Here is a 72089-nt window from a genome sequence, read left to right as displayed (position 1 = left end):
CTCACGCCAAGCTAACTAAAGGAGGATCTGCTCACCTGGAATCCGCTCTGCACGTAGTGATCGTCACCGCACCTTCACCTGAACCTTGCCAATTCACCTTGTCACTTGAATCATTGTAAATAAACTCACGTTTGAATTCACTTACCTCCGCCTCTGTGCCTGTATCCTGACAGTCAGATTGCCTGTCAATAAAACTCAAATAGTTCATTGAATAACAAATAGAGTTAGGTTAAATGCTGTAAAATGCATTAAAAAAATTTGCATCTGAAAAATATTTACTACTTTACTACTAAATATATCATATATATATATATATATATATATATATATATATATATATATATATATATATATATATATATATATATATATATATATATATGAGAGAGAGCTTTGCAACAGTAATGCATTGTTTTTATGTAATCTTAATCTTTTTTTTTTTTTTTTTACAGACTGGACCATATTACGGGCGTAAAATGATAACGGGCTACCTTGGTGTACCAAGGTGTTAATGCATCAGAGGTCAGAGTGGGACAGACATTGGCACAAATGCATGAACCATATCACCGGGCTCGATGCAAGGTAGAGTTGGATGGGATAATACATTGCTTATCAAGTTAAACACATCATCATGTCTTTGCATGTAAATAATTATACATTGTGGAATCATACATCAGTGTCTATTTGGTCATCAGCCTTTATACGTATAGATAATACCTGAGTGTGGTGTTGCAAATTTTTGCTGTTTCCATTTCCATTAGGAGGGGAGGACTATTACTAAAAACTAACTAGTGCAGAATGTTAAAAAAGTCTTACTACTTTCATACTTTCTAAAAGAACTGTATGTAACCTAATTAAATTTTATTTCAGGGAGCACGGAATTTGAATCCGTTCCCATACAATGATTGAAAAAAAAAGCTAATAGCTCACGAATAAATATTTATAAAGATTAATTTGATCTATGCAGCTCTCTGAGTGTTCAAGTTTCAGATGGCTTCAGTGTCGAATGGAAGAGGTGAAAGGTCAAAGACGACTGCAGAGAGAAGAAGAAGAGTGGGTGAGGGGCTTTCAGCTCCCCTTCAGAAGATGACCACTCTCTGGAAACACAGCATGGAGAAAGACTGTTTAATGCTGGAAAAGGTGAAACGTTCACTATTTCACTGGAGACTTTTTCCTGAGGACAAGAGGAAAATCCTGAGATTCAAAGCTCTGGCAAAATCTATCAAAAGCCCAAACTCAGAAGAGGCAGAGAAACAACAGAGCCTATATTCCAGTTTATACCAAGCCTTTGAGTGACAGACAGGCTGACGACACATGCAGAGCGACAGCCATGAAGCTTTAACAGAGAAAAACCGACCGACATCCTTCCCTTACGGGCAACACAGGTGTGGCAACTTCAATGATCGCTCTATAGAGAATATTTCATATTTAGTTAATTATTAGATTAACTTTATTCATTCTGATTATTCACTGGTCTCATAAGCAATTCTTTATATTCTCTGCTAAACTAACCCTCTCTGCTTTTTCAGTATAGGTTCAAGTCCAGCCCTATAAAAAAGAAAGAATACACTTAAAGAGACAAGTGGGTGCTCAACTCACCAAATAGTTCAAACTGAGGCTGGATTTGCTATAGTGAGGGCTATTACATGAAACAACTATAGGGCTAAAAGCATGAGAAAAATTATTCTGATCAACTCTGCACTACTATAAAGTCACAAAAAGGTTTTGTTGATTGTCACCATTGTTGAGATTCATATGTTGATTATTGATGTCTCTATACTCCTAAAAAAATAAACCACCTCAAAATATTTTATTATAATAAATATTTTTTAAATTTCAGATTGTTATAATATTGATTGCATGATAATTCAAATGTCAAATTTATGACATTAATAATAGACTTTATATAAAACAAAAGTCCATCTATATGTAATGAAATCTCAGCTAATTTATTCAGAGATGTGCCTATAATATCAGTGAAACAGGTCACCTTATGATGACTACAACATCATCAATAAATGACCGACATCATCTGATATTTTCTCTTGCATTTATTGCCATAACAAATGTCAACCCATTCTCACTCCCAAGGCATCAACAACTGAAGCATGGTCAAGCACCCGAGGCTTCACATAGCAGACGCCGAAGGCGCCCCTTGGCGTCACTTTTCTGACGCATTAGGAACTCCATTGCTTTCAATGGGAAACCTGTGGCGTCATCTATAACAGACGTGAATTTTATCAGTAGGAAATAGCGTTGAAGAAGTCTCATTCCGAACACATCGCGATGTTTGGCATCAGGTCACGTGTGCCAGATGTTGGTAAGTAGTCGTAAATACACTGTCCAAATAATGTTTGTTATAATGTCTTTTCTGTTTGTCGATATTAATCAGATTAGCTCTCTCATTTTCAGTCACTGCATTATATCTGTCATCTCCACTGAGTCTTTGCGCTTCATTGGTTTCTAATTCAAAACACATTACTAATCTAACGTGATTAAACACTGTCTGTCACGTGTCGTGCTGTATAGGCCTAGACCTTCAATCAGTTAATCATATGATATATATCATATATTCATATCAGGTTCAAAGTAGTACAATTAGTGGTATTTGAAGTGGTATTTGTAGTAGAAGCGGAGTAAAAACAACACTTACCATGCTCTTACCACAGTAACCTTAGTTTTACTGTGATAGGTAACTTATAGTAAAAGGACAGTAACTACAACACTTACCATGCTTTTACCACAGTATTTGCAGTTTTAATGTGTCATTTGTTGTAAATGCACACTAAGATAATAAAAATATTAAGAATGACAAAATAAAAAGTAAAATACAAATTTTTTTATTTTTTTAACAACGACAAGAAAAGCATTATTGACATAATTTTTAATTTTAATTACAGTAATTGTGACTTTTGCTTGGATGCACTCTAGAGCTGGCCAATATAGAGTTGTATGTAAATATTTTCCGAAGCAATATAGATTGAGATTTAACACTATATAATTTATATAAATATAACCTGATGTCACATTAAAATAAATTATTCAACCAGTTCAAATATATATATATATATATATTATTCAGCCTAAAACAAAGATAAGCTCTCTGGTCAATGTTTGCAGTTTGTATGCACCATATATCTGGAACCAACTCCAAGAAAACTTTTTTTTTTTTAAGTTAAGGCTAAATACTTTTGTTTTTTTCTGCCACTACCTTTCATTAATTGGACAAATTATTATTTCAAAGTGTTTAATTGTTTTCTTTTATTGTATTTTTATATTGCCTTGCTGTTGAAATGTGGTTTACAAATAAACTTGCCGAGTTAAAAAGTCCTATTTTCATATCATAATGATAGAAGAGAGTAAAAAAAACATGTGTGGCTTTCATAACACATTATAATAGGTTGCACATGGACACAAATTAACACTCCTGGTGTACATATAGGTCCAACTACAGGGTGTTAAAAATGAACACTGAAGCAGTGTTGAAGTTAATTAAGTGATGATTGGCCATTAGTGGTGACACCTAATGTTAATAAGCAGAATCATTGAAGGAAAGAGAAACAACAAGAACGAAAAAAAGAGAAACACAAGAACTACTGACTTCGAGCCTTTGCACATTATTGCACTTATTATTACCAGTGTGACTTTATTTCTGTCATACATCTACAAAATTTATTGAGAATCAACAGAAGTTTAGACGGCAATGTTTTATGGAATTTTACATTTCAAGCCACCATTATTGTGGTCAGTGTTTGTTTTAGTTGGGCTCTTGAATCTTTTCCTTTTTATTGTTAGTTATTTTCTGGCTGCTCCAACATTGTGTTTATAAAGCACATTTGTTATTGCGTAAGAAAACCTGCTAACAATATGTTGTGATGATGACATTATCATCATGTAGTGACCTGACTCACTGAAGTCATTCAGAGTCTTAATCTTTGATTATATGATTGATGTTGCATTTAATGTTGGTAATTGTAGCCCCGAAATTCTACATTTTGAGCTCCAACAGCAATATGAACAATTTTGAAAAATCTTTCTGCACTGGAGTTCTTGTGTCCATGTATTCATTCATTTAGCTGACGCTTTTATCCAAAGCGATTTACAATTGCTATATATGTCAGAGGTCGCACTCCTCAGGAGCAACTAGGGGTTAAGTGTCTTGATCAGGGACACACTGGTGTCTCACAGTGGATTCAAACCCGGGTCTATCACACCGAAAGGTATGTGTTTAGACACAGAAAGACCAAGAATCAGCATATGAATCACAACAATGGTGACAATAAACAAACTAGTGACACACAGATCAACTCTGAACATCACAAAACAAGCTATTGAAGTCATAACAAAAAAACAACAACATGCAAACAGGAAAAACAATGAAAATTACAGGACAATTCAGCTGTATAATTTATTCATACTGCAATGCATGATGGGAGCCATGGATGCATTTTGATTGGTGGCTCCCATCATGCATTGCAATATGAATCTTTCGTGTGATTGTCACCATTGTTGAGATTCATATGTAGATTCTTGATATCTGTGTGGGATTGTCAAACCTTCAGGTTATTAAAGCACTGCTGGAATCAGCCACTGTAATGAATAGAACATTTGTATAATCAGTTTATAATGCTGGTAGAGTGAATCAGGACATTACAGGGTTGTAATTTCATAATTTAAACATAACCATCATGACCTGTGTTGTGTTTCCCAAAAGCATTTTAAGCCTAACTTGATCGTATAACGATTGCAACAAAAGGTCTGTACGATCAAAGTAGGCTTACGATGCTTTCGGGAAACACAGCCCATGTCATGGTTTCTCTTGCAGTAACACATGTGCTTTATAAACACAGAGTTGGAGCAGCCAGAGAAAAAAATAATGTTAAAAAGCAAAGAGTCCAGAGCCCAACTAAAGCAAATACTGATCGCCATAATGGTGACATGAAACGAACCATTCCATAAAGCATTACCATCTAAACTTCTGTTCAATATAAATAAGATTGTGTGTAGATGTATGACAGAAATACACTGGTAATAATAAGTACAATAATGTCTAATGGCACAAAGTAAGTATTTCTTGTGTTTCTCTTTTTTCTGTTCTTGTTGTTTCTCTTACACCAAGAGTGTATATATGTACACTGGGGATTTTGCTGTGTATTTATGCCACATACATGCATCTAGGGCTGAAGTTGTAATGACTGTTTCTATTTATAATTGCACTTACATTATTCAGTAATTCTAAAGTTTAGATAGACCTACAAATTATTTTCCCTTCTTTATTAATCTCACCTTAGTTGATGTTGTCTGGAGGTAAGGTAGTACTCTGCATCTAAATTCCACTTTTTAACCATCATTTTCCTAGTTCTTTTATACTATATAATAATCACTGGTTGACAACAGCAGTTCTCCCATTCCGTTTTTAGTAAAGCAAGTTCTTCGTTGCAGGAAAAAGCAAGCTATTTCTTCATTGCAATATCAGCAATAATCTAGCTTTTGATTTTCTGAGAATAATACAATTAAATAATTTTCACTATCATGAAATCAGACTTCAGTCTTTCTCCTATATTTGCATGCTGTGCTCAAGATTTCCATTACACGAGAGTAGATGTTAAAACTTCATGCTGATTTGTACTCGGCTTTCGCCAAGATAATCACCAACTAAGACGTAGCTTTACAGTAACCTATGCTTCTCCATCCATTTACGCTTCTTTCCATCTGGTGACGTGAATCTTCTGTCTGATGTTAATACAGTGTAAAGCTCGTCAGCACACACAACGGCTGCAACCACAGTGCGGTCCCCCCATAACAACCCTCTGGATTGAGCGGAGTAGGGAACATCTCTAGGGTCTTCAAGTGGGCACCTTCCGTCCTCAGTGTTTCGTCGACTAGCCCACGACACCTCAAGAGGGCTCGACAGTGACTCTGGCGTCCCAGAGTCACCCCCCTCCGTCCCCCACTCAACTCAGCCCAGGTTACTGACCTCTACTTCCCTCTTGCTGCTGAGACCTAACCACAATCTCACAATCTCTCCGCCACCCAACCATACGCGCCAACCCGTTTGACTAAGGCTGTCGAGCCCCACTGGTGCGTTAATATGCAGTTTCAGTGGCAACGGTTCCGTATGGCATACCACCTACCACAAAACACAATATCTGCCCAACCACCCGTCATTCACGCAATATACACAGGAACGTAATGACTGTAAATACTATACAACCTATACAAATAAACCAACAGACCTTTCAAGTTTTCAAGAATTCTACGAAACCGTAGCATGGCGGCCTGTACACAGCCAGCTAGAATCTTTCCGTCTCAACCACAGCCAGTTGCTGCTCCTTTCTGCTGCTTCAGATAAGTTCTTTACTGTACGACGCAACTCTTGGCCACTGAATCCGACGTCTCTGAGGAACCGGGTTGTAGAGTGTGCCACAAAACCACGACAACCCACTTCCACTGGATAAACCTGGACTCTCCATCCTCGCTGTTCTGCTTCAGTGGCCAGATGAGCATACCGCAGTTTCTTCCTCTCATATGCCTCATCTACCGCATCCTCCCATGGCACTGTTAACTCTATCAGTTGAACAATGCGTGCTGATCCAGACCACAAAACAATATCTGGTCGTAGGTTAGTGGTGGCAATCTCAGGTGGAAAAATAAGCCGTTGATCAAGATCAACCAGCATCTTCCAGTCCCTAGCAGCTTCCAGTTGTCCTGGGCGAGAATTGGTGTTAGCACCTTTTCTTGGTGGTTGCTCGCCTGGGCGGAGGAATATTGTCTTCTGCGTGTAATGTTTTGCTAGAACAGGCGGCAATTTATTGGTCATACTACGCTTGCCTTCCAATGCTAAAGCCAAACATCGCAATACTTGGTCATGGCGCCAAGTAAACCGACCCTGGCTAAGAGCCACCTTACATCCTGTCAAAATGTGCCTTAATGTGGCAGGTGATGAACACAAAGGACAAGATGGATCCTCTCCTACCCAGAGGTTTAGGTTCTGCGGTGATGGGAGGACATCATATGTTGACCTAATAAGGAAACTGATCCTACTCTCTTCCATTGACCAAAGGTCTTGCCAGCCCATTTTGCGTTGTTCCACACTCTCCCATCTCATCCACTCTCCCTGCTTGGCCTGGGAAATGGCCTTTATACATCTCATCCTCTCCTCCTGCTTTCGCATCCTCGTTGACTACCAGCTTCCTCCTTTGGGCTGGGCCTGCCTTGTACCATTTAGGAGGAGCTAAACTGAGCCCAAAACCCCCTCTTCCATGCTGTACCTGTCCCACGATATCCCCAATTTGAAGGTCAGCCTTTGCCTCTACTACAGATTTCTTTGCTGACCACTTTCTACCAGTTTTTACCACAGGGGCTGTCTCCCTTACACATTTGTCGCGTGACTCTGCTAAAGTCATTTCCAGTCTGACCTTGGCACACTTAAACTCCTCGGTTAAAGCAGAGACTGGCAGCTGCAATACTCCTTTACTATAAAGTCCCACTCTGCTGAGGCAGCGTGGAACTCCCAACCATTTCCTGATGTATGAACTTATTAACGCTTTCCAGCTTATCCACTGTTGTCAAAGAAACCTCATACACAGTCAGTGGCCACAGCAACCTTGGCAGTAGACCAAACTGAAAGCACCAGAGTTTCAGTTTGCCTGGTAGAGCACAGCTGTTTATGCTCTTCAACCCTTCCACTGCTTGTCGTCTATCTTCTCCCACTCGAACTGTGTCCTTTAGATCCCCATCGTACCATCTCCCTAGACTCTTCACTGGCTTCTGAGAAACTGTTGGTATTGCCTCACCATTAATGAAGAATGTTTTATCTACTACTTTGCCTTTAATTATGGAGATGCTCCTTGATTTAGAGGGCTTAAATTGCATTCGTGCCCATTCAATATTATCTGTTAACTTCCCCAATAACCGATTAGTGCAGGCTACCGTTGTAGTCATGGTTGTCATGTCATCCATGTATGCTCTGATTGGTGGTAGTCGCATCCCAGAAGCCAAGCGCTCTCCTCCTACTACCCATTTTGATGCCCTAATGATTACTTCCATTGCCATGGTAAAAGCCAGTGGAGAAATGCCTGGGAAGTGTGCAGGGACTCAGTAGCGCCACCTTTTGACAAAAGTGGGGGGGTTAGTTTTATAGTTTTACCTACAATCATAAAACCCGGTACGCATATTGTTCAGATCAAGCCGGACAACTTTCTAATTAACTGTCATTAGCTCAGACCAAGAGGAAGTCAGATATTTTGGTTTGAATATGGTCATTTTCTCTCTCTCTTTCTCTCTCTCTGAGCCAATATGGCAAGCCGTTTTAACATTTAATCATTTTAACCTACTAGTCTCTATTTTCATGCTTCTAGTACTTATTTTTTAGATACTAGTATCTATTCCATTAAGTACTAGTACTTATTCATTAGCGACTAGTGCTTATTCTTTAGTATTAGTGCCTATTCTTTAGATACTAGTGCTTATTCTTTAGATATTCTTTTGAATACGTATTAGTAGCTAATGAATAAGTACTGGTATCTATTTAATAGGTACTAGTATCTAATGACTTAGTACTAGTATTTATTGAATAAATACTAGTATCTATTAATAGGTACTAGTATCTAAAAGGTCATTTTCTCTCTCTCTCTCTCTGAGCCAATATGGCAAGCCGTTTTAACATTTTATCATTTTAACCTACTAGTCTCTATTTTCATGCTACTAGTACTTATTTTTTAGATACTAGTATCTATTCCATTAAGTACTAGTACTTATTCATTAGCGACTAGTGCTTATTATGTTTAGAATATTAAAAGTGCTTATTAAATTTTTATGCTTATTTATATTTTCAGAGCAGAAAATCCGAATTTTCTGCTTATTCAATATTGCATCTAAAATGGAAGTGACTTGACGTGTGTGTGTGTGTGTGTGTGTGTGTGTGTGTGTGTGTGTGTGTGTGTGTGTGTGTGTGTGTGTGTGTGAGAGAGAGAGATTTTGTCTGTTACAGTGACAAGAGTTTAACCCTTTAAGGCCTTGTTTTTGGATATATATCTTTTTTTATTAAAAAAAAAGTGCATACAACCCATATCTTTTAAATGTATTGTTTGCTTTAAATTAAATTAAGATTGTATGTTTGGTAATTGAACCTAAATAAATTTAAAATGAATGTGCTATATTTCAGATCAATATATTTGTTTTCCTTCATTTTAATCAACACTAACTTTATTCTCATCTGAATTATAAATAACTTATTTCTGTATAAAATACAAAATCCAGAATAATCCAGACCAACCAGAGCGCACTATTTCTACAACATCATCAGTGTTGAAGCAGAACTACCAGAGCCGTTCGGCAGATAGCCAGCAGATATTTTGTGTCACGTCGTGCACAATAACCCTAAAGGCACCAGGGTGGCGGTGCCACCGGCTTTATATATATATATATATATATATATATATATATATATATATATATATATATATATATATATAAATATAGCTGCGAGCAGCGATGAAGGGCCAAAGCCGGCGGCACCGCCACCCCGGTGCCTTTAGGTAACTAAAGGCACCGGGGTTGCGGTGCCACCGGCTTGGGTCCGTAATCGCTGCTCGCAGCTATATTTATTATTATTATTATTATTTTAACGACTATTCGGGCACTTTTGGGGGTCTTAACATGCACGAAAACTCTTGAAACTTTGCACACCGGTCAGAACCCGCAGCCATCAGAGCCGGGCTGAAGGTGGTACTCGGCGTGGCAGGGGGGCTCGACAGCGCCCCCTGGAACGGGGTCCGAAAACTTGGTCCATAAATCAAACACGCTTGCATGTAATAATATGAAACTCGGTACACATATAGATCTCATCGGTTCATATATACTTCATGCTCTTACTTTTTACCCCAGCCCAACAGGAAGTCGGCTATTTAGGGTTGTTTGTAAAACGCATGCAATGGAATTTAAAGTACTTCTCCTAGAGAATTCAAAGAAATGCCACGAAACTCGGTCAGCATGAACTCAAGACATTGAGGATGAAAAATTGCCAGGGGATTTTTGATATCTCGAACGGTTTGGCCGTGGCGAGGAAACGAATTTATGGCGAGAAACGTGAAACAGGAAGTGTGTTATAACTTCAGCATACATTAGCTGATCTTAATGAAACTTCAGCAGTGTGTTCATTGTAAGAGGCCGATCACATAGATGTGACTATTGTGAGTCAAAGTTATAGCGCCACCAACTGGCAGCAGGAAGTGTGTCACTTTCAAAATGCTTTGAAATCACCCTCTTATTTTAACCCGATTTGCTTCAAACTTCATCTGTATAATGTAAATACACGGCAGATGTAGACCTTTGAAAGGATTATTGATATCTTTGATACTGTTGCCGTGGCAACGCATCAAACTTTAAAATTCTTTTTGGATGCTTTTGAGACTCTTAGCATGCCTGAAATTGCTTGAAATTGCATGAAACTCGACAGACAGATCACATTTATTAGCCAGTAGACATGTGCAAAGTTTCAGAAACGGGCGTGGTGCAGGGACTCAGTAGCGCCACCTTTTGACAAAAGTGGGGGGGTTAGTTTTATAGTTTTACCTACAATCATAAAACTCGGTACGCATATTGTTCAGATCAAGCCGGACAACTTTCTAATTAACTGTCATTAGCTCAGACCAAGAGGAAGTCAGATATTTTGGTTTGAATATGGTCATTTTCTCTCTCTCTCTCTCTCTGAGCCAATATGGCAAGCCGTCTTAACATTTAATCATTTTAACCTACTAGTCTCTATTTTCATGCTTCTAGTACTTATTTTTTAGATACTAGTATCTATTCCATTAAGTACTAGTACTTATTCATTAGCGACTAGTGCTTATTCTTTAGTACTAGTGCCTATTCTTTAGATACTAGTGCTTATTCTTTAGATATTCTTTTGAATACGTATTAGTAGCTAATGAATAAGTACTGGTATCTATTTAATAGGTACTAGTATCTAATGACTTAGTACTAGTATTTATTGAATAAATACTAGTATCTATTAATAGGTACTAGTATCTAAAAGGTCATTTTCTCTCTCTCTCTCTCTGAGCCAATATGGCAAGCCGTTTTAACATTTTATCATTTTAACCTACTAGTCTCTATTTTCATGCTACTAGTACTTATTTTTTAGATACTAGTATCTATTCCATTAAGCACTAGTACTTATTCATTAGCGACTAGTGCTTATTCTGTTTAGAATATTAAAAGTGCTTATTCAATTTTTATGCTTATTTATATTTTCAGAGCAGAAAATCCGAATTTTCTGCTTATTCAATATTGCATCTAAAGTGGAAGTGACTTGACGTGTGTGTGTGTGTGTGTGTGTGTGTGTGTGTGTGTGTGTGTGTGTGTGTGTGTGTGAGAGAGAGAGAGATTGTGTCTGTTACAGTGACAAGAGTTTAACCCTTTAAGGCCTTGTTTTTTGGATATATATCTTTTTTTATTTAAAAAAAAAGTGCATACAACCCATATCTTTTAAATGTATTGTTTGCTTTAAATTAAATTAAGATTGTATGTTTGGTAATTGAACCTAAATAAATTTAAAATGAATGTGCTATATTTCAGATCAATATATTTGTTTTCCTTCATTTTAATCAACACTAACTTTATTCTTATCTGAATTATAAATAACTTATTTCTGTATAAAATAAAAAATCCCGAATAATCCAGACCAACCAGAGCGCACTATTTCTACAACATCATCAGTGCTGAAGCGGAACTACCAGAGCCGTTCGGCAGATAGCCAGCAGATATTTTGTGTCACGTCGTGCACAATAACCCTAAAGGCACCAGGGTGGCGGTGCCACCGGCTTTATATATATATATATATATATATATATATATATATATATATATATATATATATAAATATAGCTGCGAGCAGCGATGAAGGGCCAAAGCCGGCGGTACCGCCACCCCCGGGGTTGCGGTGCCACCGGCTTGGGCCCGTAATCGCTGCTCGCAGCTATATTTATACTAATTACTGTAACTGCGCTGTGGATTGGTTCAATCAGAGTGTAATTTCGCTGTGTAGTTTGGCTTGCATACAGTTTAACCCAAGAACCAGAATTTTAAGGTCATAGTGAAATTTGATTAGCTTGCTAAGTTAACCATTTCTTGCATTTTGCTACAGTTTTCCATAGCAAACCAAAATATCCCCTTTCCTTTTTACCTCAAGAAAACGTAGCTAAAGGTAAGCAGATAATTAAAAACAACTTACAATTTCACTCTGTATCAGAGCCATAGACAGGGCTTTATAATCAAAGAGGTCTTAAATTTGTGGGGGTGGGGGTGGGCGTTCAAATGTTGTATTTCTCTGATATGTGCATTTCAAGACGTTTGAAGACCATAAAAAAAGGATAAGAAATAGCTTAAAAACCATGTCAGTGGGCAGTAAATTATTTGTCAACACCTACTCTCTCCTCATCTCCATCCTCCTTTCTTTTTTTTTCAGTCTTCTCATCTTGCCCTTTCTCTTTCCCTCCTATAAAGCTGAGCTTTTTTTAATTTACAAAAGGCTACAATTTGTATTATATTCTCAATATGTACACATTCATTATTAATCATGTGCCTAACATGATAAAAACGGCTATGTTAATGTTTATTGTCCCCTCACAATGACAGTAAACTAATTATTACATTAGGGCAGGCTAACGTTACTTGAGGTACAAAGGCAGTTCATGTGGATGGCGAGATTAAACTAACGTTATATTAGTTTGCCAGATTATTTTTTGTCATTCGTTTAACATTTATAATGACCTAAAAAAACTGTCAAATATGAAACGTTAAGTTTAGCTACTACTTACTTACATCTTATCTCGCAGTCGCACTTTATCGTACACTGAAGCGTCGAGTTGCTCTGCTAAAATTTGAGGATTTTGCGCTCGGCAGCGTCTGTGAACATAAAGCACGCCTACTTTGATTTGATTGGTCATCTCAAATTTTCTGACATTGACGAGCAGTGACAGACCAATGAGGCTCAGATGAACACACACACCCTGTCCTCTATTTCTGACGTGCTCTCTGCTCGGCGCTGCTGCGGATTGAAGATGAAGAATGAGCTGAATCTGATTAACAAGACTGAAGCGAACACAAATTTGTGTATATTAATCACCAAATTTTTAGGGGGGCTAGGCAGAAGTTTAGGGGGGCTGAGGCCCTCCTAAAAAGGGCCTAGTGACGTCCCTGGCATGCATCCACTTCCGTATTTATACCCGCGCCACGGGGGCGGAGTCTGTGATGCGAATCACGCACGCCAATTACATTGGCTCGTTCAACAGTTCTCGAAGATGATAGGCTCTCTGACGCGATCCCCATTCAGTCGACGTCGACTACGTCCGACGTTATCGACTGAAAGGGAACTGAGTTTCTGCGCGTTCTGCTGATTCAGGTGAGACATTTACTTGTTATCTTTCAGCTCATCAAATCACAAGATTGTTTCACAAGTTAGCGTGACCATTTTCTTATTTCCAGTGTTGCAATGTTGTTACAGCAAACCAAATAATCAAATGTAACGACATTATTTACCTCAGAATTTAAGTTTTTTAGTTCACAGCTCTCTGTTGAATACCAGAATACAATTTGAAACAAGTTATTGCAATTTTGGTTTCATTTCTTGTTGCGTGGGCAAACAAGGAGGTATTTAAAGTTAAAGCAAAGGAATATCATTTCTCATCTACTCTGCCGCTATCATGTCCCTTGTATGTGGTTTTATTAATTCTCAAGCCCCACCGGATTTTGTGTTCTGTGGTCTAACTGGGTATACCGACCCAATCTATAAATGTGTCTATATGAGGTGCGTCTGAATTTCCTTCAACACTTCTAAAAAGGCAAAAAGAATTGACTAACCACAACAGCTGAAGAAAGAGAAGGAGATCAAACCTCTTACTTGTTGCAAGTCCCAATATTTCGCTGAAAAGACACTCGCAATCTGGAGATCACGGAGGGCCTCTCACCATTTTGTAAGGACCACCCATTGGCCCAACGACGGAATCCAACGGTGTGGGCGAAGGTATGATAAGTGTATGTCTTTTCAGCGCTTCGGTGAAGTTCACCTGATTTATTAGAATTTAGTTTCAATATTACTTTAGCTCTGTTATTCTGACTCCAATTTCGAATGATAATCAAATTTAGATTGTGTTTCTTATTAGAAAATAATCATAAATATTGATTATGATTTAATTTAGATCTTTGATTATTCTGGGCATCCCATATTTTCAAATATTTATTCATTAAGGACCCGGTGTCGCTTTGAGATGTCACATCGCGAATGTGCGCTCACAATCACAAACTAGCCAGTCCTGAAATAGTCAGAGGGTGCAGTGCAGCTATTTTACCCTAAGGCTGACCCGTAGGTGTAATTTTTTGTAATAGTTGCAGCATACAACATGCTAAGTCAGGGATAGTCAGAAATCAGAAGGTCTAATGATGTGCCCCATGCTCCATTCATTAGTGCCTCAGGTGAGATCTATCCTGGACAGAGATTTGCGGGAACAACAGACTGCACATAATCTATTAGAAATAATGATTTCAGGGTAATGCAGAATAAATCAAATATAACATTTTATTTGTCAGGTAAAAAATGTATCATGGCAATTCCACAAGTAAATGATTAAAAGCCAATACAGAAATAATAAATACATAACATCAATTGCTCAAAGATGACTCTAAGAGTAAGAAATGCATTACTGACAGAGACACACATACCCCTTTTCCACCAAAGCATTTTGAGAGCCGGTTCGGAGCCGGTGCCTACTCGCGAACCGGTTCTTTGTGTTTCGACAGCCAAAGAACCGGTTCTCGGCCAGGAAAACTGGTTCCAAAGCGGCACCAACTCTTTGCTGGACTAGAACCAGAGAACCGTTCTTTTACCACCGTGTCATGCTTACGGCGGGGCTGGAGGCGGGTTTAGATGTGTCCTAAACATATTTTATGACCGCAAAGCCAGGAGAAACATTTGCAGAAACACGATGTAGTCCACCATTGTAATTATTATGCTTGAAGTTGGCGCAGGCGTTTCTAGCTTTTTTTAAATTTTATTTTTTTATTGAAAACATTATGTAAGCAAAGAAGAAAACAGTCAAAATATAGAACAAATAAACGGAAAGAAAAATAGACACAAGACAGAGGTACATAACTAATCAGAAATGATTACATATCAAAGGAAAAGATTAAAAGACTTACTTATTTCAATTGTTTTTAAAGCCTTCATGGTACACAAGTTAGAGATAATCCCAAAATAATGTACTTGCTAGCGTTTCTGTATGGCGACGTACACAGTGACGTAACGACGTCGTTCGCTGGGCGCTCTAGTCAGTGGGAAAACAAACCGGTTCTGAGAAGGTTCGCAAGTTGAACCAACTCCGAACTAACTTTGAACCAGCACCAGTTCCGAACCAGTTCTTTTTTGGTGGAAAAGGGGTAACAGTGGTGTGTGAGTGTGTTCCGAGTGTAAGACTCGAGAAGCCACTGACCCAGCACTGCATCTGGGTTTTCCTGGTTACAGTTTCCCAAAGACTGCTCTGTTACCTAGCCTTAAATACCCAGACCAGCACAAAAGGCTTGCACAGATATTTTTTTAGAGTTGTTTTGGGTCTATTCGTGCACTCAAGGGGGTAACACCTGGTTTTGGAAGAGAGCGGAGTATTATCAGATATCTTGAAGAGACATCATCCATGTAGGAAAACAGGATTCTCCTAAGTTCTCAATGTTTCTTATAATCTCAATGACCGCAATGAAATTAAGACCATTTTACCAATCGCACTGAGACATTTAAAATGAAACCAAACATTAAAAGGAAAAACAATAGATTCACAAGATACATCATATGTGATATATAGGCATTATTTGTGAACATTTGGTGACTTGACTCAGGGGGAGAGAGGATGAGGGAGAGGGGAATGCAGAGATAAGGGAAAAATGTTTGGACAGGACAATATCCTGTTGCACTGTCTTTGCGATCTTCTGTCCAGTATGCGTTTTATGGCTTTATTGCAGAGTGAGTTTTATTTTAACAGGAAAATCAGTTATTTGGGTTACCCAAGACCAGTTTCTAGGACATAAACTTTACTTTTATTAATGCATTCAACTTTATCAGAGAAAAAAATTAGAAACAAACAGTACAAGTTGCTTTACACCACAGTAATCTATACAGTTAAAAAATAAAATAAAAAAATAACAAAATGTCAATATTCAGAGTACCAAGTAAATAAACACATCAACAGATTTATCATTACTAGAGAAGACACAGAGAAGAGTTTTTATTTGGCAACCCAGTGCTGGGTTATTTTATTTTTATACATTAACCCATTTGCCAACATATTTTTGACATATTGTTGGGTCACACAAGCCAGTCACGCTGCGTTATGAAAATGAACTAAACGGAAACCACCAAAATGCAGAAATTAAACACCACATCCTGCATGATCGCGTGATGATTCTTTAAAGCTGGTTGCCACAGTGTAGGTCTAGTTTGTCTCGTTTTTTTGCTTTCCTTCTGGTGTCATTTTGGAGTTTAAAACATAGATATAGATTCTTGGCCTTACAGTTTAAATGTTTCCTAGAAAGTCCATGCATTTATACTACTGTCTGTTGTTAACACATTTAGTCAGATACTTGTAACATGAAGTGGCTAATAAGGTCACTTTAAATCTTTGATATCACAAACATGGATGAATGTACTCTTACATGGATTCATAATCAAAGTAACAAATGCTTTACAAATGCTTCAGTGCTAACCTGCTTCAGGAAAGAATATGTTTGTTTATGGATCACAAATGGATACTGGACAAACACAATTTTTTATTCCAAATTAAATAACATACAGAACTATCTATAGTAATCACACTTTTATTGTTGCTTATTTTTTATTTTAAACAATTTTATTGTTGTCTTGACTAATTTAAAAACAGTGAAAAACAACAGCTTTGAACAAACAGCTTCCTTGGAAGGGAATTTAAGGGAATTTGGCCAGGGGTCCGAAAGGAGTCCCGTCCAGTCACCTTTTGATGGGGATATAAAGTCAATTAAATTCAATTCAGTTCAGATTTATTTTTTTAGCGCTTTTCATAATGCATATTGTTTCAAAGCACCTTTACAGAAAGTGCATTTCAGAAATGTACATAGAAAAATACAGTTAGTTAATCATGTAATAATTTAGGGCATAACACATCGCCGACGTTGAGTCGTCTCTTCACAGGCGTTTAGTCGTCTCATCGCAGGTGTTGCGAGATCTGAAGTCTCCGTGAGAGTCTGGATACAGACTGGAGCTGACAAACGCTATTTACCTCGAGACTAGCGTCCCGAGATAACAGCAGAAAAGCAGATGCACTCAAAAAAATAATTCATTGGATGAACTCAATTAAGTTGTGGGCAGGATTTCCATCCATATGTAGCCCCAACTCAAACTGAGTACATCCATTCAACAGAATGTAAATTAGTTAACCCAACTCATTTGTAACAAATAGATGCAAAAGAATATAAATGAGTGACTTGATTAACTTATTTATAACAAATACTTATTACTAACCAGACTGAATTTATTTCTGTCAGATGTCTACAAAAGTTTTATTGAAAATTAACAGGGGTTTATAACTATGTTTTCCATTTAAAGTTACCATAACAGTGATTAGTGTTTCCATAAGGTGGGTTCTTAACTCTTATTATATCTATTGCCTTTTTAGGCTGCTGTGACAGTGTGTTTGTTAAACACATTTGGAGCAGCAAAGTAAGCTAAAGTGAAATGAGATCAGCTGATGATGGTTACCTGTTGATGGTTTTATAATCATTAAGAAAGAATGATTTACTGAGGTTTTTATAATCTAACCATTATGTTTTCACGTTTTTTTCACAACACATACCTTGTGTTACTGCAGCATGAGATCAAGGAATATTATAACACAAAAGCCCTATTCGCACGGGATAAGTATTACCTGGTGACCTCTAGACATTTGTAATAATTGCGGAGTTTGTCTGAGATCCATGCGAATCGGGCATGTCTGTAATTTGTAAAGTAAAAATTCCCCCGCAAATTACCTACTATATTTCGCCAAACACCGAGGTCCTGTGATAATATTAGTCCCGTGCGAATCGACATCTCTGTGATTTGGCCGGATCGTATATCATTTTTTCAAGGTTTTTGTTTCATGTGCGCCTTTTTATCTCTCTTTTGCGAAGAATGAAGGCTGGTTTGGAGTGTTTTGATAGTATTTTGGGTGCTGGGTCATATCGCTATACACAACTACACAATTTGCAGAAAGTGAAAGCTGAAAATTATCAGAAGAGCAAAAACAAAAAGAATGATTAGATGGAGATGAATGATATGTATAGCAGCATACGGTAAGGAACTTTATTCTGTTTATGTCATAATATATCATACAGCTAGACCTATATCGAAAATAAATTTCCAAGCAATATCATATTGACTTCATATCCGGGAGATAAGTCGGTAAATTTGAGTAAAATCACAGGCTTCGGTTATCCCGTGCGAATGCGCCACATGAAATTCAAATGTGGCGGGGTAATTTTTAAATCACACGAGGTCCCCAGATAGTACTAATCCCGTGTGAATAGGGCTTAAATTTGAAGACTTTAACGAACATGAGCCCAAAAAGTCTGTTTCTGATGAGACACACAGACATCAACAATCAGCGTATGAATCTCAACAATGGTGACAATCAAAAGTACTTTGCTGCAATGCATGCTGGGTATCACCATAGTACAAAACTCCCAGCATGCATTGCAACATGAATAAATTAAGCAGCTGAACTGTCCTATAATTTTGTTTGATTCTAAATATTTGCTTTTATTTTTTGCTGTTGTGTTTTTTGTGAATTAGTAGCTTTTCAGTGATGTTCTGAATTAATCTGTTTATCTAAATATTTGTGATTGTCACCATTGTTGAGATTCATACGCTTATTGTTGATGTCTGTGTGTGTCATCAGAAACTGATTTTTTGTGCTCATGTTCGTTAAAGTTTTCAAACTTATTGCTATAATAATGCTTGATCTCATGCTGCAGTAACAAGGTTTGTTGTGAAAAAAACATAATTGTTAGATTAAAATACCTCAGTGAATCAGTCTGGTTCATGATGATTATAAAACCATCAACCATTAATCATCATCAGCTGATCTCATTTCACTTTAGCTTTCTTTCCTGCTCCAAATGTGTTTAACAAACACACTGTCACAGCAGCAAAAAAAAAAAGACAATATATATAATAAGAGTTAAGAGCCCAACTAATGGAATCATTGATCACTGTTATGGTGACTTCAAATGGAAAACAGAGTTAAACCCCTGTTAATTCTCAATATAACTTTTGTAGACGTCTGACAGAAATAAAGTCATTCTGGTTAGTAATAAGTATTTGTTAAAAATAAGCTAGCGTCTCTCGTTTATATTCTTTTGCATCTATTTATTACAAATGAGTTAGGCTAACTGATTTACATTCTGTTGAATGGATGTACTCAGATTGAGTTGGGGCTACATATATTTATTGGATGGAAATCCTGCCCACAACTTAATTGAGTGAAGCTATTAATAATTTTTTAGTTAAACCAATTAAATATATTTACACATATGATCTTAAATAGATATATTTAAATAAAGCAAATTAGATTTAAATGTGTCACCTCTAAGAAGGGCTTGGATATTTTTTTTGAGTGTGGGAAATAATTAGCATAGCTGCTGTTCATAATCGTAATGCATTCGATTTGATTCAACAGTAATATAAAAGGTAAGCATTATGTGAATGCTTACATGGCTAAAGAGATGCGTCTTCAGTTTTAAACTGGGACAGCAAGTCTGAGCCTCGAACAATATCAGGAAGGCTATTCCAGAGTTTAGGAGCTAAATGTGAGAACGCCCTCCCTCCTTTAGTGGATTTACATATCCTAGGAATGACCAGAAACCTAGAATTTAGTGATCTTAAAGAACGCGATGGATTGTAGGGCGATAGAAGGTCCATTAAATACACAGGAGCTAAACCATTTAGGGTTTTATAGGTCAGTAGTAATAATTTGTAATTGATATGGAACTTAATAGGTAACCAGTGTAGAGATGATAAAATTGGTGTTATATGATCATATTTTCTTGACCTAGTAAGAACTCTAGCAGCTGCATTTTGCACTAACTGTAACTTGTTTATTAAGGATGCTGGACAGCCAGCTAATAAAGCATTACAGTAATCTAGTCTCGAGGTCATGAATGCATGAACTAACTTCTCTGCATCAGAAACACATATCATGTTACGTAGCTTAGCAATGTTTCTTAGGTTGAAAAAGGCTGTTCTTGTAACATATGAAATATGATTTTTGAAAGACAAGTTGTTTACTGTAGTGGATAAAGTAACAGGACCTCCTTCTAAATTTGTATTCAAGTTGTATTGTAAGGGATTTTGTGGGTAGTTTTTTGGACCAATAAGTAATACCTCCGTTTTATCTGAATTTAATAGCAGGAAATTACATGTCATCCAGCGTTTTATATCATTTAGACACTGTCAATTTAGATAAGTTCGTGTTTTCATCTGGTCGTGGTGAAATATATAATTGAGTGTCATCAGCATAACAGTGGAAATTCGTTCCATGTTTTCTTATAATATTACCAAGTGGCAGCATATATATTGAGAATGGCAGAGGGCCTAACACCGATCCTTGCGGCACTCCATAGTCTACTGGCATTATCTTCGATTTTTCCCCATTTAAACAGACAAAATGGTTACGGTCTGATAAGTATGATCTAAACCAGTTTAAAGCCTGTCCCTGAACACCAGTGTAATTTTGTATTCGATCCAAGAGTATTTTATGATCTATAGTGTCGTACGCAGCGCTAAGATCGAGTAGAACTAGTATTGAGATACAGCCTTGGTCAGAAGCTAAAAGTAAATCATTTGTAATTTTAACTAGCACAGTTTCTGTGCTATGATGCGGTCTGAATCCTGACTGAAATTTTTCAAAGATATAATTTTCTTGCAAGAAAGAGCACAATTGAGCGGACACAACTTTTTCTAGTATTTTAGATATAAATGGAAGATTTGAAATGGGTCTGTAATTTGCTAGGTTATTTGGATCTAATTGTGGTTTCTTAATGAGAGGTTTTATTACTGACAGTTTGAATATTCTTGGAACATGACCTAAAAATAAAGACGAGTTAATAATATTGAGAAGAGGCTCTTCCATAGTGGTGGAGGAAGTACTGAATCTCAGTACTTAAGTAAAAGTACAAATAACCAGTGACAAATTTACATTAGTAAAAGTAAAAGTACCACAATGACAACCCTACTTAAGTAAAAAGTAAAAAGTACCTACATTTTAAATGTACTTTAAGTATTAAAAGTAAAAGTACTTGCATAACATGCTCATCAGCTCATCTGGTTCCAGAGGTGTATAAAGAAGAAGTAGAAGTAGAGAAAAAGTAGAAGTCCTGCCATGTTTTTATTCCAGCCATGAACTGATTGACAGTTGATTTCAGCTGATTTCTGTCTCCTGGCTGAAAAACTGCTAATAAGCAAATCCAGGTGAATGGAACAAAATACTGGGGAGGACTTTTACTTTCTGAACCTGGACTTTACACCTCTGCATAGCAATGCCACATGCCAGCCAAGAGTAAAGAAATAAACCAGAACTGGACCTTATCTGAGTCACAAAATCTGTGTATATTAAATATGGAGTCATCTCAGCCTTAATAAAGCCTGTTAACAAGCAGAATCACTGAAGGAAAGAAGAGAACAGAAAAAGAGACGAGCAGAAACACAAGAACTACAACTGACTTCAGACACAGCCTTAGATGAAATCAACTGAAGAGAAAAGAAGACATTAAATCTGAAGATCTCAGAAGAGAAGGATTAAACAACTCCACAAACAGCATTACCAGCTTCACTTATTACTAACCAGACTGACTTTATTACTGTCAGACGTCTACAGAAGTTTTTATTGAGAATTAACAGAGGTTCAACTCTGTTTCATTTCAAGTCACCATAACAGTGTTTCCATTAGTTGGGCTCTTAACTCTTATTATATATTTTATCTCTTTTGGCTGCTGTGACAGTGTGTTTGTCGAACACATTTACAGTAGCAAAGAAAGCTAAAGAGAAAGTAGATCAGGTGATGATGGTTATCTGTTCATGGTTGTGTAAGTCTCATGAAACAGACTGATTTGATTCACTGATAATTTTATAATCTAACAACTATGTTATTCAACTAATATATTCACATAACAAACCCTGTGTAACTGCAGCATGAGATCCAACAATTTAACAAACGGTTTAAATATTTTAACAAACATAAAATGCAAAAAAAAAAAAAAAAAAAAAGGCATTTGGCTGACACACAGATATCAACAATCAGCACATGAATCTCAACAATGGTGACAATCACAGATATTTAGATAAACAGATGAATTCAGAACATCACTGAAAAGCTACCAATTCACAACAAAAAAAGGCAAAAAATAAAAGCAAATATTTAGAATCAAACAAAATTATAGGACAATTCAGCATATTTTTTTCATGTTGCAATGCATGCTGGGAGTTTTGTACTAGACTGGTACCCAGCATGCATTGCAGAAAAGTACTTTTGATTGTCACCATAGTTGAGATTCATACGCTGATTGTTGATGTCTGTGTGTGTCATCATAAATTGACTTTTTTGTTCTCATGTTTGTTAAAGTCTACTAACTTATTCTTATAATATTGCTGGATCTCATGATGCAGTAACAGGTTTCGTGTTGTGAAAATAAATTAATTTGACAAAATAATTATTAAATTAAAACATCTCAGTGAATCAGGCTATTTCATGATGATTACAAAACCATCACCAGATAACCACCATCACCTGATCCCGTTTAACTTACTTTGTTATTGTAAATGTGTTTGACAAACACACTGTCAGAGCAACAAAAATAGATAAAATATATAATAAGAGTTAAGAGCCCAACTAATGGAAACACTAATCACTGTTATGGTGACTTCAAATGAAACAGAGTTAAACCTTTGTTAATTCTCAATAAGAACTTCTGTAGACGTCTGACCAAAATAAAGTCAGTCTGGTTAGTAATAAGTGAAGCTGTTAATGCTGTTTGTGGAGTTGTGTATTCCTCCTCTGCTGAGATCTTCACAGATTTAATGTCTTCTTTTCTCTACAGTTTATTTCATCTAAGACTGTGACTGAAGTCAGTTGTAGTTCTTGGGTTTCTGCTCGTCTCTTTTTCTGTTCTCTTCAGAGTTGTAAAGTCCAGGTTCAGAAAGTAAAAGTCCTCCTCAGTATTTTGTTCCAATCACCTGGATTTGCTTATGAGCAGTTTTTCAGCCAGGAGACAGAAATCAGCTGAAATCAACTGTCAATCAGTTCATGGGTGGAATAAACACATGGCAGGATTTCTACTTTTTCTCTATTTCTACTTCTACTTTATACACCTCTGTGTCTGAGTAACATTTAGAATATCTCTATAGATTGTTGCAACACCGCCGCCATGACCGATCAGACGGGGCTCATGCTTATAACAGTATCCTGGTGGAGTGGACTCATTTAGACCGAAATAATAATTTGGTTTAAAGGAGAGTCGAGTAAAAGAACCAGAGGGGTTACTTCAGCACTACTCAAGTTTCCTGTCTTGATAAAACACTGTTCAGTTAATATGGATCTATAGTCACATTTTTTGATCCATGTGAAATAATGTAATGGCATAATAGAAATTTCAGATTCTTTTTGTATGAGATTTGGAACTAATGGAAAGTGAAAGCAAAAAATAAGTGTGTATGCAAGTCTTTCACTAGTCTCCACCCATCACAATGACAGCAGGGTACATAAAGGACATGAGCCCATGTGTCGCTATATAATATCTATAAATATCACTGTAAGAACTTCTACAAGCGAGGAAACTCATAAAGGTGAGCAAGATATTCTGATATTTTTTTAGATAGCCCTATGCTATCATAGTACAAATTGTGTCATAATATCAAAGCACATATAAGATTTAGTGTGTTTCAGTGTTAGTAGTAAGTGTTGCTGCAGCAGGGCTAACCTAAATTAAAATTAACCCAAATTAACTCATGACAGTTACTTAAGTATTCAAACAACCAAGTAAATAGAGACACAATGTTATAATTTTGAAATAATGTTATAATGTTGAATTGTAAAGCAGGAACTTTATTTTACTCAAGACCAGTTTCTAGGGAAAAAACTGTACTTTTATTAATGCATTCAGCTTTATTAAAAAAAAATGAAAAATAAACAGTAAAAGTTTTTTACCAAAGTAATTTATACAGTTTAAAATAATAATAATAATAATAATAATAACAAAATGTCAATATTCAGAGCACCATGTCTATAAACACATCAACAGATTTATCATTTCTACAGTAGGTAGTCAACCTGAATGCCTATTACAGCCGCGCCAGCCGCCACGGCAAAAACATTTTTTTAGGACAGAAAAATACAATGAAAATTTAAGAATAGAGACGAGAACAATATAGCCTACATTTCATATAGTAGAACTCGTATCTACTATAAAAAAAAAATAAAAAAAAAAATTAGGTGCAATGAAGCAATTAGACGAATGAAGAGCGCTTCTCGCTCATGTGAAAGAACACAGGAGAAACGAACGTTTGGGAATATTTTAGTGAGCAAATTCATGGCCGAGTGGTAGAACTTACGTTTTGATCATTTAGATGATACAGGTTCAAATCCAGAACAAACATGTACTACTCTAAATTTTATATTAGCCTATTAATGCATTTTAGCCTATTATTAATGCTAGAGATCTTAATAGAGATTTTTTAATATTTATAAAATAAAATTACCATGCATTTCCATTTTACACTAAAGGAACTAATATTATCCAACATAATGACTTTACATCTGTATAATAATACAATCGTTTTAAAAAAATATGGTTTTAAGCAAAGTGTGATTTGCCAGGGATTACGGCGATTTCCTTCTGGTCAAAACATCCGTCTGCTGAATTATTTTAATCCCCTACCCCCTCCCTCCACAGTAATCAATGTTATAGGCTACTTCACCAATAGACCATATAAAATAAAGATATGCAACAGTCACGTTTCAACGACAAACAATAAAATCCAAACCAGCGTTTCAGTTACGTTCATGGTTCCAGTGGCCTTAATGCATGCACGGCTTTTCAAAATGTCACAAAGCTTTTTAAGATTATTTTGAATGAAATATTGAAGTTTATAGTTAGCCTAAGTGTTTTGCACACCACGCCGAGTGGCGCAATGCATTGTTCTAAAGTCGGGTTTTATTCCAACACAGTCTCATGAAAGTGCGTATCTATACCACACATGTGTAAGGCCGTCTAACTCGATCCAATGGCGGTATTCGAATTAGCGGTGAAGGTCTTTGCGTGTTACTGTCTTTTCTCGTGGCAAAGTATTTTTGGTTAAATGCAATACATTTTATCTTATGTATTAACTCGTTTCATCTGAGTCCATAAAATGAAAAGGTTTTTCAATGATATCTGTGCATCATTAAATTTACGTTAATGTTTGACTATTCCTTTTTGACTCCAATGAAAATAAAGTCAAAGTCTGTTAGAATAATCAAATATAACAATTTATTATGTCAGGTAAACGTATTATTACAATTCCATAATCAATTGAAAGATAATCAATGCAAACCATGAAATGTTCTAGAACAAAGAGGAAAATCCTTTACCCGACACTGTATGGCTACGGGGGCTGAGAGTCGCGAGACCCTCAACCACACGGGCTAATCTGAATACAGAAAACAGCCCTGAGCTCTTGTTGTATTTTCCTTATATAGACAGACCTTATTTGATATGTAAAAATTGAGTTTAGTGGAAATTTACTGTATTCCCCCACCATTACTGGGGGTAGAAGTTGACCATCTGCAAAGAATAGTGGAAATTAGCATTTATGAATTTACACCTTTGGGAGTGCCTAGAGACCACATTCCTTTGTGTGCCAGCTATTCCCAAACTCTTAAAAACCTTATTACCTTTTGTTTTACTTCTTTGAGAATGAGACATTTGTACCAGTCGCACCGAGACATTTCAAATAATACCAAACATGTATAAACCTTGATGAAAATCATTCACATTAAACCATTTAGATTCTTGTGTGAGTTTGGGAGATCTCTGCCAGGATGAAGAATGGGGGAGAGAAATTAGGATGAGGGAGGTGAGACCTTCGTCTCAATAGTGCATGAGGGGGAGTTCAAATGTTAATTTCCTTTGTTTTCTCAGAGAGTGGCCCCTCTTAAAGTCCTTAGAGTTTTTCCAGTCTTACACATGTTATTTATCGTGCCATTTATACGCCAAAAATCGTTTCTGCGTGTATATGCTACTCACTGAAAACCCCTTGAGCAGGATTAGGGTGGGGAGTGCGTGCGTATTACACGCCATAAAGTGCGTATCATATGCACACGAAAACTGCGTATCATATGCACCGAAAAAAAAAAATGGTGTATAAATGGCACGATAAATAACATTCGTGGTATAGATACGCACTTTCATGAGATCGGGCTCTTTATTCTGACATGTTGAATTAGTGTTCGACAAACGCGGCGGCGCATTCATTTGGATTTATTTTTCTAATAACAGCTCAAATAACTTAATAGGCTACTCCGTAAGTTTTTGGTCATACAGATAAGAGTAGACTAGCATACATCGTTCAAAAATGTAAACTTTTATCCGCAAACGACAGAAGTTTATGTCGTCTCTGCCCACTGAGCAAAACGATGCCCAAAAGAGGTATTTTCAACGTCTTTGTCACAAAAGTCGGACGTTGAAATGACGTCCACTGAGGAGCCAGAATGAAAGATTTATGACGTCTTTTTTTGACGTGTTCTGCACGTCCGATAAAGACGTTCATGGACCCTCTTCGTACAAGGTTAAAACCTAGTTCAAATGTGGCCATTGTGGACTTGGTTTATTTCAAAGTAATTGCAAACAACTCACAGACAAACTGTGTTTGTCTAAAAATCATGAACATAAAGGAAACATCTGTAAATCACACATCTTTGGATCATGAGAGAAACCAGATATGAAGGAAAGACTTTCTGGCTCAGACACTTGTGCTGTTCTTAATCACAGACATAAAATACAGATACTTTAACTATGTCTGTCAGACTATATCGGACGTGCAGAACACGTCAAAAAAAGACGTCCTAAAACCTTTCATTCTGGCTCCTCAGTGGACGTCTTATCAACATCCGACTTTTGTGACAAAGACATTGAAAAGACATCTTTTGGACATCATTTTGCTCAGTGGGCAGCGACATATACAGTATTATCAGCTGTATGATGTGTTTTTACCCTGAAATGTTTAATTTCGAGAGAGACCCGGCGCGCGCAGTGAGGGAGGCAAAATAAACTTGCTAAAAAGAGATCCAGGGAGAGAGAGAGGCAAAGAAAAACGCATGTTCTTAATTTATGTTGCTTTGGACTATTTTCGTTTTGTACTTTTAAATTGTTTCATTTAGCTGCAATTTCTTTTGCAATACAAATTTAAAATGTCGCAAGAATAAGATTATGTGTTTCTTATTTTGCATCGGAAAGGAAATAAACTCTGAACTCATGCAACCCTGTTTTAAATAAATAAACTGTCCCGACACTTTATTTAAATCTTGAAATGTGTGATGGGGTTTCAAACTTAATTAATTTTAGTGTTCTTTTACATTTTAATTGTTTTTTATATTGAAAGCAATACTATTTAGTTAGTCTGTTATTTTGTGTAGCCATGACAAAATCAGTCTTTTTCTGATTTGTTCAATGTATTGATCTGTTTTGAAAACAACTCTTATGGCCGGGTATCACTGTCAGTCATCTCAATTCCGTGAATAATTCACAAAACAATAATATAGCAGATTAAAGACGAGCTTCTTCATTTTCATTTTCTGACGCGATCGTGATCTTCCTTCATCAGTTTTGTCGTCTGTGCAGCGGCTCTACTGGAATGTAGCAAATGTATGTTGTAATTTGCCATTGATAATTAAACAAAACGCTTCACTTTAAATAAATAAACAGTTAATAAACTCGCTACTAAACGGTTACCTATGTAAGCATCAAGAACGGTAAAACATAAACGTTGTCGCCTACAATGAGATTCGATCTCGGATCGCTTGAAGCTCCATGATGTTCATGTTGTTGTGTTGACCACAGAGCTACCGTCTGCAATGTTTTAAAAATGTTTCCATTATTTATTCAATTTAATTTCATTAATGTCAGTGTTATGATTATGAATTCGGTTAACTACAATGTTTCACTTGAATTCATCTGCTACCAGCTTGAGCGCCGCTCGGCGGCAGATTGCGCAATAGAGAGAATACTTTTCAAAGCCTATGATTGTAGCACCTCTTAGCGGTAAAAGGCAGCAAATACAAACCAGCAATTTACCGCCACGGGAACGGCGGCGGTAAAAGTATAACGGCCGTTTCAACCCCTTATTTACACTGCACACGTCTGCGGCGCATTACGGCTCTGACAAGGTTTTATTCCGTCCTCCACGGGGTTCCAACTCACACCAGGAGCATTTCAGAAGTGAAGCGACTGGATGCGCGAGACCACGTGATTTGCCTGTCCCACGTGGTTTTTCTTGATTTTTGGGTTTCTACCTACCTAGCGATACGGCTAACGGAGCGGATCGCGGACACTCTAGTCAATGCTTGTGTGTACACCAGCCGCGATGCGGCAAGTTACAGAAGCGTCCCAGATGCGGCTCTCCCCGTTGCTACGCTAAAGATAGGCGCCTAGTCTATTTTTGACGGATGCCGCGTCCAAGGCGCACCGTAAATACAAAATAAAAGTAAGAAAATCCTGTAAATTTCAAAATAAACACCCTCTGCAAACTCCCAATTTTAGGCAGTGCTGTTTCACTGAAGTATTTTCATCCAGGCAGTGTGTATTTTGGGTCTAACGTCTTTAAAAGCTTTTTAAAACCATCTCTCTCAACCGCTTGAATTGGCACCATGTCTCTGGCAATGGAATTGGTAACAGCGTTTGTTATATCTTGCCATCTGTCGCTTTTTCTGTCGTAAGGAACATTCTTGGTAAATTAATCGGCCAAAGTTTGTTGCGTGTGTTTTTTTGATTTTACCCTGTCAGCTGCAGGCGAGGCGGGGTGACGAGAAGGCGGGCGGAACCTTTCTTTGGGGAGGGTGTTTCCCCGTCGGAGCACTTCCGGTGGGACACCGGGGCGGTTCCGGTTTTACATGTGATGGCCGATCGCGGGGTAATGAAGGAACGAGTGTCAACTGCGAGAGGTGAGGGAGGCGATCAGTGATTGGAACACGTGTCTCAATAATGGATATAACAAGGCATTTGGTGAGAATCAGGAGAGAGAGACGGGGGGACGAAGAGAAATGGAGAAAGGGAAAGGAAGTGGCCGAGATGGAGGGGGGACAGGACAGATGACTGCAGGCTTGGCGGATTTTATGAAGGAGAACATTCATGGACTGAAGAATTAATGTAAATCGATCATTCCTGGGACAGTTAAGTACCTCACTCACATTTATGATGATCTCTAAAGCCCTCTGATGCAATCTGTGGGTCTCAGCTTGGAAGTTAAACCCAGTGTTGTTAAGATTTCTCGAGGCTCGTCGCTTCTGCTGATAATTATCTCCCACGCTGCCCTTAAGTTATAGTTCCATGAGAGTGGAGGAATCTGGACGAATATTGGAGGCCTTAATTCATTGTGAGTGTGAGAATTGCAGTGTCTATGGTGATATAAGCACGTTTGAAGTCTTGAGTGACTTTTTCTGAATACACGAGTGTGGGAAGAACAGTCCTGTCTTTAACCATGACTTCGACCAGTTGACTTGCTACCCCCGTGGAACGCTGGGCCGTATTCGCTGTTATATCTGGAGTGGGTATTAAGCAGAAAAGAGCCATCTATCTCTCTGATGTGCTGATGTGTTTGGAAGAGGATGTCTCACCCGAGTGCTGTACTTTGTCTGTTCTGAAGAGGGCCTCTTATCTGCATGGTGATCGCTGTCTGTCTCAAGAGGAGTTTCTATCTGAGTGCTACTCACCATCTGTCCTGAGGCTTAGTCGTGAAATCTTGCCTGAATGCTGCCCACCGTCTGTTCTGCAGATTCATTGTGAAGTTCTCTTCTGAGTGCTGTTCACCGCCTGTCCTGAAGATCCATTGCGGAGTCCCCCACTCTAGTGCTGCTTATCGTCTGTTCTGCAGATTCACTGAGAAGTTCCTTACCTGAGTGCTGTTCACTGCCCGTCCTGAGTCAAGTCAAGTCAAGTCATCCTCATTTATATAGCGCTTTTAACAATGTAGATTGTTTTAAAGCAGCTTTACAGAGATAAACATATAATTTAAGGTAACAGAGATTGGTTTGGTTTTAAAGTTGCTCTTGAAAAATGTTTTTTCCAGCTAAAGTTAGTTTTGATTGATTCACTTCCGTCTAAATGATCATTTGTTATTAAATTAGGGGCCGCTAAGACGACACCGTTCTCTCTAAACAGACTTTAAACGTGAACCTGTGATAGACGCTGATGGCGTTCACATGCGCATTAAGAATTGATTCTATAGATATGTGCGTTTGAATATATGTGCGCAGGCTTGTAATTCCTTACAAACCATGCCTAAACAAACTACTTGTCTATAAATTTTGATGCAGAATTTTTATTTTATCTTATCACTTTGGGTAGGTACGCGAACCGAAAAATTCCACAACGCTTTATCTGTAGAGTGGTATAGGGATCCTCCATAGGGAGAGGCTAGTTGGCACTTCAGCACTGCATTGTCATCAGGTCCAGGCGAAAGTCCTTCGTCAGATCTGGAAACGGCCTGGATCCAGCAGGCTGCGGGAAAACCTCGGGATAAACAAAGACACTAAAATTAGCGTAGATGCCATTCTTCTTATGATGTAACGAGTACATCAGGATATGAGGGAAGTGTTCCCAGTTCCGGCTGACCTAATCTAAGCAGCCTAGTATTGAATTATAGAAGGCTATAGATTGTTATGTGAATGCTAGGTCAAAGAGATGTGTTTTTAGTCTAGCTTTGAACTGACAGACTGTGTCTGCTTCCCGGACATTGTTAGGAAGATTGTTCCAAAGTTTTGGTGCTAAATAGGAAAAGGATCTACCGCCAGCAGTCGATTTATATATTCTAGGTATTATCAACTGGCCGGAGTTTTGAGATCGCAATAGACGTGAAGGACTATAATGCGTTAAGAGCTCGCTCAAGTACTGGGGAGCTAAACCATTTAGTGCTTTGTAAGTAATCAGCAATATTTTAAAATTTATACGATGTTTAATAGGGAGCCAATGCAGTGTTGACAGAACCGGGCTAATATGGTCGTACTTCCTGGTTCTGGTAAGAACTCTAGCGGCTGCGTTTTGAACTAGCTGTAGTTTGTTTATTAAGCGTGCATGGCAACCACCGAGTAGAGCATTACTATAATCTAGCCTTGATGTCATGAACGCATGAACTAGTTGTTCCGCATTTGTCAATGAGAGCATATGACGTAATTTAGATATATTTTTAAGATGGAAAAATGCGGTTTACAGACACTAGACACGTGACTTTCAAATGAAAGATTGGTATCAAAGAGCACACCCAGGTTCCTAACTGACGACGAAGACTTAACAGAGCAGCCATCAAAGTGTTAGACGGTATTCTAGGTTATTACGTGTGGAAGTTTTTTGTCCAATAATTAGAATCTCTGTTTTTTCAGAATTTAGTAGTAGGAAATTACTAGTCATCCCATTTTTGATATCCACTATGCATTCCGATAATTTTGTGAATCGGTGAGTTTCGTTAGGTTTGGAAGAAATATGGAGCTGAGTATCATCAGCATAACAGTGAAAGCTAATTCCATGTTTCCTAATGATATCTCCTAAAGGTAGCATGTACAGAGTTAACAGCAGCGGTCCTAGTACTGAGCCTTGTGGTACGCCATACTGAACTTGTGATCGATAAGACATCTCTTCATTTACTGCTACAAACTGATAGCGGTCAGATAAATATGATTTAAACCATGCTAATGCAATTCCACTAATGCCAACATAGTTTTCTAGTCTATTTAAGAGAATGTTGTGGTCAATGGTGTCAAATGCAGCACTAAGATCAAGTAACACTAATAGAGAGATACAACCACGATCGGATGATAAGAGCAAATCATTTGTGACTCTAATGAGAGCTGTCTCAGTGCTATGGTGCGGTCTAAGTCCTGACTGGAAATCCTCACAGATACCATTTCTTTTAAGAAAGGAACACAGCTCTGAGGATGGAGTTGAGAAGTCTCGCCTGAATGCTGCCCACCGTCTGTTCCGCAGATCCGTTGTGAAGTTCTCTCCGGGGTGCGGTTTACTGTCTGTCCGGAGGATCCGTCGTGGGGTACATTACCATTGGCTATGCCAGCGGGAGCCCTTCTTCCTGCAGCTGCTATATCCCTGGGACCTTGAAAGACAAAGAAGAGATGAATTAATTGATGCCTTGTTCTGAGAGACTATTTTAATTCAATAAAGCAACACAACTTTGTATCTTATAACGTTGTCCTGTCTGTGGTGTTCTCTGGTCAGGCTCCTCAGGGTGGTACACTTGGAAAGGGGCAGCGTTGAAGGTCTGGTTGTCGCCCCGGCCTGTGACATAATCCTCATATTCAGTGCGGTGGGTAGTTTGAAGATGATGAAAGAGATTGGTCTTCGAGCTGCTTTTGACTGTAACTGATTTTCAGCACATTTTGCAGATCGGCGTTTTTTGACTAAAATCTGACCTTTCAAAAACAAACCACCTCCATGCTAGTGATGACGACCCACGTCTAGGAATTAAATCTAGCGCGGATTGTGAGTTTGCTGTTGTTTGAATATCTTCTTCTCTAACAGTTAAAAAAGAACTTCTCTCTTTGCTCATTTTAACTTCTGTCAAGCACCGCACGCTCTGAATGCACGTGTGACGTGTGCACCGTTGCGCACCGTCAATTCTTGAACAATTGATTCAGCGTTATGATTGGTTTCTGAAAATGAGTGACATACTCGATAATATGATTTTGCATAGTTTAAACAACAATTACGATATTATCGCAAACGATATCGAACACCCCTAACATAGACATACATTCTTGGCCTTACTGTTTAAATGTTTCCTAGAAAGTCCATGCATTTATGCTACCTTCTGTTGTTAAGAGATTTGGTCAGATACTTGTACATGAAGTGGCTAATAAGGTCACTTTATATCTTTGATATCACAAACATGGATGAATGTGCTTTTACATGCATTCATAATCAAAATAACAAATGCTTTACAAATGCTTCAGTGCTAACCTGCTTCAGGAAATAATGTTTCTGTTTATGGATCACAAATGGATATTGGACAATCACTATTTCTTATTCCAAATTAAAGAACATACAGAACTATCTATAGTAATCACACTTTTATCATGTTTTAAATTTTATTTTAAACAATTTTATTGTTGTTTTGACTAATTTAAAAACCGTTATAAACAACAGCTTTGAACCAACAGCTTCCTTGGAAGGGGTTCCTTTAAGGGAATATGGCCAGGGGTCCGAAAGGAGTCCCGTCCAGTCACTTTTTGATGGGGATATAAAGTCAACCCCACATGTCACCAGGGAGGCTGAACTAGTCTATTATACTGACCTAATCTTGCCAACAACCTGTTTGTTTCCTAAACAGAGTCTCTAACATTATTTCCCTCACTGGAGGCATCCTGTATGGAGGACTGCAGATAGTGCCAGTAATCGCTCACAGACCAGATCTTAGACCCAGCAAACACATTTATCTTGTGGCAACATCTTTGGCACGTTGCATTTCTACAATGGCAACGTCGTTGCCTACATGCTCTCAACATTGTGATAACGTAGAATTGTAAGATGCAACAGAGCTGTAAAAACAACCTAATCTCACGGCAATTCGTGTGAATTTTACGAGTTGCCCAATTCATAAGAATTATCCAGCCCTGACCCAGCCCCTAAACTTAACCATCGTGTGGGTTTAGACAAATCATACAAATTCTTACGAGTGAGGTCGTACAAATTCGTACAAACTAGCCACCTTTTAATCACTCGTACAAATGTGTATGTTGTAGCACCGTTGTTGCGCACCATGAGAGACGACGTCCTGACAATTTTTTTTTATGATATAGATATCCCCAATTTTTATGTTTTAAGGTTAATTTTTAATTGATCAGATGTTAGATAATTATATACTTTTTTAAATATGGTTTATCCTTATTATTAATTAATGGGTCTAACAGGAAATTAATTAGAATCAAGAAATTCAAGTGTACACTTTGAAGAGTAAAAATGACAGAAGGTAATCAAATTGCACTTCCTAAAATCATGCCATTTGTGAAAAAAGAAAAAACTAAATTTACGAATAAACACATTTCTGTTAAGTATAATAAATAAAACATAAAAGGGTAGCGTCAAAAGCCGGGCGATAAAGGTCGGTAACCGGAATCAGTCCAGGAAACATCAACAAATCCAGAGGAGCAAAGAAACGAATGAGACTAAGGCCATGTCCACACGGACACGGGTATTTTTATAACCGGAGTTTTTCCTACAGCGTTTTTAAAAAAAATCCCGTCCACACATGCTCGGTCTCCGTCTACATGAAAACGTAAAAACACGCAATCAAGCGCGGTCAAGAGCATGCCACGCCAGCAGGCGGTGATATAAACCTTAACCCTAAAGCCACGTTGGCCAATCAGAAGCGCAAATCTGATGTCAAACACAGCTGATAACGGCGCACACTCTGATGTCGCAAGGCAAAAACCCCGGTTTCACTGTCTACACGACAACACTGTAACCGGCGTTTCTGAAAATCCTCACCTTGGCAGGGGTTTTCAAAAATGTTCGGTTTCAGTGCGTTTTCGTGTGGACGAACGGCCGAACCGCGTAAAAAAAGTCACGGTTATAAAAATACCCGTGTCCGTGTGGACAGGGCCTAAATAGCAGACAAATCAAAGGAAAAACTAAACCAGTGTGCGAGCGGTTACAAACATTATTGTTTTCTGTGCGTTTCCAAAAAAAGGAAAAAAACATTAACGTGCAACAAGTACGCGCTGAAGTCAATGTCTTTTCAAAGAGTGCTGAAATGTCAATTACTCATCATTAAAGTAATTTTGGCTTCATTATGGCTTATAAATTTTGGCATAAAGTTAAAATATTAGTCATACCTGACCAGAAGATGTTCAACACTTTTCCTAACGGTAATTAAAGGATAACTGAATACTAGAATAAATATACAGTAGCTAACGTTGGCATGTAGTACTGTAATTTACACAAGATTGCAAACTCCATGAATTATCAGCTAACGTTATTCTGTCCCTTCAGTTAGACTGAACAAATAATACATGTCACATTAGACAAGGTAGTTATAGGTTGTATTTGAATACTTACGTATCTTATTTAGCTGAGGCAAATTGAATGCAATATCCTTGCTCGATGAAGAATGACCCCTTATTTACACTGCACACGCCTGCGACGCGTTACGGCTCCGACAAGGTTTTCTTCCGTCCTCCACGGGGTGCCAACTCACACCAGGAGCATTTCAGAAGTGAAGCGGCTGGATGCGCGAGACCACGTGATTTGCCTGTCTGACGTGGTTTTTCTTGATTTTTGGGTTTCTACCTTACAGTGTCTGGTTTCTACCAAGGATATATTGGTGTGCAGTACAATTGGGAGCCTGCACAGGGTGTTTATTTTGAAATTGATAGGATTTTCTTACTTTTATTTTGTATTTACGGTGCGGCTTGGACGCGGCATCCGTCAAAAATACACTTTTAGACCTTACCAGGTTTTTTTACAGTAAAATACTGGCAACACTGTTGCCAGTAATTTACTGTTAATTGTACAGTTCTTTACTGCAATCTACAGTATGTTACTGTAAAAAATGCACTAAAAATCAAGTTAATTAATTACTGCCTTAAATTGACCCACTGTCATTTAAATGTATTAACTAAAATGTATAATGCATTAATAACGTGAGCAAAGTATTACTGTGAACTTTGTAGTGACTGTCTTAACGCAAATCAGACACTCGGCAGGGTGAGGGCTAGATCCTGTTTTTGACGCGCTGTTTGTCCACTTCGGATGAATTTGAAGTCCACAACGTTTAGCGTCTTTGGGTGATGTTCCCATTTAATAGAAAGATGGTTTACAGAGTTCAGAGTATATGCAAACGTGAGGACTAATCTAGCTGTGGCGTGCCAGCGGTAAAAACCGTGTGATCTCCTCGCCACCCTAGCATACTTTCCCTCGCTACACCTGTGCATTAAATCAGCTGGCGCCCCTGTGCCACCGTGACCTTCGCTACTATAGCACAAGCACACCGCCCTCTAGTGTTGACCACCACCACTACATCAACAATAGCAAATGGCTCCCACACACCAGCCCCTAATTGGGACAGTGTGCCCAATTAAACTACAAAACAGGGAGTCATTCAAGAAGGTCTTCAGGTCTTCTTTCTTCTGGATTGGATGTTAACCAGCGTTGGGTCATGACCATTACACAGCTTCTTGCAACAGGAAAAGCTTGGAAATAGGGCGCTCCAACTGCCCTGTCTTAGTCTTCAACTGCACGGCACGTATGAAGCCCTTCTTGTCTGGGTAAGTCTTTGTCACTCTTCCCATAATCCATGATCCACGCGGAGCAGTGTGATCCATAATGATGACAATGTCTCCCATTTCAAAACTTCTTCGCGGCCTCGCCCACTTTTGCCGTTCCTGTAACTGCGGCAGGTACTCCCTTATCCACCTTTTCCAGAACAAAGTTGAAAGATACTGAACTTGTCTCCATCGTCTTCTAATGTAAAGATCATTCTCTTGAAAGATTCCAGGGGCAAGAACAGGTTTTCCTTTCAGCAAAAGGATGTGGTTGGGTGTGAGCGCTTCCAAGTCGTTAACATCGTCAGACACCTTGGTTATCGGACGGTCATTCAGAATGGCTTCCACCTCACACAGAATGGTATGGAAGCTTTCGTCATCCAAAGACTGTTGCTGCAGAACAGAATACAGAACTCGCTTGACTATCTTAATGAGGCGCTCCCAAACGCTGCCATGATGTGATGCAGCCGGGGTGTTAAAAATCCAATCGATGCCCCTTTTTATGAGAGCACCATGAATCTTGCTATAATCAATAGCTGCTAAAGCTTCTCTTAACTCTCGCTCTGCACCAACAAAGTTGGTACCATTGTCCGATCATCAACTGCAGATCTGACCTCTTCGACAAATGAATCTCCTAATAGCATTGACACAAGAATCCGTGGTCAGAGTGTAAGCAACCTCCAAATGCACAGCTCTACTGGCCATACAGGTGAAGATGAACCCATATCTTTTGGCCATAGCACGCCCCCTCTTGACTTCAATGGGTCCGAAATAATCCACCCCAACGTTGGTGAAGGGAGGCAGATCTGGACTTATTCTTTCACTGGGCAAATCAGCCATCTTCTGCTCACTTGGCTGTCCGCTATGCCTTCTACAGACCACACACTCAGATATTATTCTCCGGCAAGCAGAGTTGGCGTTAGTAACCCAATACTTGCGCAGCAAAGTCGAGAGCATATGGTTCCGTCCAGCATGCCCAAGCTGTTGATGTGTGGACCGCAGAATAAGGCTGGATATATGTTGCCCCTTACAGAGAATCGCAGGATGCTTGAGCTCTTCAGGCAAAGCTGCACGGCCAAGTCTTCCACCCACTCTCAACAAATTGTCACTGAGCACTGGATCTAATTTGTAAATGTTGCTTGTCTTCTTCACAGAAGATGCTCCACTTTTCAACATTGAGATTTCTTCCGGAAATGTTACTTGCTGACTGAAATGTATGATAGAAGCTTCGGCTTTAGAGAGCTCACTCACAGAAAGTGGTTTTTTGCCAATTGCTCCTCTAACCTCTCTCATCCTCCCCTCCAAAGACGAGCCAGTAAGATCTAAAGAAGCCAGAATCAACTTCCTCTCTCTGCTCAGCTCCAAAAGAATAGATTTGAGCCTCAAGTACCAAGCTACAGAGGTTTTTAGTTTAGACCAGTCAGAAAAGTAAGTCATGAGCTTAGAGGTCGCATCTTCTGTGTGTGTAATCACATTTACCAGGACGTCCCTTTTGACCTCTGGGTCGTCTGAGGAGATGGGCTGCGGCTCCAAAGGTCTTGGCCAATCCATTTCCGGTCTTTGGAGAAAGTCAGGACCCTCCAACCACCTCTTACAGGCAAGAAAGTTATCCACACTCAGACCCCTGGAGGCTTCATCAGCGGGATTGTTCTTGGAGCTGATATACTTCCACTGACTGAGATTTGTTGCTTCCCGTATTGCAGCCACTCTGTTAGCAACAAAGGTATGAAAGCGTTTCATTTCATTTTTGATGTATTTCAACACAGTCTGACTGTCTGTCCAGAAGTGTGACTCCTCCAATTGCAACAACAGCTCCTTCTTCAACATCCGATCGACCTTAACCGTCAACACTGCAGCCGTGAGCTCAAGACGAGGGATGGTTGTCTGTTTTAATGGCGCAACCCTGGCTTTACCCAACATAAAGGCAACATGCACTCGCTCCTCTTGACTCACCAGCCTTAGATAGGACACTGTGTCGTAACTATAGCTGCTAGCATCAGCAAAATGATGTAGCTGTGCACTGGCAGATCTTCCAAAGCCCTTTGGCTTGATACAGCGGCTCACCTTAAGCTTCGCCACCTTCTCCAAGTCCGACAGCCATCCGGTCCACTGTTGTAAAAGTGTCTGTGGTATAGGCTCATCCCAAGACAAGTTTTTTTCGGCACATTTCTTGAAAGGAGATAAAAAAACCAACGGGTCATATATGGAACCAACGATTGATAGAATTCCGCGTCTAGTATGTGGTCGTCTTTCCACTGCAGGTTTAAATGTAAAAGTGTCACTTTCAGCACACCAATTCAGTCCAAGTGCCATCTCCATGGGTAGCCGGTCTTGTTCCAGGTGCAGCTGCCTAGTTGTTTTGGATCGCTTTTCTTCAGGAATGGACGACAACACGGCCCGACTGTTACTTGTCCATTTGAGCAGTCGAAACCCTCCCTTTGAGCACAACTCGGTGCGATCCGCAACCAACTTTATAGCCTCCTTCTCTGAAGGCAATGACTTTAGACAGTCATCCACATAAAAGTTGTTGTATATGGTCTCAATCACTTCAGCTTGAAAGTCGTCCTTGTTGTCTGCCGCAGTTCTCCTTAAAGCGTAGCTTGCACAGCTCGGTGACGAGACAGCTCCAAAGATGTGCACCTTCATTCTATGTTCCAGTGGGCTTTGTGTCGTATCTCCCTCTGGCCACCATAGAAAACGAAGGAAATCCACGTGTCTTTTCGACAACCTCACTTGATGAAACATAGCCTGGACATCAGTCATCAGGGCGACACTCTCCTGTCTGAATCTTGTTAAAACGCCAAAAAGTGAATTTGCAACAACTGATAATTTAAGGATGTTCCTTTAAATCCAGCTCCACAGTCAAAAACCACCCTTAGAGACTTCTTTCTTGGGTGATACACCCCATGATGAGGTAGATACCACACATGGCCTTCTGTACAATCCAGCTGGTCTTTAGGCACCACTTCAGCATATCCGCTGTCAATCATCTGTGAGAGAAACGCTGTATACTCCTCCTGATAAGAGTTGTTCCTTTCAAACTTTCTTTTTAGACAGTTAACACGCTGTTCCACTATGCACCGGTTATTTGGCATGGTGATGTCATCAGTCTTGAAGGGTAAATCCATGCAGTAATGACCTCCTTGCAAGTGTGTAGACTTCTCAAGGACCTCCATGAACCTCAGGTCTTCCCTTGACATCTCCTGCCACTCCTCCAATGACTTCTCATTAAAGTCTTGGTTGTACTGAGAAACCAACATCTCCTCCAGCCTGGTTATGGATATCCTATTGGCATAGACGGTTGAGCAGCTACTCTTGTAACATCCACTATTGCCTCTCAATGGACCGTTGATGACCCACCCCAATAGGGTCCTCACGGCGTAGGGTCCACCACCTTCTCTGTTAACAATTTCCCAGGGCTCCATCAATTTTGATGCATTGGTCCCAATCAAGATTTCAACATCTGCATCCAATTCTGGAATTTTAACATCTCTCAAATATTCCCATTTCTCAAGGTCTTGCTGATTAGGAATGTTGCTCTTTGACACTGGAATTGCGTCCTGTGTGTATACCTCCGGGAGGTCCAAGAACTGGCTGCCACCCCATTTGGACACCTCTAGACCTGGAACAACTTGACTTTCAACAACCTTCTCTTGGACCATGGTGCGTAGTAGAATGTTGGTCCTTTTACCCTGCAGATTCAACTTCTTCAAAAACCTGTTAGTACAAAATGTTGCTGTACTTCCAGGGTCCAAGAAGGCATATGTTCTGAGCACCTTGTGTCCTTTCTTAGCTTTCACCTGTACAGGAATGATGGAGAGAGTACAATGTTGATCTCCGGCCCCAGTACAACCACGTGCCTGCAGCGACACCAGTGCGTTATTCACTTCTACTTCCTGTGTCTTAGTTATCTTGTCCTTATTGTAGATGTGCAAAATAGTTGGATGTTTCAGATTGCATTCATCACAGGTCAGACGACTTCTACACTCTTTACTCATGTGGCCCACTTTCAAGCATCCATAGCAAACACCCTTTCCTCTCAAGAATTCAATCTTCTCCCTGTGAGGAATTTTGTTCAAGCCTGGACACTTGGGCAACAGATGACACCGCTTACAATAGTGACAGAATTCTAAGCCTGACTCCTTCGAAGCACTGGGCTGGCTTGGCATCGCCAAAATGTTAGTTGCAAAACTGCTTCCTTTGATATTACTCCTGGACACTGGCCTTCTACTACTCATAGCCTTCAAAGCGCTGGATTGTGTGTCTGCAATATCACCAAAAAGCGGATGAGACAAGATTTTGACTTGAGTCTCAAGAAAGTTCACCAAATCAGGAAAGGTGGCTCGATAGCCTCGTCGCTCTTGTAGCTCACAGGCCATAGATCTCCATCTGTCCCGCAGCCTGTACGGCCATTTCATTATCACATTCTTCATATTTGATGGAATATTCAATTCCTCCATACATTGTATCTCAGTCATAACATTGCAGCAGCCTCGTAGGAAAAGTGCAAATTCTTGCAATGCCTTAACATCCTCAGCCTTTACGATAGGCCATCCGAACACCTTGTCCATGTAGGCGGTTGCTATCTTCTGTTCACTTCCAAAGTGCTCTCTCAGAAGACCTTTTGCTCTTTGATATCCTTGCTGCGATGACATACGTAAGCAACTTCGAACCAGCTCTCTAGGCTGCCCTGTAGTATATTGCTCTAACAGGTACAGACAGTCTTGATAGCTGCTAGTTCTCCCCTCGATACAGTGTTCAAAAGCTCTAACAAATGAAAGAAATTGCAATGGATCTCCATCGAATATGGCAATGTCTTTCTGTGGCAAACTTGATGACATTTGCTGCTGCACAAGCATTGATGTAATCTCATTCTGCCTTTGCAAGATTCAACATAGGGCATTTCGGTCCACAGTGCTTTGCATTGGTGGAATGTTCTGTGCTGGCTGAAGCCTGTGCAATTGCTGTTCTTGTGCAGCTACTGACCCAGCAGGCACAGTTATTAAGGTTGGAAGAACATTTTCAACCCGATGCTGTTGGCCAGTACCATGTACACTGTAAAAATGAATACGAATGAATATGCTAAATCTAATCAATTAAATTGAGGCAACAGATTACAAGCAATATTATTAATTAAATTTAACAAATTAGAATTTAGTAATAATTAACCAAATTAATTCCTTAAAAGTTAACCATTTAAAATGAGTAAAATTTACACATTTTTTTAAACAAAAATATCGGAATAACAGACTGACGTCAAAGATGAATTAAGAACACTTTTTTTATTGCCAACATTGAAGACACCTGATGTTAACAAGCCGAATCACTGAAGGAGAAAACCGTAATAGGTATGTTACCATTATGGAGATTAATGTTTGCTTTAGTTGGGCTCTTGACTCTTAAGGCGAGACACTACAGGTGAATAGGGTATTTTTTTTAACTAGCAGATATCACCATGAAACCTTGCCAGTTGATTACCTACATTAAGATGAGAAAAAAATGTATTACAAGTTTTCGGTAATTTAATGTTTAAATATGCAAATTAGACATTATCTAGTTAAATATGCGCAAATCTGCATATATTTTAAAAAACGAAATCTGAGTATTGGATAAAGCCAGGTTCAAAATTATTTTTTCATTGTGTTCACATATTAGATGGGAAAAAAATTACAGAGGGATTTATGGATATCTACTTTTGTTATCCTGTAAATCAGAATATACTGCCAATAGCCTTAAAAAAATGATTTTCGACATGTTTTTTGGAATAAAATGTTATGTAAATCAGGCTAAGAATAATATATTTACAAATCCCTCTGTAAATGTCTTCATAATATAACTAGGTACAAGACTGGAAAGTTTGGTGTATATAGGTGCTACTGACGTGGAGATTTCGGACTTGGAGTGAGAGAGAAAAGTCATTTTGAGAAAACGGGCTTTAAAGAATTAGCATCAGCCAATGAGATCGCGCATTTAGAGTAAAATCCCCCCTTTTACTTTCGCGATTGGTTGCTGATAAAAAGGAAATGACCATATTTGGATCCGGCAGTATTGTACAGCAGAGAGCAAGCTTTCTAACGGTGTGTGTGATGACAGAGTGCAGATCGCGATCGCGGAGCAGAAGGATGATTTATAACGACAACTTTTGATGAGTTTATGAGAAATCTACAGACGCAAACAGGCAAAGTGTAGTAAAATAAAGACCTAAATGTGTATTTCTGACTTTTTTTCACCACAAGTCTGAAAGAAGACATGTTATTGAAGACAAATATCCTAAAATCTCAAAATTGACCAGTGAAAAAAAAACGATGTTTTTGCCTACCGTGTCTCGCCTTAAATCATTGACTTTAAATTTCGTCTGGTTGTTGTACTTCAGTTATAACAGCCAGATGAACAAATAGAAAAGGTGAGCTGATGGTGTTGGTTGTGTTTTAACATAACCATTATTTCACAATCATTTGACCTGAGTCATGGAACTCATATAGAGCCCAATTTAGGTTTACTTTATTAATTATAGCAGTACTGTCCTTGTACAGCATAATATTTGTAACCTTTACAATGTAATCCTAAGAATTTTTTAAACATATCTCAAATACAATTTGTTTTTTTTTTAGACACACAGTCATCAAGAATCAGCCTGTGAATCTCAACAATGGTGACAATTATAAAGCATGTTGCAGTGCATTCTGCATGCCACCAATCAAAACTCATTCATGGATCCCATCATGCATTGCTGCATGAATAAATAATGAGCTTGTGTTCAGAGTTGATCTGTTTGTCACCATTGTTGAGATTTATACGCTAATTCTTGATGTCTGTGTGTGCCAACATAAAGTACCTTTAAAAATGTCTTATTATTGATTTGGTCTCATTGAAAACGCTAAAAATATGAAGCTGTACAAGGACAGGGCTCCTATAATTATTTACTTTCAAATATAAAGTAAACTTAACTGAGAAATAGGACTCTATATGAGCTCAGTGACTCAGGTCAAATGATTGTGAAATAATGATTATGTTAAAACACAACCAACACCATCAGATCACCTTTTCTAGTTGTTCATCTGGCTGTTATAACTGAAGTACAACAACCAAACAAAATCTAAAGTCAATGATTTAAGAGTCAAGAGCCCAACTTAAGCAAACACTAATCTCCATAATGGTAACATACCAATTACGGTTTTCTCCTTCAGTGATTCGGCTTGTTAACATCAGGTGTCTTCAATGTTCAATCTTCAAAAAAAAGTGTTCTTAAATCATCTTTGACGCCAGTCTGTTATTCCAATATTTTTGTTTAAGAAAATGTGTAAATTTTACTCATTTTAAATGGTTAACTTTTAAGGAATTAATTTGGTTAATTATTACTCAATTCTAATTTGTTAAATTTAATTACTAATATTGCTTGTAATCTGTTGCCTCAATTTTATTGATTAGATTTAGTGTATTCATTCGTATTCATTTTTACAGTGTATGTTCTGACAATAAAGAGTAGTTTAAAACCACAATTAATGCTCTGGTTTCTACAACTTTCACTTAGGAGCAAAAATCTGCCTTTAAACTTGAAAGAAATAAAGATTTGACATTTATCGTGATAATTATCGATATCGACTAATATAAAAAAAATTATCGTGATAACTTTTTTTGGCCATATCGCCCAGCCCTACTGTAGACTTGACTATGCTGTAAATCATTTTATTTTATGCAACACAACATATGGCTACTGGGACAAAATGTTATGCCCTGCATAAAATAAAATAATTTGATTCATAAAGAAACTGAATCTGATTCAGATGTTAAACTATCAGAACTGTTCACTGCATGTTTAAGTCAAGTCACCTTTATTTATACAGCGCTTTTTACAATACAGGCTGTTTCAAAGCAGCTTTGCAGAGATAACAGGAAAATGATGCAATAAGTTTGTTTTTGCTGTACAACAGATGTAGAAGAAAATAGCATCATCATAGTCCAGCTTAAGTAAGTTCAAGTAAGTTGGTTCATTTTTGTTGTAAAAAAGTTATTAATTTAGTTCATTTAAATATATAGCAGCTCTTGAGAAAACAGTGATGTCATCATTCAACTCAGTTCAGTTCTCGTATAATGGTGTAAATGCAGACAGATCAATAATATTGTTGAATATTAAGTGTCCCCAACTAAGCAAGCCAAAAGCCAAGGCAACAGTGGCAAGGAACTGAAACCCCACCAGGGACAGAATGGAGAAAAAACCTTGGGAGAACCCAGACTCAGTCTCTCAGTTCTCCTCTGGCCAACCAACAGTGTGTGATGATGATTCAGGCAGCTTTACAGGCCAGAGGTCAGATTGGATCAGATTTAAGGGCAGGTTTTAAGGAGTCTCAGCATTTCGGCGATCCCAGCTCCAGAATGAGAACGAAGTTAAATTTTTGAAGTGGAGTAAACTGTAAAGCTGATCAGCAAAACCTTAGTACACTAACAGTATAATCAAAGATTCATCAGTAATCATAAAGCAGGATGTGTTTAGGGTAAACAGGATTTCCTTTAATGGGTTGGTAAATATTCTGCTGCATTTTAGTTTATTTTTTAATATGTCACGTGATTTATAAGAATCAGATCATAGGTGGATGTGGTGAGTTACTTTAAACACTGTGTGCAGATAAGAAAACAAACACTCATTTCATGAAGGATCCAGTCATATGATTGGACTAATGAAATTAATTTCATTTAGCATAGAATAAAACACATTACAAAGTGTTTGTAACGGCTTGGGACTTCACATAAATAACACTGTAGTTTAAGACAATAATAAATAGATGCTGTACATCCACTGTGAAGGAAAGCATTAAAGTCTGATGGATTGGAGCTTCCGGTGAAAGATGAGGCTGATTACAAACCCAATAGGTTGGATAGAGAACACAATAAATCATAAATGAATCTAGCAAAGAATGTCCATAATATATTTAATTATTGAAAAAAAAATCAGTTTCCTGCCCGAACGTGTTTCTTTCATTCATTCATTCATTCATTCATTCATTCATTCATTCATTCAGAAATTCATTCATTCATTCATTCAGAAATTCATTCAGAAATTCATTCATTCAGAAATTCATTCATTCATTCAGAAATTCATTCAGAAATTCAGAAATTCATTCAGAAATTCATTCATTCATTCAGAAATTCATTCATTCATCCATTCAGAAATTCATTCATTCATCCATTCAGAAATTCATTCATTCATTCAGAAATTCATTCATTCATTCATTCATTCATTCAGAAATTCTTTCATTCATTCAGAAATTCTTTCATTCATTCATTCAGAAATTCATTCATTCAGAAATTCATTCATTCAGAAATTCATTCATTCAGAAATTCATTCATTCAGAAATTCATTTCATTCAGAAATTCATTTCATTCATTCAGAAATTCATTCATTCATTCAGAAATTCATTCATTCAGAAATTCTTTCATTCATTCATTCAGAAATTCTTTCATTCATTCAGAAATTCAGAAATTCATTCATTCATTCAGAAATTCATTCATTCAGAAATTCATTCAGAAATTCAGAAACAGGACTAAAGCACGCACATTACCGGCAAAAATATGGTCAGGATTTGGTGATCAACAACAGAAATAATTGGGCTGCCTGGTTTAGGGGAGCGCGGGGCTTACTTACTGTACAAGCTTCATATCATGAAGAACCGATGAAGAAACTATTAAAAGATTCTGGTAATACTCGTATGTTGTTGTTATCGACATATAATTTACCCAGTCATTTCAATCTTCACAGTACCAGGTTATAAAGACCAAATAGGCCACACATACAATTCTGTTTACCCATGGTATGCAAAATCTGGAACATTAGCCCATTAGAGTTTACAAGAACATAGACCAAACACATACAGGAAAATCATGAGATGGGACATCAGATAAATGTTAATACAGTTATCACATTGTTATATATATATAGAATATATATATATAGGATTACACAGGGTTCATTTCTCCTCCTCAGCAAGAATTAGGAGAAATCACACTATCTGGGACATTCCAAGGGGGTAATAAAACTCAGTCTTGTAAGAGAACACCCCGTTCTGTGTGTGTGTGTGTTGGGATGTCTTCAGGAGTGAATCTGCATGCGTGGGGCACGCAAAGGGGGCTCGGAATCCTTTTGAAGCTCGACCCCTGGTTGTGTGTGTGTGTGTGTGTGTGTGTCAAGGAACGCCATTAGGGACAGACTTTCTGTGGGCTCGCTGGTGAGTTACTAAAGGCGAATCGAAGGTTAAAAGCTTTTCCCCAAACTTAGAATGGTTATGTCATGTGAGCCTGACCAGATACTCTACAGATGTATGGATATCTATCTATACAGACAAACAATATCAAACTATACAGATAAAATAGTACTGAATTATGTGTCTAACAAACTTTATCATTTGCTCATTTGTATTATATCTGTTTTTTATTTGTTGAACATCAATTAAATTTTTACCCTTAGATGGGTCTGGAAGTTTTTTGTATTTCCAAATTCGGGGAACAGACACAGTCTCTATATGGTGATATCTAGGTGACAGAGGCTCTATGTGATGGGATTTATCTGACCTTGGTGACGCGAGGCCGCTAGCAGACGGTCGGTTTAGCCAGTTTGTCTGCTTCCTGACCCGAGCCCCAGATTGTCATGTTTTGTCTCAAAGACTATGAGCCAAATTACTAGAGAGAAGAGCAGCACCATCCCAGGAGGGATGAATACCATCTCTTTTCAACAGGCCAGGTCTGCCCCAAAAAGTTTCCAATTGTCTAAATTCTATATTATTTTGCCGACACCACTTAGACAAACAGCCATTGAGTGATGACAATCTGCTAACTATCTCATCACTCCTGCGAACAGGAAGCAAGAGCAAATTACAGTGCCTGACATCATACTTGCGAGTTCACACACCACTTTAATATTAATTTTGGTGATCTCCGACTGGCGGAGTCGAACATCATTAGTGCCGACATGAATAATGATATTAGAGAATTTACGATTAGCATTAGCCAGCACTTTAAAATTTGCTTTGATGTCAGGCGCTCTGGCTCCCGGCAAACATGTGACTATGCTGGCTGGTGTCTCTATTTTCACGTTCCGTGTGATCGAATCACCAATTACCAGGGCACAATCAATAGAATTCTCAGTGGGTGTTTCACTGAGTGGGGAGAATCTGTTTAATGTTGTAATCGGAACGGAAGAGCTGTTTTGTCCCGCGACTACAGCAACGTTTACCGTCACCCAATTGCCCTGCTGCACGGGCTCTACTTCAGCCGGAACCGAACAATGTACAGAGTTTACTAAGCTAGGCGCATTCAAAGCAGTATCTAAAGCCCTTGCACTCTTACAATTAACATCAATTAAAGTTTGGATGCGAGCACACAGGGGAATGAACACACACAAACATTTAGAAATTTGTTGCTTTTAAAACAGCAGTTGAGAGATCAAATCTTGCGATCATCACTGCACTCGCGCTGTAGAAACCACCAGCACTGGGAAAGTCTTCCAGAAGAACACCGACACACTCGCTCGTTGTGGACAACAGCACTCTCAGAGACATCAATCAATCGGCTCCGAAGCGAAAGGCAACTAGTGCGTGCATCCACTTCCGTATTTATACGGAAAAAAATATAATTCCATTGGCTCGTTCAATAGTACTCGAAGACGATTGGCTCCCTGGCGTCATCCCCATTCTCATTTTTTATTAGACGTGCTAGTTTGGACACTATAGACTACTGTACCTTTAACATAGGCTATCTACTTTTTATTTTTATTTTTTATTATTATTACAATTTAAGGATCTGGTCTGTTTCTTCACAATGACACTCAATGAAACGAGTGAAAACTTGTACAGACAAGCTATGAGGAATTAAACTGTTTTTAAAAAACTACAAATAAGTTTTTAACTACTTAAAAATATATAGATTAAATTTTTAAAAGCCTACATATGCATCATTAATCTTAGATATTATCTTTAACAAATAAGTTAATTTGCATTATTTGGCTGAGGATGAGAAGCTCCTCCTCTTGCGGTTTGATCAACAAAAACTCCCTGCACAAACTTAAGGAGGCATTTTTACATGTTACAATACACAAGTTATGGAAATCCAATGTACTGTATGTTTCGAAATAGTTAGAGGTATGTTAAAAAATGCATGTTAATAACACCTTATCAAATTACCAAATAATATAAGACAAATGTTATTGTGAAAAACAATTTTCATGAAATAAAATAATAATAGCTACAAATAATTTACATTTAAATAATATTAAAATACATGTAAAATCAAAACTGATTTTGTCCTTTGTGATTGTCTTTTGACTTCGTAGTTAAATTTGTTGTTCTTTTGTTTCATATTGGTTCATAATTGTTTCATATTGGTTTCAATTGCAGATTTTGTCCTTAAAACGTTGACAGCGTTTTCTCAAGCCTCTCCTGTAACTGAAGACAGACACAATACAAACAGGTCTCCTACTGGAACCAAGAAATTAAGGTAATTATAATTAATTGCTGTAAGTTACATTACTAAATTATATTATCTAAATAAGTATTATGTCACTAATTTTAAGCAGTTGTTAAGTTAATGTATACATTTGTTGTTTAGAACATGGAAACTCAAGACCCTGCTGTTGCTGAGGCAGTAAAGGCATCAGGAGAGTTCACCCTGGAAAAGGCTACAGCAAAAGCTAAAGAAACATTTGATCAGTTGTTAAATGTCTCACTTAACATCGCCGTGACAGGAAAGGCAGGATCTGGGAAATCCTCCTTTGTAAATGCACTTAGAGGGATAAGAGAAGATGATGACGGAGCAGCACCTACTGGAGTTACCGAAACTACAATGGAAGTCACCATGTATGAACATCCTACAATGCCAAATGTGAAGATCTGGGACCTGCCTGGAATAGGAACACCAAACTTCAAAGCAAATAAATACCTTAAAGATGTCAAATTTAAGAACTATGATTTCTTCATTATCCTTAACTCAGAAAGGTTCACACAGAATGACATCATGCTGGCTAAAGAAATAAGAAAACAGAAGAAAAACTATTACTTTGTTCGTTCCAAGATTGACAATGACATCAGAGCAGAGGAAAGGAAAAAGGGATTTGATGAGCAGAAAGTTCTTTCCATAATAAGAGAGGACTGTCAAAAAAACCTAAAAGATATGGGAGAACCTAAAGTTTACTTGATATCGTCCTTTGACTTGGAGAAATATGATTTGGAAATACTTCAAAACACTCTTGAAGAAGATCTTCCAGACCATAAGAGATCTGCTCTTCTACAAGCCTGGCCAGTGTGCTCCACAGCATCTCTTGAGAAGAAGATCCAGTTCTTCAAAGGCATGATCTGGGCTGCATCTCTTGCCTCTGCTGGTATAGCAGTGGTCCCTGTGCCTGGTCTTTCAGTAGCATGTGATGCAGGCATAGTGGTGCTTTTCCTGTCAAGGTGCTACTATTCATTCGGTTTGGATGAAAGATCACTGTCAAGGCTTTCAGAAAAAGTGAACAAGCCCCACCTGAAGCATATGGCCAAATCAAAGTTCATTGCTGCCATCAAAGATAAAGCTTTGACCAGAGTAAGCGTTTCTGCTTCACTCGCTGCCATTGCTACAGTTGAGTATTTATTTAGTCTCCTTCCAGGTGTGGGCAGTGCTATTGCAGCAGGAATGTCCTTCATTACGACTCAGTACCTCTTGAGAGAAGCATTACAAGATCTGGCAGAAAATGCTCGAAATATCAGAAAAGAAGCTGGGCTAAATATAGCCTAAACTACAAGCTCCTAGAAAATAATTAATCCTAAGAATGCATGTTGTCCTAGGTTGTTCCCTTCATTGATTTCTGTCCAATAAAGCATGAATTATTTTCTGTTAGACTGCTCCCATTATAATTAATGAAGCTCTGTGTATCAAGTGTCAAGACATTATTTGGTTGCATTGCTCACTTTTCATTTATTGTGTCTACATTGCAAACAAGCAGTGATATGTAAAAAACATATCTGTGATTGATTCCAATGTTCAACACAAGTTGGACACAATTAATCATACAAACAGGGAAATCTGTTTTCCCAGAATTGTTTGCCACAGATTGTATAAGGAGAGTAAAGGAGTTATTTTGTGTTTTTTTGCACAGGATTATTATCTGTTGATGTTTAATGTGGGTTCTGTTATTATTGATTAAGCTGCATGCTTCTTAATTTGAAAAGCAATAGTGCAGTGATATAGTTACACATGTATGTATGCATTTTTAGTGGATTACTCGTATATAAGTTACCTCAACTTTTTAGTGTAGTAATTTTTAATGGTCATGGTAGCATACTAAATGTAGTTATTCAGATTTACTTTAATTTTTACTTACAATTACTTAATTCATAAAATATAAGGTAACATAAGGTTTAAGGTTTATAGTTATGTAGATGATCTTGCTCATCCTAACCTTTCTGAGTCTGTTTGGGTTAAATTGATTTTGCGTGTGCCTGTAATTACTAGTGACTGTTTATTTAGTTCATGTCTCATACACATTTGCAATCGTTCTCTCTCTTTTTTGCATTATGGTTAAATCATTTGTCTTCAATAAACTCTTTGTTTTGACTGTGTCTCTGTCTGCTTCGTGGTCATTATGATCTCCACTGGACTAAACTGTTCATCTCTAACATCCTCTAAAAGGTCAATAGAACAAAAGGCTTCATAAAAAAGAAATTTTCAGAACTCTATAAACCACAGCATTAAGTTAGTTTACATGAGGACATATTTTTTGAATTTATGCTATTATCAAGCTCATTTGACCAAACAGCATGAAAGTTTTCAAGAAACACGAACCAACTAACAACACAAATTGATAAGACTTACTGGTGATGTTTGTGATGCTTATTTCTCACTAACATGATGTCACTTCCTGGAAGATTATGTCATTAAGGTGTAACGCTAAGGTCAAAGGTCACACAAATAAATGAGGCGGGATCAATCACCATTTGCCAACAATTATATTCCCCTTAGGTCAAGTATACATTTTATCACCATACAACAAGCAAAACCTCATAAATGTGCACCAACTCAAAGTCCAGAGTTATCCCAATTGTCCATGGTCCATCACCATTGTAGGTGTTTAAGATGTTATAAGTACATCGTCCATGTTTGTTCGCCAAGGGTTAATTCCATGGAAAAAGTGTCTTTTGTTCAGAAGTCCAGATACACTTCCACGTTGAAGATAACAACAAGAGCTTGAACAAGTTGAGAACCCTCAATATCAAGCAGATACCAAAACCCTCTGGTCAAAATAAAACAAACAATATAACATGAGGTTCAGCAAGCAAAATACTTTTGCACAATATACCTTTGTTAATAATAAGGAAACAAATAAAATCAACTCACATTGAGAAGTTGAACACAAATGTTCCTCAACAGGGTTTTCCAAGCATGGAAAGAGCATGTGCTCTCAGCTAACAGGTATCCCTAACTCACACTTCCCTCTTCCTTTTACACTCTTGTGTAGAGATAAGGGCTCCCTAGTGCCCTCTAATGGCCTGGAGTAAAATTGCAACTCTCATTCACCATTGGAGACAGGTGACAGTTTACTAGAACTGTTACACACCCCCCCTCTCAAAAGAAGGCCTGACCTGGCCGTAAAACTTTTTCAGATTTTCTACATGGTATGTCTCAACTTGTTTAGGTTCGGTTAACAGCTCAACTCTGTAGTTTACCTTATTCAACTGTTTCAAAACTCTGGCAGGCCCATGCCACTTAGGTGCTAGTTTGGCCATAAAGGCATCCCTTGCATGAGACAACGGGTGAGTACGAACCCAGACGAGTTCCCCTTCCTGGAAGGTCTCCTGCCTCCTCTTCAGGTTGTAGTACCTCTGTTGTCTGCTCTGGGCTTTCGCAACATTCTCCTTTACTCTCTCCAGAAGTGACTGCTGACGTTCAACAACTTCATACTGTAACGGTCACTTTGTGTTTTATGGCAATCTGTGTTCAAATGAGAACTGCGCATGTGCGTAGAGTGTCCGTTAGTATTTGACAAGTGAGGAGAGGAGATAACCGCTCTGCCGACTCTTTGTATTCTTTATTTTATTTCCTTTTATATTGTGACCAGAGTTGGATGTTTGTTTGTATACTTTTACTCACTCGATCCCCATGTATGCGGACGAGTGCGAAGTTTAAGTACTTTTATTAAACGCGGGGAAAATACGCCACCTCTCGTCTCTCGTGCATCTCTTCCTCCGACTTCTATTGGTTTTCTCTGGGCAACATCCTAACTTTTGCGTGACAAAGTGGCGCCCGAACAGTGTGGATCTACCAAGGTTATCTAATTGTCTCTTCTCTCCCGACGGGTTATCGTCTGACATGTTCGTGCTACAGTGGTGTATCCAGGCAAGTCAAGTGGCATTATAACCGTGGTGGCCGTGCGGCGTCCGTTGGATGGATCTGTGATTGCGTTTCGTGGATTTCCTGCTGTTTAAAAGAAAAACAAAAGAAGAAGATTTGTTCGAGCTCGATCGGATTTTCAAGTACACGGAGTGCAGGTGACATTTGATGTTTTGTTTCGTTTAGTTGGATTGATTTTTTTTTCTCCCGACTGGACGGACAGTGTATTGTTCTATTACGAAAAACATTGACAAAAGAGAAATAAGAAGGAAAAGGACACTTGGAAGATTGACCTTCTTTTTTTTATCTTTTTTTTGAAAAGGACAACAACGAACATTTATTTTGCATTTTTGCTGTATTGGACATTTCTGGAGTGAGGCACAAGACTGTTGGTCACTGTTTTTCGTTCATTTCACATCACGTGGCCTGACAAGCGCGAAAAGGAGAACTGTTTCTGAGGAAAAATATATTGAAAACAGAAGATGGTTGAAAATTACGAACTAGACTCGCCCCCAGGGTCGCCTCGCCTCGGGTTGGGCGACCGGGGGATGGTCCGATCTATTTCACGCAGTCCTGGACTTAAAGTGAGCAGGTTAATGGCCTGGGGTGTGTGGTTTGTTTTCTAAGACAATACATTAGTATGAAACCGTGCCATGTTCTTATTGGTTTGTGTTGACTGGTTCTAGGTTGACTTATATTATGTTTTGTTCTTAAAAAAATGGAAACTTTTCCTGTAAAATGTATATTCCCGGGGGTTTATGAAAAAATTCTGTTTACTTGTGACTTTTTTTTTTGTAACCTTGGATAAAAGGGGTTAAGATGAGTTAATGCCTGTCATGTATGTCAGTATTTCTCACAATTTCCCTTGCATTTCTGTGAGGTGGGATTATTCGACTATTCATGTATGAAGTTGTTTATTTCCTGTATTTTCACAGTGCTGTTGGCTGAGGGCAGCCACTATTTTTCCAGGGGGGACTCTGTAACAGTCACTTTGTGTTTTATGGCAATCTGTGTTCAAATGAGAACTGCGCATGTGCGTAGAGTGTCCGTTAGTATTTGACAAGTGAGGAGAGGAGATAACCGCTCTGCCGACTCTTTGTATTCTTTATTTTATTTCCTTTTATATTGTGACCAGAGTTGGATGTTTGTTTGTATACTTTTACTCACTCGATCCCCATGTATGCGGACGAGTGCGAAGTTTAAGTACTTTTATTAAACGCGGGGAAAATACGCCACCTCTCGTCTCTCGTGCATCTCTTCCTCCGACTTCTATTGGTTTTCTCTGGGCAACATCCTAACTTTTGCGTGACAATACGCAGATTGGTCGGGATCAGGCGAACGATATTGGAACAGTTCAAGGGGTCCTTTCAACTTGCGTCCTAGAGCGATTTCCGCTGGGGTATACTTCGTACTCTCCTGCCACGCTGAATTGATTGCAAACCTGAACTCATGTATCCAATGGTCCCAATTCCGATGATTGTCCTTGACATATGAGGCAATCATGGTCTTAAGAGTTTTGTTTACCCTTTCTGTCAGGTTAGTCTGCGGATGGTATGCAGTGGTAAGTTTTTGAATGGCCCCCCATTGTCTACAGGTAGCGTTCAGAAGTTGTGAGGTAAATTGTGGTCCTCGGTCTGATACCAAATACGTAGGTACCCCCCAACGGGTAAAGATATCTTTGATAAGGATGTTAGTTATCAAAGGTGTCTTAGCCGACCGCAAAGGGAACACCTCGACCCATTTGCTACAGTAATCCACAGAAACCAGTAAATACTCATTCAACTTCTTGCTCCTTGGAAATGGTCCCATAAGATCAATGCCAATCATATATCCAGGTTCTTTTACCGGAGTAGATTGAAGGGTTCCAGAAAGTTTGGATATATGTGGCTTGTATTGTTGACAGGTTTGGCATTGTTTGCAGTGATCCCACACATCTCGCTGGATTTCTGGCCAGTACCCCACGTTGAGTAGTCTACGCAATGTTTTCATGCGACCCAGATGCCCACTTAAAGGATTGTCATGTGCAAACTGGAGAAACTGCTGCCGGAGATCCTTTGGGATGACTACTTGCAAAGTATGACCCTCTTGACTTTCAGGGACACATCTGAACAGAAAACTGTTCTGTACAACGTAATGGATACGTTGGGGATCGATAGGGTTAAGCTTTGCTTCATCCCACAGAGGCTGCAATGATTGATCACTTTTTTGACTTCGACCGAGTTCTTCCCAGTTGATCGATAAGTCTCCATTAACATCCTTTGCCTGGCATACCGCAACACTTCCCAGTGGCTCTCCCTCAGGCATTGCACGGGACAACGAATCAGGCACAACATTACATCTCCCTTTCCGGTATCTGACAGTAAAGTCGAATCCCTGGAGTCGAATAGCCCACCTAGTAAGTCTCGAGGTTGGACGAGGATGGTTGAATACCCAAGTGAGTGCGGCATGATCAGTAAGAACTTCAAAGGGTTGCCCTTCTAGATACTGTCGCCATTTCTCAACTGCCCAGACGACAGCGAGGCACTCCTTCTCTGAAACAGCATTTGTCTTTTCAGCTCCTTGAAGCAGACGGGATGCATAAGCGATGACATGTTCTCCCTTTTCCGAATCCTGAGTCAGTACAGCCCCAAGTCCTAAATCGCTAGCATCGGTCTGCACTTTAAAGGATCTACTTGAGTCTGGGGGCACCAGAACCGGGGCCTTTTGCAGGGCATCTTTCAAATCTTCAAAAGAATGTTGGCACTCTTTATTCCAGTTCCATGGTACACCTTTCCTTTTAAGTGCATGAAGCGGAGCAGCACGTTCTGAAAAATATGGAATAAATCGGTGATACCACCCAGCAAGACCTAGGAATTGCTCAACTCCCTTAATGTTTTTAGGCACAGGAAAATTCTTGACAGCATCCACTTTGGAATCCTCTGTCTTGATGCCTTCCGCTGAAATGACATGTCCTAAGAAAGTCAGTGACTTCCGTACCAATTTACATTTCTTAAGATTAAGGGTTAGGCCAGCCAATTCCAGCACGACAAACACCTTCGTCAGATCCTGGATGTGTTGCTGAATGTCTCTGGAGTACACAACAATGTCATCTATATACACGAAACAACATTTGCCAATAAGATCTTGTAGAACTTTGTTCATGAGTCTTTGGAATGTTGCTCCAGCATTTTTCAACCCAAATGGTAGACGGACAAACTCATACTGGTTGTACTTTGTAACAAAAGCAGTTTTTTGGATGCTACTCTCATCCATCACCACTTGCCAGTACCCAGTCTTGAGATCTAGGGTACTAAATATTGTTGCTCCGTAAACAGACTCCAAGATCTCTTGTATCTGAGGCATGGGAAAACCATCTAGTGGGGTTTTGGCATTCAGTGCTCGAAAATCCACACAGAAACGCATTCCACCATCCTTCTTGGGCACAAGCACTACTGGAGCTGACCATGGGGAGACAGATGGTCGTATTACCCCTTTATTCAGCATGGCTTTGACTTCCTCATCAATAAAGTTTTGCTTCTTGATTGAAACGGGATATGCTCTTTTCCGTACTGGAACAGGGCCATTAGTTATAATCTGGTGCTTAATGATAGAGGTTTTACCTAATGTATCTGTACAGACAGTCGACCAATTAAACAACAACCCCTCTAAACGCCTCTTCTCTGTACGGGATGCATCCGCAAGACCCACCAACTCCTTGATGGCAGCTGTGGTATCGCTAGATACTTGTACTATCGGCAGTGCACAGTGTAGGTTAACTGATGATGGTTGCTCATAACAAGAAAAAGGATGTACTGTTTCTTTCTCTCCAGGCAATGAATATGTGGAGGAGTCAAAATCCAACTTGACTCTGCATGTTACCAGGAACTCAAGGCCTAATATGAGCTGAAAAGCTAAGTCCTCATCTCTCATGATGAATAGTCGCACTGGGTTTGTGCATCCTTGCAAGGCACACTCCCAAGTAACTTCACCCAATGCCCTCTGGACATGTCCATTGGCAAGGGTAAACGTCTGTCCCCGACTAGACCGCCAAGACTCCGTCTCATCCTTCCATCTCCTCCACAATGACTCCTGGATTAATGAATAGGAGCTGCCTGTATCCAGGACGGCTTCACAAGATTGGCTACGCAAAATTATAGTCAAGGTTAGAAGTTTGACATTACCTCTGGTCACTAATGCCATGCTGTGACTTCCGGGTTTTCCTCTGCTATACCTATCTTGGCCTCCTCTTCTGGAAGACTGTTCAGCCTGACGTTGCTTCCAGAAGGCCCTTTCCTCAGCAAGGTCTCGCTCTACCAAAGCTCCTGTACGCACCAGGTCATCAAAGGTATTCACTGTTCCTCTCAAAATACTAGCAATACGGGGATTACAGTTTCTTAAGGCAGCCTGCAGAATCTCTCTCTCAGACATCGTTGGTTTCAGTCTAAGGCATAAGGCTCGATACTGGAAAGCAAATGTTCGAAGATCCTCATCAATCCCTTGTTTTCTCTCTCTTATCCTCCTTTCCGCTTCAACCTCATGATCATCAGGTAAAAAGGACTGCAAAAAGGCAGTTTTGAACTGACTCCATGTTTTAACTTGTGCTTTCTCAGCCACCCACCAATCCTTGGCGGTATGTGTCAGTACTGATGGCAGAGTTGCTAATATTTCAGCATCACTCATGGGTCGGACAGCCAGATACTCTGCACATTTTTCCAGATAGGCTATCGGGTCTTCATCTCCGGTGCTCCCAAATTTAGGGAATTCAATTTTAACAGCCATTCTATAAGGCAGCTGGTGTAGCATTGTAGTTAGATGTACATCTGGTGTTGATGTGGTAGTTGGTGTGGAGGTAGATCCAGGTGTAAGACAAAGCGAAGATTTAAGATGGTAGTCTCTTCTTTTCATGCAATCCATTATTGTTTTACCCATCTCTTGTAGCTGGTCTTCTATGGTTCTCTTCAGGCGGTTAGTCTTTTCTTCTACAAAATCAACAAGATCTTCTTCCAACTTCTTCACACTTTGGTTGAGTGATGATTGAGTGGTCATTAGCTGTATCAAGTCTGGCTTCATCCCCTCAATAGCAATTAAACGCCGGTCATATTGCTGAAGATAATTCTGAACAGAGGAGTCCACTTCATGAACACGTTCTATACTCTCTTTCTCCATATTACCAATTCTGACCTCCAGTTGTCTCACCTTTGTTGCAATAGTAAGACTGATCAGACTTTCATCCTCCTCTTCTGGTGGTGGTGGCGGAAGACAACTTGAGTCATTGTCTTCTTCTGGAACAGCCACTCCTCCTTCTGACTGTAAATACAGGCTGTTGAATGAACAAATCAGCTCTCGAACTGGCTCACGTCGGGTTACAAAAGGTTCAGAAGTATTGTCTGGTTCCATTTTGAGATTAGACTCAACGTTGTCTCATGCACAGGCATCAAGCAAGTCTTAAAAGTAAAATATGAGGCAGTTATCAGTCACAACCCATATATTCTTAAATTGCAACCAAGCCCTTGAATAAACACACATGGGGGAAAAATAAGCTTATTCAAAGAAAACATACGTTTCAAAAAAGCACACTCTCATTTCACTCTTGAGGAAAATTGTTAGGATGGTGATTCACGTCCCTGTTCGGGTGCCAATTATGTAACGCTAAGGTCAAAGGTCACACAAATAAATGAGGCGGGATCAATCACCATTTGCCAACAATTATATTCCCCTTAGGTCAAGTATACATTTTATCACCATACAACAAGCAAAACCTCATAAATGTGCACCAACTCAAAGTCCAGAGTTATCCCAATTGTCCATGGTCCATCACCATTGTAGGTGTTTAAGATGTTATAAGTACATCGTCCATGTTTGTTCGCCAAGGGTTAATTCCATGGAAAAAGTGTCTTTTGTTCAGAAGTCCAGATACACTTCCACGTTGAAGATAACAACAAGAGCTTGAACAAGTTGAGAACCCTCAATATCAAGCAGATACCAAAACCCTCTGGTCAAAATAAAACAAACAATATAACATGAGGTTCAGCAAGCAAAATACTTTTGCACAATATACCTTTGTTAATAATAAGGAAACAAATAAAATCAACTCACATTGAGAAGTTGAACACAAATGTTCCTCAACAGGGTTTTCCAAGCATGGAAAGAGCATGTGCTCTCAGCTAACAGGTATCCCTAACTCACACTTCCCTCTTCCTTTTACACTCTTGTGTAGAGATAAGGGCTCCCTAGTGCCCTCTAACGGCCTGGAGTAAAATTGCAACTCTCATTCACCATAGGAGACAGGTGACAGTTTACTAGAACTGTTACAAAGGAACAAGCTTTTGTTAAAGGGCTTTTACAAAACACTAACAGGATGGAAAGTGCTGAAAGAAAATATTTTCAAAAAAACATGTTTGATTCTAAACATTTAATTACAGAAAATAAAAAAAAAATGAATTAAGTAAAAATTGTTTTATTGTAGAAGTTAGTGCAATGCCTAGAGACACAATAACATAAAACCTCCATTCGAACCAGATCAGTGCAATTATTTAAAAAAAACATCCTTAATGTCATTTAATGGTTATATTATGGTGGTAAAGTTACCTAATAGCATTACATAATATTGTTACGTCCTAGGACGCAATGTGTTATGTTTATTTTTGTTATTTCTTTTATTGTTGTGATTTGATGTTGTGTGTAGTTTGTCTTCTCTCTCTCTCTCCCTCTCACTCTGTGCAGGGCTTGATTGGGGCTCAGCTGTGGTTGATTACGAGGAGGAGCGGAGCGGCTAACTACTGCGATACACTGCAGTGTGGGCAGGGCCGGCCTGTGGCATAGGCGGAATAGGCAAATGCTAGGGGCGCCACTCAATAGGGGCGCCAACATGAGTGAACGAGTGAATTTTTTTTTTTAGATTTTTTTTTTACTAATACTTTTTTAAAAACATTAATTCAAAATACTACAAAATAAAGCAAAAAAACTCCACAAAAACTTAACTAAGTCCCCCGCCTCCGGTCCGGTGCATCAATCTTCCCCCGCCCAGCGAGTGCTTGAAATGCGTCAGTAACAGAGCGCGCGCGATCGGTTTACTGTTGGTAATCTGTTGTGTAGCGTCGTCCCTCGCTGCATCCAATGTAGACAGCATTGCTTTCGTTTGAGGGCACTTAACACACTCAAGCACCCCGTAGAAACGGGCCTGGCAGCTCGCACCAGGTCTAGACATGGTGAAAGTTACCTGATTTTGACGGATGGTCAAATTTACATGACATATTTTAGATTAGCATTATAGCAAAGCCGTCTAAAAAGAAAACCTGGCCACTCCCTATTAAGTCCTATTGTACCGAATTTTGGTTGTAGTTCCACCAGAGTTCCACTGGGGGGCGATTGTCCGAGTGCAAAATGAATGGGAGTCTATGGGGCTAGACGGCTAAATTTGTCTGTTTCACCCGATTGCCGTTGAGAAATCTCAGATTTGAATGTAGTTCTCTTACGAGAGGTTCTCTAGTATTGCGTAAGTTTAGCTTACGCTACGGGGGAAAGATTCATCTTCTCGAGATACTGAAGCCAAAAAATTATCCTTAATTTTGTATTCATTGTCAACGCAGTGCAGCAGCTAGCAGACCTAGAGCAGGCCATCTCGCGTGCTCATTGGCTGCCCTGCGGGCAACTGCTGCAGCCTACCAGTGAGCCCGGCGTGACGTCACGCCCAATGAAGGGCGCCCGCGCCTTCATAGCGTCACAGCCCCCCAGAATGGGCGTGGCCTAGCGTATAAAAGTAGGGGCTGTAGGCTGACTTCCCTGGTTTTTCGTCTCTTCAGCGAGCTCTTCGCATCGCTGGATCTGAGAGAAGCCACCGCCGCCGTCGAACAGCGAACAGCCAGCTGAGGACAGCGCTGAGGAAGCCGGCCGTCTTCGCCACCTTCAGCCATCCGTGCGAGCTAAGCTATCCGGCAACGTATCCTTTTTTGCCTTGCTATATATTCTAAAAGAGCAGCAAGTGTCTTTTTAAAGATGCCTCGCACTTCCTGCGGCTCGTGTAGAGCCCCGCTCAGCACCGGAGACCGCCACCTGATCTGCGCTCTCTGCCTGGGCCTGGAACACGCAGAGCTCGCCCTTGCGTCCGGGGGCTGCGAGCTCTGTGAGGAAGAAGCGCCGTTCCCTGAGACAGCCGGAACCTGTGGCCACAGCGACGCGCTCACCGGGGAACCTCCCTCGAGCCTCGCCTTCGCCTTCCCCGCCTCTCCTCACCAATGCGCAGCTGCCGCTTACGAGCCTCATTGCCGTCGCATCGGAGGATGAGGCCGAGGAACACGCCACGAGAGACTGCTGCTCCATCCTGGCATCGGACAGCGAGGAATGGTCACTTCATTCCGCCGCCTATTCGATCCAGGAATCCACCCGTACCCGCGCTGGAGCGGATGCGAAACTGATGCGCCTGCTGGCACAGGCTGTTGACCGTCTCGGGCTCGAGTGGTCGCTGCCAAAGGAACCCGCGCCGAACAGGCTCGACGGTTGTTTACTTCAGAGTCGCCGCCACGCAGCTTCAGCAACTAGGCCCGCTCCATTCCTGCCGGAACTTCATTCAGAGCTGACGAAGTCGTGGAGTACACCATTTTCCGCGAGACTTCAGTGGCATGCCTCCGCGTCGCTCTCCCAAGTGGACGGCGCCGCCGAGAAAGGGTACACTGCTATTCCCCCTGTGGAAGAGGCGGTACCAGCGTACCTTTGCCCGTCCTCTGCGCGATGGCGGTCACGGTCAGCCCTCCCGTCTAAAGCCTGCAGAGCCACGTCTGCCTTGGTTGGCCGCGCTTCTGCCGCCTCTGGCCAGGCCGCATCTGCTCTACACTCATTGGCTGTGCTACAGATCCTGCAAGCCGACCTCCTCCGTGAATGGGATGAGAAGGGCCGGGATCCAGCTGCGGTTACGGACCTGAGAAGTGCAACGGATCTCTCTCTCCGCGCCACCAAAACCGCAGCCCAAGCCATCGGACTAGCCATGGCCGCGTTAAATGTGACAGAGAGGCACCTCTGGTTGACGCTCGTGGATATGAGGGAAACTGAGCAAGCCACCTTCCTGAACGCGCCACTCTCCCCCACTGGTCTCCTCGGCCCAGCGGTGAATGGGATCGTTGACCGCTTCTCTGAGGTGCAGAAGACCACGCAGGCCATGAACCTCTTCCTGCCGCGACGCTCGAGTACCGCCACAGGCCGCTCTCGCGAGAGACAAAGCCAGCCTCCTGTGCGAACCAGCACCCAGCGTCCAGCACAGCCTCAGCCTTCGCAGCGACGTAAGGGCGGCCGCCCTAGGTCTCGCTCAGACAGCCGTCACAGACCGCCGCCCCCCAGAGGGCCTCGGCAAAGAATTACGCTGAAGACTGAGCACGCGAAGCCCTCCTAACAGAGAGAGAAAGACACGGCGACCCAAAAAAATCTCAAAAAGAGTATAATGTCTGGTCCGGCTCACACCGTCAGTGTTTTAAGTGTAGTGAAAGTGCCCACGCCCCAGTGTTCACCCCTACACATAAGCACTCCGAATCCCATGTCACTCACAGAGCACACTCTCATAAAGCGCAGAAAAGCCGCTCGAGTGTTGAATGTAAGAAATGTGTCCACAGGTCTGTGCCCACTATCTGCCCGCTCTGTTACACGTTCAAAGAAGCAGGTTATGAATGTAAGTCTTGTGCCTGCCAGAGAGCGCTCACGCTTGCTAACACAAACCTCCCCCCGGGCTCCGCCCGCGTGTTTAAGTGTTATCACAAAACGCAGGGCGTTGATAAAACGCTCCCCATCCATTATGATCGGGGCGTCAGATGCAGTTGTAAGTCTCGTGCCCGCTTACGCGCACTCACGCTTACAGAAAGTTTTTCCGCCCGGAGCGCTGCTCGCGCGTCAAAAAGTGAAAAAAGAATGTTCCCCATCCCTTATGATTGGGACATCTCACATAAATCAGCCGGTTTCGGCTCTCAGCGAGCAGCCATTGCCCAGAGAGCGCGCGCACCGCGCTTTCGGCTCCGGTTCAGTTTCACAAGCCCGCAAATGGCGGCGGTCTGAACCCGGAGGCCATTCGCCCCCTAGCGGCTCACATAGCTGCATGGGAAACTATCCCAGGGATTTCAGAATGGGTGCTGAGCACAATAAAGCAGGCTATACACTTCAATTCATTCGCCGTCCCCCGTGCTTTCAAGCCCGGACCGCGACGATAGTGAATGCGGAAGTAGCACACCTACTTCACGCAGAAATAGCGAAGATGCTGTGCTAAGATCCAAGATGGCGCCGCGGATGGCTGCCTCGGTGTGGAGCTCTCCAGCTATTGTGTTGGTTTTGTTCGTTTGTTCTGCGTTTAGTCATTCTTTTCCTATCAGTTTCACCAAAGACGAACTACTGGACATTAGGAAACACACACCAGAGACCTTTTCTACAGTTTTTGATTATTCGGTCGTTTTGCTGGACATTCTCGTCGGAGGTGCAGCGTTGTTGTTCAAACGCGCGTTCAGACGCAAACGCGGGAAGCGAGCCGGCGCGCTGGTTAAACTCCGCGAGCGCGGCCTGCGCACTGCACTCCCCAGCATTCATCTCGCGAATCTCCGATCCCTTCCTAACAAAACGGATGAACTTCTTCTCCTCACCCACACTAACAAGGATTTTTTAAACTCTGCTGCTTTGTGCTTCACTGAAACCTGGCTGAGTGAAGCCATACCGGACAACGCAATACATCTGCCGGGCTTCCAGCTGTTCCGAGCGGATCGCATCGCGGAGCTAACGGGGAAAACGAGAGGTGGTGGATTGTGTTTCTACATTAACGAAAGTTGGTGTTCAGATGTAACAACACTGAAGAAGATGTGCTCTCCTAATTTAGAGGCACATTTCATAAACTGTTAACCCTTCTACTCGCCTCGGGAATTTTCCTCTTTCATTCTCGTGAATGTTTACATCCCTCCAGACGCGTGCGCGAGCGCGGCGCTACAACAGCTGGCTGAACAAATATCTGAAACGGAACAAAGGTACCCAGACTCTCTTTTAATCATTCTTGGGGATTTTAACAAAGCAAATCTTTCCCGTGAACTACCAAAATACAGACAGCACGTTACATGTCCCACCAGAGACAGTAATATACTGGACCACTGTTACACCACAATAAGAAATGCGTATCACTCCGTCCCACGGGCAGCTTTGGGGCTCTCTGATCACTGTTTGGTTCATCTCATACCGACCTACAGGCAGAAACTGAAATCAGCTAAACCTGGAATAAGGACTGTGAAAAGATGGACTAATGAAGCAGAGCAGAATCTACAGGCCTGCTTTGATTGCACTGATTGGACTGTTTTTGAAGCTGCTACCAATGATCTGGATGAGCTCACAGATACTGTAACATCATATATAAGTTTCTGTGAGGATACATGCATTCCTACCAGGACATTCTTATCATTCACTAATGATAAACCATGGTTTACTGGGAAACTCAAACACCTTCGTCATGCCAAAGAGGATGCTTACAGAAGTGGGGATAAAATCTTGTATAACCAGGCCAGGAACAGATTGACAAAGGAGATCAGAGTTGCTAAAAGGAACTACTCTGATAAACTGAAAAACCAGTTTTCATCCAACGACCCATCATCAGTCTGGAATGGCCTGAGGAACATTACCAACTACAAGTCACCATCCCCTCGATCTGTGGACAATCAACACCTGGCTGACGATTTAAATTCATTTTACTGCCGGTTTGAAAAGCCCTCATTCACACCACACTCCCGGTCTGATCTGCACTTCACACATTCAGCATCACCTCCTGTTCTCCAATTATCACTCCCCCCTCCTGCCATCCAACCTGAGCTTAAGGTCTGTGTGGAGGACGTGAGCCGAGTCTTCAAAAAACAGAAGACTAGGAAAGCCTCAGGCCCAGACGGCATCTCATCTGCTTGTTTAAAAGCCTGCGCTGACCAACTGGCCCCGGTCTTCACGCAGATCTTCAACAGATCATTGGAGCAGTGTGAAGTTCCCTGCTGCTTCAAACGCTCCACTATCATTCCTGTCCCCAAAAAACCCAAAATCACTGGACTTAATGACTACAGACCTGTCGCTCTCACGTCTGTGGTCATGAAGTCGTTTGAAAGACTGGTGCTGGCCCACCTGAAGGACATCACTGGACCCCTGCTGGATCCCTTTCAGTTTGCTTACAGAGCAAACAGGTCTGTGGATGATGCAGTCAACATGGGACTGCATTATATCCTGCAACATCTCGACAGACCAGGGACTTATGCAAGGATCCTCTTTGTGGACTTCAGTTCGGCCTTCAATACCATCATGCCTGGTCTTCTCACAGCCAAACTGACCCAGCTCTCCATACCATCCTCGATCTGTCAGTGGATCACCAGCTTCCTGACGGACCGGCAGCAGCGAGTGAGACTGGGGAAACACACATCCAAGACACTCACAATCAGCACTGGTGCTCCCCAAGGGTGCGTTCTCTCCCCACTGCTCTTCTCCCTGTACACTAATGACTGCACTTCTAAAGACCCCACTGTCAAGCTCCTGAAATTTGCAGACGACACCACTGTCATCGGTCTCATCCGAAACGGTGACGAGTCTGCTTACAGACTGGAGGTTGAACAGCTGGCTGCCTGGTGCAGTTATAACAACCTTGAGCTGAACACGCTCAAAACAGTGGAGATGAACGTGGACTTCAGGAGGAACAGCTCAGCACTCCTCCCACTCACCATCATGAACAGCACTGTGGAAGCAGTGGAGTCATTCAGGTTCCTGGGCACTATCATCTCTCAGGACCTGAAGTGGAACAATCACATTGACTCCACTGTGAAAAAGGACCAGCAGAGACTGTACTTCCTTCGCCAGCTGAGGAAGTTCAACCTGCCACAGGATCTGCTGATTCAGTTCTACTCAGCCGTCATTGAGTCTGTCTTGTGCGCTTCCATCACTGTCTGGTTTGGTTCAGCTACCAAATCAGACATCAGGAGACTACAACGGACAGTCCGGACTGCGGAGAGGATTATTGGTGCCCCCCTGCCAAACCTCCAGGACCTGTACTCTTCCAGAGTGAGGAAGAGAGCAGGTAAAATCATCACAGACTCCACTCACCCTGGAGACCACCTGTTTGAACTGTTACCGTCAAGACGGAGACTCAGATCACTGGCCACAAGAACATCTCGGCACAGGAACAGTTTCTTCCCACAGGCCATTTCCCTCCTGAACAGTTAACACTCCTCCCAAGGCATATGCCTGTAAGTGCAATACTCCCACTGTTTAGTGCAATATCCCACAACTCAGGTGATACTTATATGTAGATTTATTTATTTATAATATTCAAAACACTGTAAATAGGTTCATAATCTGTAAATCTGAAAATGTCTATTCTGACTAAACCCAACTGTGATAGTTTTACTCTCATATATTTATATTTTTATTTTTTATTCTTATAATTTGTAGTATTATGTTTCATGTTGTATTTGTATATGTCCACTGGAAGCCTCAGTACCAAAACAAATTCCTTGTGTGTGCAAGCACACTTGGCAATAAAGCTCTTTCTGATTCTGATTCTGATTCTAAGGGGCTATAGAAAAGGTACCGCCTTCTCTGAGCGAGTCAGGCTTTTACAGCCAATATTTTCACATACCCAAGAAGGACGGAGCCTTCAGACCTATCCTAGATCTGAGACATTTGAACAAAGTGCTTGCGAAAAGACCGTTCAAAATGCTTACGACCAGGAAAATCCTCGCGCACGTTCGCCCGAGGGACTGGTTTATTCCTCTAGATCTGAAGGATGCCTATTTTCAGATTCAGATAATACCCCGTCACAGGCAATTTTTGAGATTCGTCTTCGACGGTCAGGTGTATCAATACACCGTCCTGCCGTTCGGCCTGTCCCTAACACCCCGTACATTTACGAAGTGCATGGACGCAGCGCTCGCCCCCCTGAGAAGTCAGGGGCTGCGAATAATGAACTATCTGGACGATTGGCTGATATTGGCACAGTCAGAGACAGAACTGCTATCTCACAGGACAGTGCTTCTCAGTCATCTGGAAAGCTTGGGTCTCACGGTCAACTGGACCAAGAGCTCGTTACTGCCCAGCCAGTCAATTTCCTTTCTAGGAATAGAACTGGACTCGGTGACCATGACGGCTCATTTATAGACACAGCACGCCGTGTTCGCCACCTAGCCGCATCTTTGCAGAAGGGCAGTTTTCTCCCTTTGAAAACATTTCAGAGGATGTTGGGCTGTATGGCATCAGCTGCAGCGGTGCTTCAGCTGGGCCTACTGCGCCCGCTCCAACGCTGGTTGAATACTCGCGTGTCCCGCCGAGCCTGGCTGTCTGGCGGCCAGAGAATCAGAGTGACTCAGACCTGCATAGCGGCTCTGCAGCCCTGGTTAGTGGCCGACTGGTTCCAGCAGGGAGTAATGATGGGAACCATCTCTTACCGGAAAGTCATCTCGACAGACGTGTCCAACTCTGTTCGAGGGCAGACCGGTCTTTGGCCAGTGGTCAGACCAGGAGAAGGGTTTTCACATAAACTGTCTGGAGATGATAGCGGTCGAGAACGCGCTGAAGTGCTTCCTCCCGTTCATACAGGACCAGCATGTTCTTGTCCACTCGGACAACATGTCTGTGGTATCCTATGTAAACCGTCAGGGCAGTGTCAGATCCAGAAATCTATTCAATCTGACGGAACGCCTCCTTATTTGGTCTCAGATGCACCTGCACTCGCTGAGGGCGGCGCATGTGCCTGGCCATTTGAACGACGGCCCAGACAAACTGTCCAGGGACAATGTTCCCCCAGGAGAATTGTCCCTGCACCCCCAATCAATCCAGAAACTGTGGCACCTATTCGGCAGAGCGGAAGTCGACTTATTTGCGTCAAAAGACAACGCTCAATGCCCGACGTTCTTCTCGAAGGCCGAGGACGCGCTGGCCCAGGTTTGGCCCAGCCTCCCGCTATATGCTTTCCCTCCGGTCTCTCTGTTACCACAGGTGATCAAGAGAATCAGGGAAACGCGCCACTCGGTGCTCCTCATAGCCCCGCATTGGGAGAATCATATTTGGTTCCCGGAACTAGCATGGCTGTCACATACAACTCCGTGGCCGATTCCGGTGAGGGCAGATCTCCTCTCTCAGGCTCACGGCACGATCTGGCATCCCCATCCAGAGCGCTGGTCTCTGCATGCATGGTTGATCAACGGGTACTCGTTGCCCTGCCAGAAGGGGTGATGAATACGATCACGCAGTCTAGAGCCCCTTCCACGAGAAGGCTCTACGCGTCTAAATGGTCGGTGTTCTCTGGATGGTGCACCGACAGAGGTATGGACCCGCGGACATGCGGGGTGGCGCATCTGCTCACCTTCCTACAAGACCTGTTGGATAAGGGAAGGTCCCCATCCACGCTCAAGGTATACCTGGCGGCCGTGGCAGCGTTCGCAGAATCAACGCAGGTCCAGTCACTGGGAAGACATGAGTTGGTCATCCGCTTCCTTAGAGGAGCTAGAAGGATGAATCCGCCGCGCCCCCCGTCGGTTCCCATGTGGGATCTTTCACTGGTCCTCGAGGCCCTGAAAGCTTTTCCTTTTGAACCACTAGATTCCGTGGGGTTGAAATATCTATCACTGAAAACCGTCTTTCTGACTGCACTGTCGTCAGTAAAACGTGTGGGGGACCTGCATGCGCTGTCTGTCAGCGCGTGGTGTCTTGAGTTCGGGCCGAATGACTCTAAAGTCATCCTCAGACCTAGACATGGCTATGTTCCTAAAGTGATGGGCACTCCATTCAGAGCGCAAGCTATTTCGTTGTCAGCTCTCCCAGCATCTGACAGCGAAAGTGATGTGAATCTCCTCTGTCCTATCAGAGTGCTGAGGTTTTACATTAGGCGCTCTGCCTCCTTCAGGCGCTCCTTCAGGCGTTGGAATTGGCGCGCAAGATGGCGACCGTGGTGGATCTAAATATATGAGGTCGGAAAGTTTCTTCTCCAAATTCCATGCATTTGTGGTAATTATATTAAATTGATCGAGTAGTAGTTCAATAATCTTGTTTACTCCGCTTCTGAGCTATATTTGGTGCTAACATATCATCAGCAAGTTTATATTGCTATTAACGTGCAAGCCGATTGACATCGCAAGTTATGGCTGGAAAACGCAAAGAGAGACAAAGTTCCAAGAAAGAAGCTCAAGAAATGTGGGTGGATGCTGAACAGGAAGTTGTGGAGGTGCATGATTATGCACAAATCCAACAGCAACGCGAACATTTGCTTTCTAAAGGTTTGACCGAACTTGATCCGGCTCTGCATACTCCTGATTCAAAGAAATCAAAGAACGAGCCTTCCCTTCTCAACCTGCAAAATAACATTGTCAGAATGCTGACAGAAAAAATCAACGAAAGAGCTGACGGTTTAGAGAAAATTATTAAAAATAATTCTGATGGGATTGAGGCTCCAGAAATCCACCGAATTCTTGTCTCGTGAGATTAACGACATCAAAGCAGATCTGACTGTGCTAAAAACATCGAGTGGTACCCACAACAAGAAAATACTGGATCTGGAAGCTAAAGTAAACGAAATGGAGAGATATAGAAGGCGCTGGAACCTGAGGCTTTATGGTCTCGACGAACGTGAAGGCGAAGACATTAAACAGAAGGTCGTGGACATCTGCGCTGCAGTGCTTCCAGAGGAAAAGGGAAAGTTCACTTCTGAGATTGACGTGGTTCATCGCGTAGGAAGGAGGCTCGATGTGATCCAGAAACCACGAGCTGTGATTCTCCTGTTCAGATCCAGGCATGTTAAAGACTTACTGTGGAAAAGTGTAAAGAAAAGCAGTTTTTTGAAGGAAAAGAAGCTGAGGTTTGCTGAAGATCTAACGGCAGTTGATAAAGAAATTAGGAGTCAGCTGTGGCCAAGTGTTGAAGCTGCACGAAAAGAAGGCAAGAGGGCTTATTTCGTTGGGACCAGAGCGTTTGTGGACGGGAAAGAGGTCTTTGTGAAGTAGGCATTGACATAACATTTATTTTTGACTCGTGTCTACAAGTGCCTACAGTATGCTGCCAGATGTGCAGGGGGGTTTGGAGATGTAAACTTTTGTTCTGAAGTTCTGTGAGTATGGGTTCACTCGCTGTTTTTTCTCTTAATGTTAGAGGTATGAGAAACTTAGTTAAAAGAAAAGCAATCTTTTTGTTTTGTAGAAAATATGTTTGTGATTTTTATTTCATCCAAGAGACACATGCATCTGAATCAGATTCTCAGTTTTGGAAGAGCCAGTGGGGAAACGATATGTGGATGTCTTATGGTAGCAATCATTCTGCAGGTGTTGCAATTTTGAAGGGTAAATTTAGAGGAAAAATTGTTAAAAGTTATTCACATTCCTTGGGAAGATGGGTAATTTTGATTGTCGAATTCAACCAGCAATATTTTGTGTTAGGAAATATATATGCAACAAACAGTGTTGTAAGGAATAAAAGTTTACTACAAGACTTTGAAGAAAAACTCAGAAACATCTTGGATGGTTTTCCTGATGCTAAACTAATTACTGGAGGAGATTATAATTCTATTTGGGATAATAACCTGGATTGTATTCCTCCTCGAGGAAATAATTTAAATAATTTAAGTGAATTACAGAATTTGTGTTTGGGATTGGATTTAATGGATATTTGGAGGATCCGAAACCCAACCAAACAAGAATTTACATGGTGTTCTGGTGACAGGAGTAAACAGTCTAGGATAGATTTTTGGCTCATATCCAGTGTACTAGAAAATCAAGTAAGCCATGCTACTATAGAAACTTCTGTCCTTACTGACCATAAAGTAATTTATCTAGTTATTGACTTATCTGGAAATATGTATAATAATGTAAGAATACGAACACACTGGAATTTGAATAAGGCAATATTGGAAGATGTCTTGTTTAAAAAGCAAGTTAAAAATATAATTTTGAGTTGCTGGAACAATGCACAAAGTTCAAATAAATATGGTAGCAATTGGGAGTACATGAAGTATCTTATAAGAAAACAAGCCATTGTTAGAGGAAAAATAATAGCACAGGCTAAAAGGATTAGAGAGGAACAAGTAATAAAAGAGATGGTTAATTTGACAAGTATCAATGTAATAAATCAGCAGGACAAATTAAGGTTGTATGAATTACAGTTACAGTTAGACGAGATGTATGAATATAAAGCCAAAGGGGCATTTGTAAGGTCTAGAGGGAAATGGCTTGAAGAAGGGGAGAAAAACTCCAGATATTTTTTTTAATTTAGAAAAAAGAAACACGGAGTCAAATTCTGTATTAAAACTAAATATAAATGGGGAAGTGTCTGAAGATCCTGTTAAAATTTCTAATTATATATCAACCTTTTATCAAACGTTATATAGCAAAGAGGAAGATGGCAATACTAGACAATTTCTAGATAGCATCAAAGCAAATGGCAAATGTATAGATCAAGATTGTATGATGTTGTGTGATAAAGATATTTCTAGAGAAGAAGTTAGATTTGGGATCAGTAGGCTAAAAGATAATAAATCTCCCGGTAACGATGGTTTGGTTAGCGAATTTTTCAAGGAATTTCAAGAACAATTATCTCAGTTTTTATTATGTGTGTTTAATGAAGCTATAGAACGGTGAGTTACCTCTATCATTATGTCAGGGATTGATTAGCTTGATACCAAAAGCCAATAAGGACTCTACTCTAATCGATAATTGGAGACCAATTACATTACTTAATAATGATGTTAAGGTGTTTGCTATTATTTTTGCAGAAAGATTAAAAAAATGCTTAGAACAAATTATAGATGATTGCCAAACAGGATTCATGAAGGGCAGACATATAAGTAATAATATTCGTTTGGTCCTAGATCTAATTGATTATAATGAGTATATTGAGAATGAAAGTTTTATATTTTTTGTAGACTTCTATAAAGCATTTGACACCGTCAACCACAATTTTATGTTTGAGACTTTAGATTTTTTTGGCTTTGGTAACTTTTTTTAAAAGGGCCATTTGTACTTTATATAATGGGTGTAATAGCTCAGTGAAACTTGATAATGGCACTAGCCCCAGAATTTCTTTTAGAAAGAGGCATAAGGCAGGGATGCCCAATATCACCTTTTTTGTTTTTACTTGTAACTCAGACATTGACTCTTTACATTAAAAACTATAACTTTCACGGCATCAGGATTTTACAAAGAGAAATAAAGTGCTGCCAATTAGCAGATGATACAA

At 40.3% G+C, this 72089-nt stretch overlaps 1 protein-coding gene and 2 long non-coding RNA genes across 4 annotated transcripts; 1 reads left to right on the top strand and 2 right to left on the bottom strand.

The window, feature by feature from the left end:
- Positions 1 to 23816: 23816 nt before the first annotated feature.
- LOC143736770 (interferon-inducible GTPase 5-like) lies at positions 23817 to 51151 on the top strand. Of its 2 annotated transcripts, XM_077227467.1 has the most exons (4): positions 23839 to 23896; positions 32212 to 32614; positions 48953 to 49052; positions 49164 to 51151. In XM_077227467.1, exon 4 carries the CDS (start codon positions 49167 to 49169, stop codon positions 50325 to 50327), a length of 1161 nt encoding a protein of 386 aa, XP_077083582.1. In that variant the 5' UTR covers positions 23839 to 23896; positions 32212 to 32614; positions 48953 to 49052; positions 49164 to 49166; the 3' UTR covers positions 50328 to 51151. The 2 variants fall into 2 exon arrangements, with proteins under 2 accessions (XP_077083581.1, XP_077083582.1); XM_077227466.1 differs by lacking the exon at positions 32212 to 32614 and having other exon boundaries at positions 23817 to 23896.
- A 364-nt stretch (positions 51152 to 51515) lies between these two features.
- Positions 51516 to 52476, bottom strand: LOC143736522 (uncharacterized). The gene is made up of 2 exons (XR_013203468.1): positions 51927 to 52476; positions 51516 to 51822 (listed from the first exon to the last, which is right to left on the bottom strand). It is a non-coding gene; the product is annotated as an uncharacterized LOC143736522 (long non-coding RNA).
- Positions 52477 to 58583: 6107 nt separating this feature from the next.
- LOC143736521 (uncharacterized) lies at positions 58584 to 59125 on the bottom strand. The gene is made up of 2 exons (XR_013203467.1): positions 58995 to 59125; positions 58584 to 58890 (listed from the first exon to the last, which is right to left on the bottom strand). It is a non-coding gene; the product is annotated as an uncharacterized LOC143736521 (long non-coding RNA).
- Positions 59126 to 72089: the final 12964 nt, after the last annotated feature.

Source organism: Siphateles boraxobius, unplaced genomic scaffold (assembly GCF_051911475.1).
Source record: "Siphateles boraxobius isolate OS27281-9 unplaced genomic scaffold, OSU_SipBor_1 130, whole genome shotgun sequence".
Classification (NCBI taxonomy): domain Eukaryota; kingdom Metazoa; phylum Chordata; class Actinopteri; order Cypriniformes; family Leuciscidae; genus Siphateles; species Siphateles boraxobius.
Note: the sequence above shows the minus strand (reverse complement) of the source record. Positions and strands in the feature narration are given on the sequence as shown.

Coding starts and splice junctions, on each gene's coding strand:
- LOC143736770 (XM_077227466.1), top strand. CDS start 49,167: ATGGAAACTCAAGACCCTGCTGTTGCTGAGGCAGTAAAGGCATCAGGA.